The sequence below is a fragment of the Salmo salar genome, chromosome 02 (genome assembly GCF_965601325.2).
Source record: "Salmo salar chromosome 02, fSalSal1, whole genome shotgun sequence".
NCBI lineage: Eukaryota > Metazoa > Chordata > Actinopteri > Salmoniformes > Salmonidae > Salmo > Salmo salar.
Window position 1 is genome coordinate 13086750 of NC_138292.1, and position 72089 is coordinate 13158838.

General features: G+C 41.6%; 3 protein-coding genes across 4 annotated transcripts; all 3 read left to right on the plus strand.

Moving 5' to 3' along the window:
• The first annotated feature begins 966 nt into the window (after positions 1-966).
• On the plus strand, positions 967-23211 carry LOC123739003 (angiopoietin-1). The gene is made up of 9 exons (XM_082959916.1): positions 967-1853; positions 11248-11403; positions 11639-11760; positions 11862-12103; positions 12741-12886; positions 13565-13666; positions 17154-17320; positions 21106-21236; positions 22199-23211. The coding sequence occupies exons 1-9, from the start codon at positions 1416-1418 to the stop codon at positions 22357-22359; spliced, it is 1665 nt and encodes a 554-aa protein (XP_082816042.1). The 5' UTR covers positions 967-1415; the 3' UTR covers positions 22360-23211.
• Positions 23212-38560: 15349 nt separating this feature from the next.
• LOC123727877 (zymogen granule membrane protein 16) lies at positions 38561-40402 on the plus strand. 2 transcript variants are annotated; one of them, XM_082959924.1, is made up of 5 exons: positions 38561-38672; positions 38982-39003; positions 39148-39200; positions 39476-39635; positions 39940-40402. In XM_082959924.1, exons 3-5 carry the CDS (start codon positions 39149-39151, stop codon positions 40304-40306), a joined length of 579 nt encoding a protein of 192 aa, XP_082816050.1. In that variant the 5' UTR covers positions 38561-38672; positions 38982-39003; position 39148; the 3' UTR covers positions 40307-40402. The 2 variants fall into 2 exon arrangements, with proteins under 2 accessions (XP_082816050.1, XP_082816052.1); XM_082959926.1 differs by having other exon boundaries at positions 38577-38676.
• Positions 40403-48874: 8472 nt separating this feature from the next.
• Positions 48875-68887, plus strand: LOC106595324 (angiopoietin-1). Its single transcript, XM_082959928.1, is given in 8 exon segments — positions 48875-49091; positions 49327-49448; positions 49550-49859; positions 50538-50639; positions 54027-54193; positions 57671-57801; positions 58763-58949; positions 66703-68887. Coding segments are annotated over 7 exon segments (1158 nt in total). The 5' UTR covers positions 48875-48926; the 3' UTR covers positions 58924-58949; positions 66703-68887.
• Positions 68888-72089: the final 3202 nt, after the last annotated feature.

Consider the following 72089-nt stretch of genomic DNA (forward strand, 5'->3'; position numbering starts at 1 on the left):
GGAGTCTTTAGATTGATTCCTACACCTCCTCTTCAGTCCTGAAGTCTAGCAGGAGTCTTTAGATTAGTTCCTACACCTCTTCAGTCCTGAAGTCTAGCAGGAGTCTTTAGATTGATTCCTACACCTCCTCTTCAGTCCTGAAGTCTAGCAGGAGTCTTTAGTTTGATTCCTACACCTCCTCTTCAGTTCTGAAGTCTAGCAGGAGTCTTTAGATTGATTCCTACACCTCCTCTTCAGTCCTGAAGTCTAGCAGGAGTCTTTAGATTGTTCCTACACCTCCTCTTCAGTCCTGAAGTCTAGCAGGGGTCTAGGAAAATGTTTCATGTTCAAACAAATTTCTGTTTGCGTTTTTCACAAGTAAATATGTAATCTGGCGTGCCATAGTAAACAATGGTAGGCTACAAAATGTGTCTGCTCAGTGACACGATTCTATTGGGTTCTCCATTTTGTTCATGTCATGTTTAAATTGACTTTCTGGATGTCAATGTAATTTACCGACACTGTCTAACAAAACACTTGGAAAAAAGCTTGTTGTACCAAATCAGGGTACCTTAAAACCGAAAACGTTTTTTTTTTCTTTTAAAGATGACAGAGCGTGCCCTCAGAGTTGGCCCTCATTTCCCCAGCAAACCATCCTCCTTCCATACATTGAAACAACGTTTAATTTTCTATATAGGAGACATTTACATTCCTATGAGGGAGAGCTGAATAAGATTGCATGATTAAATGAAGATGAAATGAAGACACTGTACATAAAGAGTGTCTGAGAGCCCATCTCCTGCTCTCGGTAGATATGTCTGAATTACAGACTATGGGGTCATTATATATGGACCAGGCATTCATTCAAGCCTGTGTTGTGGAAGTGTTTTCAAATCAGGACTATATTAATAGAACTGAATCTCATACCTCTCTCTCGCTCAAACACACACAACCCCATACTCTCTCTCTCTCTCACATTCCATTCGATCAGTCCCTCAGTATGGGAGGCACAGAGCCTGCCCAGAGTTGGACGTTCCACAGACAGACAGGCAGACATGAGGAACAGCGCTCCATACAGCCAGCCATGAGTAGGAGGATACAACACAGATCACTCCAGTGACTGACAATATAGTCTACATCACACAACTGTGTAGTATGGATCCCTGTCCTGGATCTGGACCAGCAACAACAACTAACAAGACAACTGGTGATGAATTGGAATGAGTTCCACATTGAGACTTGAGAGGACTTCTCATCCATTCCTACTGATGGGAAGCGGCCATCTTTCTGGATCGACGGTCTACCTCCCAACCATCTGATTGACAACAGGACAGGAAGACATGCTGTGAAGAGAGACAGAAGACAGACAGACAGACAGACAGACAGTCTAGTTGGAAGGCATAAAGGACGACCATTAGCCTGTGTTTCCTGCTGCCATGCCGTGGTACATCCTGCCCTGCCAGCCCAGCTGCCACATGATCTGGCTGGTTCTGGCTGCCCTTCTGCTGCTACTGACAGGCTGTGTGTCTGTGTCTCTGGAAGAGCTGCCCAGGGGCCCAGGGGACATAGCTGGCAGCGGGTCCATGAGCGCCAGCACTAACGCTCGCCAGTACAACTCTATCCAGCACGGATCCTGCACCTATACCTTCCTGCTACCAGAGAACGCTGGGGGGAACAGGCCGTGCTGGACGGAGGCGGAGGGGGTCGGCAGCTCCAGCACCAGCCAGAGACAGGGCCAGTACCAGGGGAACACTCTACAGGGAGATGCCCCCCTGATAAAGCCCAAGCTCCCAGGACTGGCCCCGGCTCTGGGCAGCCAGAGAATCCAACACTTGGAGCACGTCATGGACAACTACACACAGTGGCTTCAGAAAGTAAGAGCATGTTCTCCACACATACAGCATAGTAATAGTTGATATAAAGATTAAAGCCTGACGTTTCAGTCTAAACAGAGCTTTATCAGATATCTATACTCTGGAAGGAAATGCATGCCATGTCTCATGGCTGTGCAGGTCAAAATAATCAGCTTTTTATCAGATTGAACTATGTGCTATTGCATGTATAACACATTAGCCATTGTTGTTATCAAAGTTATATAGTTGGAACATCTGGCCAAAGCTAGAAAGTATACTGCATTTCATCACATTAAAATCTATCTGTAGTGTTTTATACTGTATTAAAGCTGCAATATCTTACTTTCTGGGCAACCCGACCAAATTCACATAGAAATGTGAGTTATAGATCTGTCATTGTCGTTGAAAGCAACTCTAAGAAGTGGTAGATCGGCAAACTATTAGAATTTTAGCAACCAGGAAATGGGGGAAAGATTTCTGCACGGTGCATCTTTAAGTGCACATTATCAGCATTGACTGTGTTTCAACCCCGTGAATTATTTGGGCCGAGCCAAATGTGTCCTGCCATAATAAATATTATTATTATAGGACAACATTTGGCTTGGTCCCACCTGGATCCATCTCTTTTCTCTGTCTCTGTTTACTCAGGAGCAATAAGATATAAGATACCCCAGTACAATTCATCATTGCTTTACAGCCAATCTACATTTTACTCCCCATAGTACAGTATACAATAGATACTGTATATTTGGGGAGATCTGTTGTTTGGATTACTCCGAATAGCTCTAAATGACATGAGCACCAACCCAACAGAAACAGAAACCTTAACTTCTTATGGATCCCTTCGCGCGCCAATCCCGTTACCGGGATCGATTTGACAACACCCAGTGAAATTACAGCGCGCCAAATTCAAAAACAGAAATACTCATAATAACAATTCATAAATCATACAAGTGTTATACATCGGTTTAAAGATTAACTTCCTGTTAATCCAGCCGCAGTGTCAGATTTCAAAAAGGCTTTACGGCGAAAGCAGACCATGCGATTATCTGAGGACAGCGCCCAGCATACCAACACATGAAAATCAGATTTCAACCAGGCAGGTGCAACACAAAAGTCAGAAATAACGATATAATTCACGCCTTACCTTCAAAGATCTTCTGTTGGCACTCCAAAATGTCCCATAAACATCACAAATGGTCCTTTTGTTCAATAAATTGTTTCTTTATATCCCCAAAATGTGCATTTATTTGGCGCGTTTGATTGAGAAAAACATTGGTTCCAACTCGCCCAACATACCTACAAAGTATCTAATAAGTTACCTGTAAACTTTGTCCAAACATTTCAAACAGCTTTCCTAATCCAACTTTAGGTATTTTAAAACGTAAATAATCAATAAAATTTAAGACAGAATATACTGTGTTCAATAGCGGATAAAATGAAAATGGAGCGAGTTCCAGGTCGCGCGCCCCAAACAAAAAAGTACACTTGGCTTGACTCTCAGAAAGGAAAGGGCTACTTCTTTATTTCTCAAAGGAAAAACATCAACCAATTTTTTTTTCCCTAGATGGATTGTGCTCGGGGTTTCGCCAAATCAGTTCTGTTATACTCACAGACATTATTCAAACAGTTTTAGAAACTTCAGAGTGTTTTCTATCCAAATCTACTAATAATATGCATATCCTAGCTTCTGGGCCTGAGTAGCAGGCAGTTTACTTTGGGCACGCTTTTCATCCGGACGGGAAAATACTGCCCCCTAGCCCAAAGAGGTTTTAAGGATACTAAAAAATCTCTCTCTTACCCCATAAGTGAGGAATGCACCATATCCCTCGCATTATTCATTAAAAACACTATCATTTCAAAAGGACTATTGTTCCAGTGTGTGTGGACCCAGGGACTATGTTGCAGCCCCAGGGATGAGAGATTGATGGCAGGGACTTGTTTGACTGGGCCGTGGTAAAATGTGACTGGCTGTGGCTCTTGGTCGCTGGGTTGTGATGTTCTGAGTGTGTCCGGCTGGCCTGGCTGTCCTTAAGAAAACACTGTGTTGTCTGTCTGAACCCTCTCACATTATGTCACATTGGCCCAATCCAGGGCTGGGGGTGGGGAGTCAATTTCAAGGAATGGGCTCAGTGTTAGGCAGTGCTCTGTCTGTCTGTCTGTCTGTCTGTCTGTCTGTCTGTCTGTCTGTCTGTCTGTCTGTCTGTCTGTCTGTCTGTCTGTCTGTCTGTCTGTCTGTCTGTCTGTCTGTCTGTTCCCTGACCCCTGACCCACCGGGACCTAGGCCAGCAGCATTCACATTCCAAGGAATACCAGAGATGATTCTGTCAGGGAGAACAAGGCCACTTCAGTAGTAACAGAGTACCACTTCATTATTACCAGTGCTGTGTTTGGTAATTGCATTTATAATTTAAAAACACTGTCATACATTTAATACAGGCTATGCTTAAGAGTGAGCACTTGGAACCCTGCATACATGCAGTGAATATAAAATGACAATCTTCGTCTCACTGTATCCTCAAATGTTTTTGATATGTGCATCTGAAAATGGCCAGGAGATCAGTTGACAGTTAAGAAAGCAACAATAACATAGTTTTTATGTGGGGCCATGCTTTTCAGAGAACTACAACCTCAGTGTATTTGTGGAATATCAGGTTCACTGTTCCTCTCCATGGCCATTCTTTGATTAAATGAACGCTATAGTGTGGTACTGAGGTAATGTGTTTTCCTCTTTGATTGATTAAATGAATGCTATAGTGTGGCACTGAGGTAATGTGTTTTTCTCTTTGATTAAATGAACGCTATAGTGTGGTACTGAGATAATGTGTTTTCCTCTTTGATTCAATGAATGCTATAGTGTGGTACTGAGGTAATGTGTTTTCCTCTTGATTAAATAAATTAACGCTATAGTGTGGCACTGAGGTAATGTGTTTTCTTCTTTGATTAAATTAACGCTATAGTGTGGTACTGAGGTAATGTGTTTTCCTCTTTGATTAAATGAATGCTATAGTGTGGTACTGAGGTAATGTGTTTTCCTCTTTGATTAAATGAATGCTATAGTGTGGAACTGAGGTAATGTGTTTTTCTCTTTGATTCAATGAATGCTATAGTGTGGTACTGAGGTAATGTGTTTTCCTCTTGATTAAATAAATGAACGCTATAGTGTGGCACTGAGGTAATGAGTTTCCTCTTGATTAAATGAACGCTATAGTGTGGCACTGAGGTAATGTGTTTTCCTCTTTGATTGATTAAATGAATGCTATAGTGTGGTACTGAGGTAATGTGTTTTCCTCTTTGATTGATTAAATGAATGCTATAGTGTGGTACTGAGGTAATGTGTTTTCCTCTTTGATTGATTAAATGAATGCTATAGTGTGGTACTGAGGTAATGTGTTTTCCTCTTTGATTGAGTAACTGAACGCTATAGTGTGGAACTGAGGTAATGTGTTTTCCTCTTTGATTAAATGAATGCTATAGTGTGGTACTGAGGTAATGTGTTTTTCTCTTTGATTAAATGAACGCTATAGTGTTGTACTGAGGTAATGTGTTTTCCTCTTGATTAAATAAATGAACGCTATAGTGTGGCACTGAGGTAATGTGTTTTTCTCTTTGATTAAATGAACGCTATAGTGTGGTACTGAGGTAATGTGTTTTCCTCTTGATTAAATGAACGCTATAGTGTGGCACTGAGGTAATGTGTTTTCCTCTTTGATTGATTAAATTAACGCTATAGTGTGGTACTGAGGTTATATATTTTCCTCATGTGAGAGTTTCTAACATAGGTTAAACTGAACATTTGTTTGTGTTTGGCACCAATTTGTTCCACAATGGTTTGGAAGAATGTTTATGATATATGAACATAACATAACATAAATGCTAATGAATAAGATGGCAAGTGTTGTAGATAGCCGTCGTTTAATTGTTTAGTCAAAAGCCATAAACATTGACATATGATAGCTCATGGCCACATGCTAAAGGACCTCTATGTAAACTCCAGATTTCCCATAATATGTTCCAAGATAATACAATCTTAGAGGGGTTGATTGTGTGAAAGTATTCTGTATGCTGCATACATTGCCAACCAACAAAATGACACATAAAGACTTTCCTCAAAATTCATTCTGGTTATCGTGTGTCGATTACAACTACTCAGGGCTGGATTACCTAATGGGCACGCAGGGCAAGTGCCCTGGGGCCCCCGACCCACTAGAGGCAATGGCAAAGTCTGTAGAATTGCAGGAAATTCAATTTAAAACGGCAACATTTTCTCTCAGCTTCATGGCAAAATGTGAAGACTAGCATGAGATGAGCTAGAAAACATGACATCTTTCTCTCCACCCCAGGGAAAAATGTGTAGAATAGAATTATAAAACTGCACATTTTACTCTCTGCCCCATGGCAAAATGTGTTGAAATGCAGGACGTTAGTTGTTTTCCCAAAATTAATAATAAAAAATGAAATACACTACCAATCAAAAGTTGACACACCTACTCATTCCAGGTTTTTGTTATTTTTATTATTTTCTACATTGTAGAATAATAGTGAAGACACAAAAACTATGAAATAACACATATGGAGTCATGTAGTAATCAAAAAGGTGTTCTTTTATATTTGAAATTCTTCAAAGTAGTCACCCTTTGACTTGATAACAGCTTTGCACACTCTTGGTGTCACGTTCGTCGTAGTGAATGGACCAAGGCGCAGCAGGTCGAGTGCTCATCTTAACTTTATTTGTGAACACTTAATAAACAAAACAAGAAACGAACAAACTAACAGTCTTGCAGGCTAAATACAGCAGTGCAAAGAACAACCTCCGACAATTCCCAAAACAAACATACTCCTAATTATAGGACCTTCATTCAGAGGCAACGATACACAGCTGCCTCCAATTGAAGGCCCCAATCCCAAATACCTAAACATAGAAATAAACACCCTAGACTCGACATAGAAATATACAATATAGAACTAAACCAAAACCCCGGAATACATAAATCAAACGCCCCTCTACATAAACACACACTCAAAACCATATAAAACAAATACCCCCTGCCACGTCCTGACCAAACTATAATAACAAATAACCCCTTTACTGGTCAGGACGTGACACTTGGCATTCTCTCAACCAGCTTCATGAAGTAGTCACATGGAATGCATTTCAATTAACAGGTGTGCCTTGTTAAAAGTACATTTGTGGAATTTCTTTCCTTAATGCATTTGAGCCAATCAGTTGTGTTGTGACAAGGTATGGTTGGTATACAGAAGATTGGGGCGGCAGGTAGCCTAGTGGTTAGAGCATTGGGCCATTAACCGAAAGGTTGCTACGGTAGATTGAATCCCCGAGCTGACAAGGTAAAAATCTGTCATTCTGCCCCTGAGCAAGGCAGTTAACCCACTGTTCCTAGGCTGTTTTTGTAAATAAGAATTGGTTCTTAACTGACTTGCCTTGTTAAATAAAGGTAAAAATTGTTGTGCCCTATTGGTAAAATACCAAGTCCATATTATGGCAAGAACAGCTCAAATAAGCAAAGAGAAATGGCAGTCCATCATTACTTTAAGACATGAAGGTCAGTCATTCCGGAAAATGTCAAGAACTTTGAATGTTTCTTCAAGTGCAGTCGCAAAAACCATCAAGCGCTATGATGAAACTGGCTCTCATGAGGACCGCCACAGGATAGGAAGACCCAGAGTTACCTCTGCTGCAGAGGATAAGTTCATTAGAGTTAACTGCACCTCAGAAATTGCAGCCCAAATGAATGCTTCACAGAGTTCAAGTAAAAGACACATCTCACCATCAACTGTTCAGAGGAGAATGCGTGAATCAGACCTTCATGGTTGAATTGCTGCAAAGAAACCACTACTAAAGGACACCAATAAGAAGAAGAGACTTGCTTGGGCCAAGAAACAAGAGCAATGGACATCAGACCGGTGGAAATCTGTCCTTTGGTCTGATGAGTACAAATTTTATATTTTTGTTTCCAACCACTGTGTTTTTGTGAGAATCAGAGTAGGTGAACAGATGATCTCAGCATTTGTGGTTCCCACTGTGAAAAAGGGAGGAGGAGGAGGAGGAGTGATGGTGTGGGGGTGCTTTGCTGGTGACACTGTCTGTGATTTATTTAGAATTCAAAGCATTCTTAACCAGCATGGCTACCACAGCATTCTGCAGCGATATGCCATCCCATCTGGTTTGCGCTTAGTGGGACTATCATTTGTTTTTCAACAGGACAATGACCAAAAACACATCTCCAGGCTGTGTAAGGACTATTTGACGAAGACGAAGAGTGATGGAGTGCTGCATCAGATAACCTGGCCTCCAGAATCACCCGACCTCAACCCAATTGAGAATGCCAAGAGTGCAAAGCTATCATCAAGGCAAAGGGTGGTTACTTTGAAGAATCTCAAATCTCAAATATATTTTGATTTGTTTAACACGTTTTTGGTTACTGCAAGATTCCATATGTGTTGTTTCATAGTTTTGATGTCTTCACTATTATTCTACAATGTAAAAAATAGTAAAAATAAAGAAATACCCTTGAATGAGTAGGTGTGTCCAAACTTTTGACTGGTACTGTATATTTGGTAGGTGCCCCGGGGCCCATAATGTGGTAATCCGGCCCTGCAACTATTTCTCTGGGTTTCTTATGTCTAATGTAGTGTGTGATTATTTGAGGACTCTGGACATTGTAATAAGGAGACTGCCAGTTGACACGTTTTATCCTGCTCAACATGTGTACAGTGCACTAGACCTTCTCTTCCTTTCCTCTGCATTGACATTGGCATCTTAATGCACTCTGATCTTACAGATTAATTAACTCCTGAATGATTCCATTAGCCGACTATTCAATTGTCTTCGTGGGAAGCTGCTCAGACCACATAGCAGCAGAGATAAACAGTCTGACACTGCACTTTCAGTAAGTGTCATAGAGACCAGGCCTTTCCTCTGTGCAGAGGGAATATTTCAGTAAGTGTCATAGAGACCAGGCCTTTCCTCTGTGCAGAGGGAATCTTTCAGTAAGTGTCATAGAGACCATGCCTTTCCTCTGTCTGTGCAGAGGGAATCTTTCTGTACGTGTCATAGAGACCAGGCCTTTCTTCTGTCTGTGCAGAGGAAATCTAGCCACAAAGTAGACATTCTCAAGTTGAAAATCATACTTAGGGTGATCTGTTATGTTAAATCAGGGATAAAGTGAGACATGAAATTCTAACTTTGCAATGTAAATATTTCATATACCATTATTGTGACTACCTAACTGTAATTTCCAAACTGTACATTTTTGAAAATACATAGTTTAAAAAGCTGTCCAAGGCTAAACTGATTCACATGAACTGAAAAGGCCATGGCTTAAAAGCCGGGGTAACAGGAAAACTCTAAACTTCAATGAATCACCGAATGACCCTGAGCTATCACAAAAAAAACAATATATTTTTAAAGCACATTTCTGGGAAAGACCTCTCCTCATTGTAATCATCATCAGGATAGGGAACTTCAGATGGATAATGTCATTAGCAGCTGAGCCCTGTCCACATGATGTATCTGTGGCAGAAAACATACAGATGCAGTCCCATGACTGATCTCTCCTGGTTGACTAAAAGGAAATGACTCAACTCAACAACCCTGAAAGATCCCTCCCTAAGTAGCTGACCAGGGGCCAAGGAAGTCCTTAGACAGGACCATATCAATGCAGTCAATCCAAAATTGCTGAAGGGAATTAATACATATCCAATATTTTTCTTCCCTGGATATAATTTGGTTATTTATGGTTGGTTTCTTGGAAGTTGTGGGAACGTATGTTTTTGGTTACACATTGGTTGTGGGAACGAAGCCATACGTTTCCTGACCGGTAAAACAACATTTTCAAACGTTCTGAGAACAGAAGATTTTGTCTCCATTCTGGGAACTTTTATTTTGAAGTTGCAGAGAGGTTCTGGAAACAGATATTATAGGTTATTTTGAGTTTTTTTAATAACTTCCTTAAAACATTCACCATGTTTCAGTAAGACTTTTAATAACACTACTAGCTTATTTTGGGTTTACTTTTTTGAACTGCAAGCACAGATAGACCAGTTGGTTGTTTAGCAACAAAACCAATGCGTGCACAAATATGGGGTAAAACAGACAGGGTTGGCTTAGATTGTTGACAACATGTCAACTATATTTTGTCTTCAAATGTTTATTGAAAACATAAATACATTTTCACAATGAGCACAAATACATTGTTACAGTTGTTGGTTAACTAGCTATCGAATTTTAGCCATATAAGCATTGACATGAAATCAGTCAAAACACGACATGGTTTCAAGAACAAGATAAAACTAGCTAAAAATAGCCACCTACGATTGCCCACATGGCAGATTGTTTGTCATTGTTGCTTGCTATCTGATGGTTCAGAATCATAACAAAGTATCAAGAGTCAGGCGCAGGACATCGAGAATGAGTAATAAAGGTCTTTACTCAACAAAACAACAAAATATTCCACATAGGAATGCAAACTCAGCTCACAAACATACGCGACAGCTTAACACGGAACAAACACTCACAAAACCAATGGGGAAACCAGAGGGTTAAATAGGGAACACTAATTAAGAAATGGAAAACAGGTGTGTACAATGAAGACAAAACAAATGGAAAAAGAAAACGTGGATCGGTGGCAACTAGAAAACCGGTGACGACGACCGCTGAACGCCGCCCGAACAAGGAGAGGGACCAACTTTGGCGGAAGTCGTGACACAAAGCACATTTTCATGACGTTGTCAGACAACTTATCTATCAGACACTAATCCTATAAATGTGTTTGCATTAATCATCCAACACATTTCTTTTTTATTGTGACATGGCATCATCTTCTGTCGTCTATCCATGGAATTAGTTCACTGTGCCACCAGTATGGAGCTTGCGTGTCATGTTCTTTTACGCAGTCACAGTTGTTCATTTTGTCTATTCAAACAGACCCCATTTTAAAAGGAAACAAACACTCATTAAGATCAAACACTTAACAAGACAGAGGATAGAGTTTTGGTGATGCTGAGAATGGAACGATTTTTTGGAACGTTTTCTTAACGTTCTGAGAACGGGATGTATGTTTTTAAATAACATTTTTATAACATTCTCTGAACATTACAAAAGTTTTCTTGTGTTTTTTATGGAAAGTTTTCTTAACGTTCTTGGAACAATTTGAGAACATTACTTTAAATAGAACCAAGAGGAAACCTGTAGGAAACGTTATGCTGAAGTACTGAAATTCCCACAGAAGGAAGTTGTTTCTTAACGTTCTCTGAACTATGTGAGAACATGTTCAATGTTAAGCCAGTTGGAGAACATTCCTAGAAATTAAATGTGAGTGTGCAGAACACCCTGAGTCTGGCGAGAGAGGTAAATCCCTAAACATCCCTTCATACCTCTGTGTTTATGTGTCAGATTGAGAGATATGTGAAGGACAGTCTGAATGTGGAGATGGCTCAGCTACAGCAGAGTGCTGTCCACAACCACACAGCTGCCATCTTGGATCTAGGCACCAACCTCCTGACCCAGACTGCCCAGCACACACGGAAACTGACAGACGTAGAGATCCAGGTGCAGTATGAATCATATACAAATATCCCTCTCCAAAGAACATTCAAGTGCATGTTATGATATCAGTAACACTTACTATTTAATCATGTAGCCTACTCAGCAATTATCCTCATTTGATTGGATGAATAGGCCTATGAAGTACATTAAAATACATGGTGCCACTTTTAGCCTATATAGATGTCTATACACTTGACTGGGTGAATATGAATGATAGTAACAGCTTCCTGATGGACAGGTGTTGAATCAGACCTCCAGGCTGGAGATTCAGCTCCTGGAGAACTCTCTGTCCACCAACAAACTGGAGACCAAGCTCCTCCACCATTCTACAGAGATCAGCAAGCTACACGACAAGAACAGGTCAAATCAACATGAATGATTTTCTTCCCATGAACAATTCTGTCTTGATTTATTGGCTGACTGACTGATCAACTGATTTTCAAATCACTTGTATTGATCAGGCTCTTGGAGCAGAAGATGCAGGAGCTGGAGTCTGGGCACCATGAGGAGCTGGTCACCTTACAGGAGGAGAGGTCCAGCCTGCAGCAGATGGTAGCCAGACAGAACAGTGTGATCACAGAGCTACAGACCCATCTGGACCAGGCCACTGGCAACAACAGTATCCTGCTTAGCCAACAACAGCAGCTCACTGACACCGTCAACAGTCTGCTGAAGCTCTGCTCTATGGACAGAGGGTCTGGAGGTACTGGATGGATACTGGGGCCAATGTTTCCTGTTACAGAAAGTATAAATAAAATACTCTGGGGTATGAATATCATAGCATAGATAGTAATTATTTGCAGGAAGAAGGAGTTGAATTTAAAAACTCTAGGTAGGGTTAAATACAACAGAGGTACTGGAGGATATATTGTGCCAAATGTTCACAGGTTTAGACAAGATATTCTCTGGGCACAGATAAAGCCTATAACTGGACTAAGAAGGCTGGACTAACCCAGTGAGCACCGGCTGATGTCCATGGGCGTTGAGAATAGGTTGAAACTTGGTCCGGACCGGCCTTAATTTCAATGTCCACATGTTCTAAGTTCATAAGAAGATGCATTCCAGAACATAAGAACCTGTTCTAATAGGAGCTGACCCAGTCTGGGCTGTTAATTACATAAGAACCTATTCTAATAGGACCTGACCCAGTCTGGGCTGTTGATTACATAAGAACCTGTTCTAATAGGAACTAACCCAGTCTGGGCTGTTGATTACATAAGAACCTGTTCTAATAGGAATTGACCCATTCTGGGCTGTTGATTACAAAGGATTTTGGATGCATTCAAATTGGAGCCTAGCTGATAATGTGTTTGCTCTTATTTAATTATCTATTTAAACAGTGGTCCCAAACAGCAACCTTGCCTTTAAGCAGAGCGATTCATCTCATGAGGAGAGAAAGTATCGGGACTGCTCTGAAATCTTTCAAGCTGGCTTCAACAACAGTGGAGTATATACTATTCACATCAACACACAGGAGACCAAAAAGGTACGGAAAACTTGATATTATCTTCAATAAATATTAGAGGGGGAAAAGAGATGTAAATTCTATTAGCAGAATGTGTAATATAGAGGCATATATTAGATGATATACGCAGGCCTGGCTTTACCTCTGCATGGAAACAGCAAAAACAGACATGAAAAAATAAAAGGCTGCACTTTTTTTGACTGTAACCTACTTTAGTTAACTTGCAAGTGAAGTGGCAGCAATTAATATACGGTACTCTAAAGCAGCTTGCCAAAAGATTCAACAACAATATCCCAGGAACATGTCAGGTATTGGCTGGCTGGCTGGCTGGGTGATATGCTGGAGCTGGAAATACTCTTGGCTGGCCTCTTCAGCACAGCTACACAGCAGATGTCCTCCTCCTCAGTAGTGTCCTGCCAAGCCGCAGATGGCTGACTGGCAACAGTGTGTTGCTGTCCATTATCAGCTGTGCTGCTGTCAGTGTCCATGGTTACACTGAGCTACGTCCCTGGGCTTAGGACACATTCCGTCATTGTGGCCTGACCATGGTACACAAAACTAAGGACCAGGGAGCCTCATCTACAGGAGTCACTCCTTTTACAGGAAACAGTCTTTATTGTCATGATATGCACTGCATGTGTGAGAGTAGTGTGTAAGCTACTCATGTCACTGTCTTTCTGTCTCTCTCCCTCTCTGTAGGTTTACTGTAACATGGAGGCAGCAGGGGGAGGATGGTCCGTCATTCAGAGGAGAAAAGACGGAACCATGGACTTCCAGAGGACATGGAAGGAGTACAAGATGGTGAGGAGGACAGGGTGGGATATCCTCACAGCATTCTTCTGATGTTGGTGAATACATAGCACCAGGGATTAACATGGGTAATCAGGATCCCGGGACTGTACAGGTAACACTTTTCACGTTTACCCCCAAAAATACATGACAAGACCCGGGAAATTACAATAAAATTCCCCAATGTCTGCACTAATGAAATCCCTCAGCAAAAGATTAACATAAACATTTATTGGACATTATCCAAACAGGTTGTCACATGGAAGCCTTTAGTCTAGCATGTTTGACACAAAGTCGCCATAAATTCAAAGCGCACGCATAATTGACACTGCCGGTCACGCTGGACTGCACACACGACCCGAATACAGTTAATAAACCCTACAGGAAACCCTACAGTATAGCCTATTAAAGAGCGTGTGTGTCACGGGTGTGCATACTGGTAGCGAAGTCAGGTGCAGGAGAGCAGAGAGTTGTGAACAGGCGCACACTTTACACTTTATTTAGGCAGGAGCAAACAACAGACGGACGCAACTGCGTCAAAACCTCCAGCAAAAATGGCAAAAGTGCAAAGCGCGAAAACAGTCACAAAAGCTATAGTTTACCAAAGAAATATACTTCGTGAAATAAACACGGATCATGGAAAACCAGCCTGGCGCGTCACATAAAACACGTAACACAAAACAATTCCACACAAAGACATGGGGACGGGGGGGGACGGGACGGGACAGAGGAATATATAGCAGTGTAAACAGTCCTCGTTAAGATGCCTTGATATTTAAACTATTTCCACTTCCTCTCCCTGTTATTCATGAGCTAATCTGCTTTCTGTATAATCATCAACTTGATTTAGCCAAATATGGGAGATATTCTGTCATCGTTGAAGGAGGTTATCTAGCAAGTTTAGCAACTTTGGTCATTTGACTTTTGTTTGACTGCCGTTACAAAGAAACAACACTATACTCAGAGTGCGCTCTGTGGGGCTACTTCTGAAATGCGCTGGCGATCAAAGATAGAATAACTATCATGACTAAATGTACATTTAATTTGCTCTGAAATCTTTCCATAGTGGCGCAGCCAAGCCGACAAGGTGGCACAGCACCCCTCTTATTTGGGGAGAACCTTAGCATAGTGACCATCTTGGTTTTAAAAGGGCACGTCTGATTTTTGCAGTATTTCCCAGGACTCTCGAGATAAATAGGAATTATTCCCGGTATTGAAACTTGGTAGATTTTTGGGAAAATATGAATCTCTACATTGCAAAACATTCCACCATATGAATGTATATGTCAAACTACAACAGAAAAAGGAGCAAGTACAAACGCATAGCACAAAACAGACTTTGTGCATCCCAAGTGGCACCGTATTCCCTATATAGTGCACTACTTTTGACCAGAGCCCTATGGGGAAATAGGGTGCCCTATGGGACCTGGTCAAAAGTATTGTACTTTAAAATGAATATGGGCCATTTAGGACGAATCCACTGTGTTGCCACTGCCAGCCCCATTAGGCCTTGACAGAGCCCCGTGGCTAAAAAGGCCTTGGCCTCTGGGCTGAGCGAGAGGGGACTGTCCTCCTGTCAGGGGCTAAGGAAGTGTGGAGTATAGCCTGGCAAAGACGCTGGCATACAACGGGTATGTGTTGGCTCGGTGACCCCTCTTTTGGGAGTGTTTCATAATGACACTGATGGCCTCTGATTGAACACTTCTGAGAGAAAATGACAGGAGAGAGGAAACTGTTTAAGTTGAGTCTAAACATGGTGTTCTTAGATCACCATTCAAATGTTGATATATTGTAAAATGTCTCTGGTAAAGAAAGATTAATTCCACGGTCTGGTCTAGTACTGGTGCTGCAGAATCCAACCTATCGCTCTATATCTCTCTCTGTCTATATCTAAATCTCTATCTCTTTATCAATCAATCAAATGTATTTATAAAGCCCTTTCTACATCAGCCGATGTCACAAAGTGCTATACAGAAACCCAGCCTAAAACCCCAAACAGCAAGCAATGCAGATGTAGAAGCACGGTGGCTAGGAAAAACTCCCTAGAAACTCAGCAACCTAGGAAGAAACCTAGAGAGGAACCAGGCTATGAAGGGGGGCCAGTCCACTTCTGGCTGTGCCGGGTGGAGATTATAACAGTACATGGCCAAGATGTTCAAAAGTTCATAGATGACCAGCAGGGTCAAATAATAATAATCACAGTGGTTGTAGAGGGTGCAACAGGTCAGCACCTCAGGAGTAAATGTCAGTTGGCTTTCCATAGCCGATCATTCAGAGTTAGAGACAGCAGGTCCAGGACAAGGTAGCACGTCCAGTGAACAAGTCAGGGTTCAGTAGCTGCAGGCAGAACAGTTGAAACTGGAGCAGCAGCAGGTGGACTGGGGACAGCAAGGAGTCATCAGGCCAGGTAGTCCTGAGGCATGGTCCTAGGGCTCAGGTCCTCCGAGAGAAGAGAGAAAAGAGAGAAAGAGAGTTAGGGGGAGCATTCTTACACAGGACACCGGATAAGACAGGAGAAATACTCCAGATATAACAGACTGATCCTAGCCCCCCGACACAAACTATTGCAGCATAAATACTGGAGGCTATATCTATCTCTCTTATCTCTATTTCTCTATCTATATATCGCTCTCTCTCCATCTATCTACCTCTATCTATGTCTCGCTAGCTATATCTCTCTATCTATATCTCTCTCTCTATAGGGGCAGCAGGTAGCCTAGTGGTTAGAGTGGGGGGCCAGAAACCGAAAGGTTGGTGGATCAAATCCCCGAGCTGACATGGTAAAAATCTGTCATTCTGCCCCTGAACAAGGCAGTTAACCCACTCCTAGGCCATCATTGAAAATAAGAGTTTGTTCTTAACTGACTTACCTAGTTAAATAAATATATCGGTATCTACTCATCTGTCTGTCTCCCTCAATTCACCACTGTCAAAAAATTGTAAAACAGAACGTAGTTATTTAAAAAAAGAGTAAAACACAGAACATAATTCTTTACAAAAAGAGTAAAACACAGAATATAATTCTTTAGAAAAAGAGTAAAACACAGAACAAAATTCTTTAAAAAAAAGAGTAAAACACAGAACAGAATTCTTTAAAAAAAGAGTAAAACACAGAACAAAATTCTTAAAAAAAAGAGTAAAACACAGAACAGAATTCTTTAAAAAAAAGAGTAAAACACAGAACAAAATTCTTTAAAAAAAAGAGTAAAACACAGAACAGAATTCTTTAAAAAAAGAGTAAAACACAGGACAGAATTCTTAAAAAAAAGAGTAAAACACAGAACAGAATTCTTAAAAAAAGAGTAAAACACAGAACAGAATTCCTTTAAAAAAAGATATGACATTCATTATTTTTCTATAGCACCATGTGTTGCTGGGACAAGGCCCTGCGACAGACTAGTGTCCTGTCCAAGGGGTGTACTTGTACATCAAGCTGCCTTACACTACAAAAACAGAAGACAAGGCTTACAAGTGTTCCTGTGCTGTTGTGTTGTTGCAGGGCTTTGGGAGTCTGTTTGGAGAACACTGGCTGGGGAATGAGTTTGTGTTCCTGCTGACCAGTCAGAGGCCCTACAACCTGAGGGTGGAAGTGACCGACTGGGACGGACAGCAGGCCTTCTCCCACTATGGCCGTTTCTACATCGGCAGCGAGAAGCAGAATTACAGGTAGGATACCAGCAATGTGTTCTGGGCCGTATTCTTAGAGTCTCACAGTAGGAGTGCTGATATCAGCTACAGATGTAGGATCTTAATTTGATCACTCTTTTGTTGCTGAGAATTTTCCTGCACAGAAGGAAATGCTAACTTGTGGTGTATTTGAGTTTTAAAAAAGCTTCTAAAGTTTGTCATTTCCACTTTGAAAACCCAGACTTGATTTGCCCTAAAGAAAAATGTTTCAACCCCGACATAAATGTGCATTAATTAAAATCCACATAATAATTCTGATTTCCTGTTGCTGCAGGATTATTTTCCTGCTCTAGCAAACTGGCTCAAATTAAGATCCTACATCTGTATGTACCCTAAGCGGAGGAAATTAAGTTTTGTCGTATCTCTGCGCATTGTATCGTACCTACAGTACAGTTTTTAGGATCATAGGACATTCTCCACTAAATACGCCCACATTTCTACTTAAATAGTCACTCAACTACTCAACTGTGGTTGCCTATACTTGCTTGAGGACCTGCAGTATATTTTTAATGAAGTGGGAATGAGATATTGGACTTTGTTCTATCACTGACAATGATGTGCTTGGTGTTGTATTTCCATCACAGTAACGATGGAGAGGCACTGGTGGCTCTAATCATGATTTGTAATCAATGAATGTATACATTTTTCAGTTTGCTTGACTTCTTTGTCCATAACCTTCTGATTGAGGCTTCTAGGACTTCAGCAGATCATAATTCTTACTTTTTCATTTATTGTCTCTTCAAAAACATACTGGACAATCTTTTTGAGTTCTGGAATGGAATCAATTTTGGTCTCTAGATTCTTATTTCATGGCCATTCTGCAATACTTGTCATGGAGATGGTCCAAAACAAACTACTGTCACACAGCTTCTTAGGGAAAGAGAGGCTCTGCCTCATTTCACAATGCCATTACTAACTAAATAAAATGTAAGATCGTAAAAGGGAATTATATATTTCCTAGAATGATAACCAGCAAGCTTTGTCTCAATCTGATTTAGTTCACCCACACACGGACGTGTGATCACACAAACAAACACACTTGTACCATTTGTTTTTTTACCTGGCTCACATTTTTACTAACCAGTTAAACAAAGAAGGATGGAAGGAAGGATGTACAAAGACCTATTAGAGTAACTCTTGAGTAGTATTGAGAGGGAGAGTAAACAGAGTCCATCAGTGGAAATTGAAGAGTAATTTACAGTACATAGCAGTCAGTATATACTGTGTTATCCGTTATTGGGAATGTATGTAAATAAATACCATTATTTTAAACATGGCTTATAGAGGAAGATCACAGCCTTTAAAAGGAAAGCTATTCTATGGAGTGTGGCATTAAATGGGCCTACAGCTCAAATCCAATAAAATGTTACTGGTTGTGTACACAAGGCTTGTGTTCCTAGCTCCAACAGTGCAGTAATACCTAGCTAAATGCTTGTGTTCCTACCTCCAACAGTGCAGTAATACCTAGCTAAATGCTTGTGTTCCTAGCTCCAACAGTGCAGTAATACCTAGCTAAATGCTTGTGTTCCTAGCTCCAACAGTGCAGTAATACCTAGCTAAATGCTGGTGTTCCTAGCTCCAACAGTGCAGTAATACCTAGCTAAATGCTGGTGTTCCTAGCTCCAACAGTGCAGTAATACCTAGCTAAATGCTGGTGTTCCTAGCTCCAACAGTGCAGTAATACCTAGCTAAATGCTGGTGTTCCTAGCTCCAACAGTACAGTAATACCTAGCTAAATGCTTGTGTTCCTAGCTCCAACAGTACAGTAATACCTAGCTAAAGGCTTGTGTTCCTAGCTCCAACAGTGCAGTAATACCTAGCTAAATGCTGGTGTTCCTAGCTCCAACAGTGCAGTAATACCTAGCTAAATGCTTGTGTTCCTAGCTCCAACAGTACAGTAATACCTAGCTAAATGCTGGTGTTCCTAGCTCCAACAGTGCAGTAATACCTAGCTAAATGCTGGTGTTCCTAGCTCCAACAGTGCAGTAATACCTAGCTAAATGCTGGTGTTCCTAGCTCCAACAGTGCAGTAATACCTAGCTAAATGCTGGTGTTCCTAGCTCCAACAGTGCAGTAATACCTAGCTAAATGCTGGTGTTCCTAGCTCCAACAGTGCAGTAATACCTAGCTAAATGCTTGTGTTCCTAGCTCCAACAGTGCAGTAATACCTAGCTAAATGCTGGTGTTCCTAGCTCCAACAGTGCAGTAATACCTAGCTAAATGCTGGTGTTCCTAGCTCCAACAGTGCAGTAATACCTAGCTAAATGCTGGTGTTCCTAGCTCCAACAGTGCAGTAATACCTAGCTAAATGCTTGTGTTCCTAGCTCCAACAGTGCAGTAATACCTAGCTAAATGCTGGTGTTCTTAGCTCCAACAGTGCAGTAATACCTAGCTAAATGCTGGTGTTCCTAGCTCCAACAGTGCAGTAATACCTAGCTAAATTCTTGTGTTCCTAGCTCCAACAGTGCAGTAATACCTAGCTAAATGCTGGTGTTGCTAGCTCCAACAGTGCAGTAGTATCCAACAATACATAAGAATACACACACATCTGATAGCAAGATGTTGTCGATAGACATGGTCGCCCTGTTCATGGCTCCTAAGCAACTTTGCAGCTCTTCAGACACACTGGGTTTCAGAGAGCCAGGCTGCCTTCCATAACTACAGTACTTAATGTGACACAGAGTCACTGTACAGGAGCCAAACACCTGGTCACCATAGCAGCCAAGCCACATTAATGATCAGCCTGAGACTTTGATGGGTCAGATATATGACCACACAGAGGACCACAGATAAATAGAGACGTTATAATTGATGAACACCAGTGTTCAGGTCAAGTTCAATTGTGATATGTAGTAATTTATTTCATGATCTGTGTCATTCATAGTCGTGTAATAGATTAATTAATTGAACAATGTTTGTTAAATACGTTAAGATCATAGAAAATGTGGTTTCGTGCTGTGAGGCCTGATATGTTGAACTAATCAACCCTCTCAAAGTGACTGTTGTACTGTATATATAATGGTCTAACATAGACACAGTATTCAACATAGACACAGTATTCAACATAAACATAGTATACAAGACCACTGACTAAAAATAGGGTCTCTCTCTTCCGTGAATTATCCATCACCTGGTTCTGGCAAGACCTCAAAGATGTCTGACTCATAAACCACAGTTGGAGCTGCTGCTGCTTGACATGCAGTACAGTAGATAGGGACAAACAATGCAGGAGGGAGTGCAAAGGGTTCACAAGGAAGTACACATACAGCTTGAGACAAACGAGGAAACCGACAATGTCCTCATAAACCAGGATTTTCTTTATAAAAGCAACAGGTGTGATTGGTTTTAATATAGCGTACGAGAATTTCAAAGACACTTATTTGGAAGGGTACATATTCTTTGTAGTAGATTAGAAGAACAGTGTGGCGGTGAATTTATGTCCTCAAACGTTCACACAGTGAGAACAAGGGGAGGTACATTTTTGCCTTAAGTAACAATCTGTCTCATGTAACCATTTGAAACGAAACATATAATATTAAATGGAGTGTCTTGGATTTATGTACAGAATAATATGAAATGCTCTGAGACCAGGTTGCAAGGGGCGGTACATATTATTTTGATTAGAAGAACAGCGTGGTGGTGAATCTCTGTCCTCCAGCGTGCACACGGTGAGAACAAGAACAAAGCATTCTGCAGCAGCTAAAGGACACTAGCATTGTGCTTCTGCTTTATTTCCCTCTGTGTTTCCCTGGCGACTGTGTCAGGCTGTTCCTGAAGAGTCACAGTGGAACGGCAGGCAGACAGAGCAGCCTGGTCATCAACGGAGCAGACTTCAGTACCGAGGATATGGACAACGACAACTGCATCTGCAAATGTGCTCTCATGCTTACCGGGGGTATGTCTGAGGTTAAAGTCCACATTAACCCCTAAACACATGCACTCTGTATGTACTCCTGTAGAACTGAAATGATTGGATAAGTAGAAGCTATAAGACAACAACAACCACCCACCCAGACTATGCTAGGTGAAGCATTTGTCATTTTGGTAAAACATTTTCAACCCATTGACCTCCCTGTCACCCTCACCCACTTTATCTCCGGTCTAGAAGAACTACAGAGCAGGCCAGAGCCAGTTAGTATGTATTCAGCATTGTTACTGACATATCAAAGCAGAGAATGGTATCTCAGCTGGTGAAGCCAGGTGGCAGCCCTCAGCATTTTACAGAATGATGGACACATGCCATGGCTGGTTTAGAAGTCCAGGGAACTGGCCAGCAGAATAAATCAAAATGACAGTGAAATTCCTATTAAGAATGAGAATCTACAATCTCATCAGGATTTAGATCCAGAATGTACATCAGAAAATACACAACAAACATACGTCTTTATCCTCTTATCAATGTCTAGACCAGCATTTCCCCCCCCCCAAGTAGCTGGTCTAAACGTGTTGGGCTCACAGAGATTGTTGTAGACTATTTATGTTTTGTTAGTTGCCCTCATACTCCGCTCTCACCTGTAATGAAAGGTCAGAGGTCAGAATGGGGCAAAGCTATCCAAAGAGAGGAGTGCTGGAGTCTGCTCTAGTGTTGACATTTTTACATTTACATTTTAGTCATTTAGCAGACGCTCTTATCCAGAGCGACTTACAGTAGTGAGTGCATACATTTCATACATTTTTTTCTCTGTACTGGTCAAGTTCAATTGTTGACTACTTGGCGTTGCAACAAAGCTATCCAGAGATAATCAGAGGTTACAGGGAGGTCACACAGTGATGACTTTGATAGTTCTCTGATAGTGTAACATCAAGCCTAAAATCTATTTTCTTTGTTTCTCTCTGCCTTTCTCTCTATGCCTTCAGGTTGGTGGTTCGATGCCTGTGGACCATCGAACCTGAACGGGATGTACTACACTCATGGTCAGAACATGGGTAAACTGAATGGGATCAGGTGGCACTACTTCAAAGGGTCTAGTTACTCTCTCCGTGCTACCACCATGATGATACGACCAGCAGACTTCTGAGAGGATCTTTTGGTGACTGTCGTTGGGTACGTTGTCCAGAGACATATTGGCATCATTAGCCATGTTTCCATCAAACTGTTTTTATGCGATAATGTACTGTCCTGTTGCATAAAAGAAAGTCACAACAGGTGTGACGGAAACACAAAATACAAGGTGGGATAATTGCTTGTACTTTGACTTGAGAAAAATTAGCAACATAATTTTGCTTTCTATGAGGAACTTGGATTCTGACTTTCTGGTGCTTACATGTCCTCTTGAAAGATATTGATTGTTTGAGACAGTATGCTTGAGCACCAGCTCTGCAATGAATCAAACTGTAGAAGTGGGTTACATGAAGAGGATATGAATGTAAGACTTGGTGCTTTTGAAAGACTTTCATTTGTCTCGCTTTCATTTCTCTTTTCATTTGACTCTCATTTGTCTCTCTTTTCATTAGTCTCTTTTCATTAGTCTCTTTCATGTATCTGTTGTGTATTGTTCTTCTATGGGTAAGGTATTCCTGTTAACACGTTGTGAATCAGTGTACTGCTCTCTTAGTCTGCACAGTGGGCAGAGATGCCTGATGGCCTAGACTGGATACACTTAAGAACACTGTTATGGATATTATTTGCCTATACAGTGGATTGCTGGTGTGTGTGTGGAGTGTACTGTGTTCTAAATCATTATGTTTAAGGCAAGGTGTCTAAGTGTGTCTCACCACACTTGAATATTTAATGGAATAGAGATAAATAATTGATGTCTTCACTTTCATGTAAGTTTTGTACTAATTTGCAACATCTATTGGGGCCTTTGTTGAACTTTGTGTCAATGACAAAAGTACTTTTTTTGTGCCATGAATTAAAAATATTCCCCCTAAAAGCAGTGCCAAGCATTTTTCTGCTCCATAAAGTAGTCCAACAAGCTAGACACTGCAGTGACTTCATGAACTTAGGTGATGTGAACTTCTGGCTCTGGGGTGGATTTTCCTATTGTTATGACGTTAAGGTCAGTGACAGACAGAGAGACATAACCATTCCATTCTATTCTGCAGGCTGCGTGTCAGGCAGGGAGGCTGTGGGTGGGAACCATTCTGAATGTCAGTATCGGCTACTCTTGCCAGATGGGACATTTTTGTCTCCACACACAGGTGTGTTTTAGAGATATGAAATATTTTATTTTTTAAATGGCACCTTTATTTAACCAGGTAGGCTAGTTGAGAACAAGTTCTCATTTACAACTGCGACCTGGCCAAGATAAAGCAAAGCAGTGCGACATAAACAACAACACAGAGTTACACATGGAATAAACAAGCATACAGTCAATAACACAATAGAAAAAAAGAAAGTCTATATACAGTGTGTGCCAATGGCGTGAGGAGGTAAGGCAATAAATAGCCCATAGTAGCAAGTAATTACAATTTAGCAAATGAACACTGGAGTGATGTACAGCTGCAGCGATCGGTTAGCTGCTTGGATAGCTGATGTTTAAAGTTAGTGAGGGAAATATAAGTCTCCAGCTTCAGTTATTTTTTCAATACATTCCAGTCATTGGCAGCGGAGAACTGGAAGGAAAGGCGGCCAAAGAAGGTGTTGGCTTTGGGGATGACCAGTGAGATATACCTGCTGGAGTGCTTGCTACGGGTGGGTGTTGTTATCGTGACCAGTGAGTTGAGATAAGGCGGAGCTTTACCTAGCAAAGACTTATATATGACCTGGAGCCAGTGGGTCTGGCGACGATTATATGTAGTGAGGGCCAGCCGATTAGAGCATACAGGTCGCAGTGGTGGGTGGTATATGGGGCTTTGGTGACAAAACAGATGGCACTGTGATAGACTGCATCCAGTTTGCTGAGCAGAGTGTTGGAGGCTATTTTGTAAATTACATCGCCGAAGTCGAGGATCGGTAGGATAGTCAGTTTTACTAGGCGGCGTGAGTGAACTAGGCTTTGCTGCGAAATAGGAAGCCGATTCTAGATTTAATTTAGGATTGGATATGTTTAATATGAGTCTGGAAGGAGAGTTTACAGTCTAGCCAGACACCTAGGTATTTGTAGTTGTCCACATATTCTAGGTCAGAACCGTCCAGAGTAGTGATGCTAGTCGGGCGGGCGGGTGCGGACAGCGAACGGTTGAAAAGCATGCATTTAGTTTTACTAGCGTTTAAGAGCAGTTGGAGGCCACGGAAGGAGTGTTGTATGGCATTGAAGCTCATTTGGAGGTTTGTTAACACAGTGTCCAAAGAAGGGCCAGATGTATACAGAATGGTGTCGTCTGCGTACAGGTGGATCAGGGAGTCGCCTGCAGCAGGAGCGACATCGTTGATTTATACAGAGAAAAGAGTCGGCCCGAGAATTGAACCCTGTGGTACCCCCATAGAGACTGCCATAGGTCCGGACAACAGGCCCTCTGATTTGACACACTGAACTCTGTCAGAGACGTAATTGGTGAACCAGGCGAGGCAGTCATTTGAGAAACCAAGGCTGTTGAGTCTGCCGATAAGAATAAAGAATAAGAAAGATAGATAAGAAAGCCTTGGCCAGGTCGATGAAGACGGCTGCACAGTACAATCTTTTATCGATGGCAGTTATGATATCGTTTAGTACCTTGAGCGTGGCTGAGGTGCACCCGTGACCAGCTCGGAAACCGGATTGCACAGCGGAGAAGGTACGGTGGGATTCGAAATGGTCGGTGATCTGTTTATTAACTTGGCTTTCGAAGACTTTAGAGAGACAGAGCAGGATGGATATAGATCTATAACAGTTTGGGTCTAGAGTGTCACCCCCTTTGAAGAGGGGGATGACCGCGGCAGCTTTCCAATCCTTAGGGATCTCGGACGAAACGAAAGAGAGGTTGAACAGACTGGTAATAGGGGTTGCAACAATGGCGGCGGATAATTTTAGAAAGAGAGGGTCCAAATTGTTTAGCCCAGCTGATTTGTACGGGTCCAGGTTTTGCAGTTCTTTCAGACCATCTGCTATCTGGATTTGGGTGAAGAAGAAGCTAGGGAGGCTTGGGCAAGTAGCTGCGGGGGTTGCGGAGCTGTTGGCCGGGGTTGGGGTAGCCAGGAGGAAAGCATTGCCAGCTGTAGAGAAATGCTTATTGAAATTCTCGATTATTGTGGATTTATCGGTGGTGACAGTGTTACCTAGCCTCAGTGCAGTGGGCAGCTGGGAGGAGGTGCTGTTGTTCTCCATGGACTTTACAGTGTCCCAAAACCTTTTGGAGTTAGAGCTACAGGATACACATTTCTGTTTGAAAAAGCTAGCCTTTGCTTTCCTGACTGACTGCGTGTATTGGTTCCTGACTTCCCTGAACAGTTGCATATCGGGGGGACTATTCGATGCTATTGCAGTCCGCCACAGGATGTTTTTGTGCTGGTCGAGGGCAGTCGGGTCTAGAGTGAACCAAGGGCTATATCTGTTCTTAGTTCTACATTTTTTTTAAATGGGCATGCTTATTTAAGTGAGGTGGTGAGGAAATTACTTTTAAAGAACGACCAGGCATCCACGACTGACGGGATGAGGTCAATATCCTTCCAGGATACCCGGGCAAGGTTGATTAGAAAGGCCTGCTCGCAGAAGTTTTGCCATTTATGAATGTGTTATTCAATGCATTTCTATAGGCTTTAGCAGCCAAAATTAATATTTTATCAAATAATTGTTAAAAAAATTTGGGTATACCCAAAGGGGTCCTAAAATTCTAAATCAAATAGCTAAATGATCCATAGTATGACCATCTTAAAACAATTCCATATGTCAGCTTACACCACCCACCCATCTTCTTAGACTCTAAAGAAATAAACATTCTAGCCCTATTGCCTCTAAATTTCAATTCAATGATCCGACATCTATTTGGCAATAGCTTAGCACTGCAGGAGTGATTGTAGGAAACAAGAGTAGGTTCAACTTTTTAAAGCTGTTTTATAACATTTCACGTCCAAGAATGGTTTGTAAAGTCACATTTCACAATTCAAACGTTTATTTTATTTTATTCCCCCCAGGAAACAGTGGTTGACCTGACAAGTAAAATGCTTTAGTTGTTTTTGTGAAATACTATAAACACCAGGTTTAAATTATTTCAAGTTTTAGCATTTGAAGTAAAATAGTGAGAGTTGAATTGTTTGAAATTATGTAGCCTTAGAAATAAGGTTCATGAAATCAATAACTTGCTAACATCAGATAAGATTAATATATTAGCCGTTTCTGAGACTCACTTAGATAATTCATTTGATTATACAGCAATAGCAATACAAGGATATAACATCTATAGAAGAGATAGGAATGCTTATGGGGGAGGAGGCATATCCCTGTAATGCTTAGAGAAGATCCTATGTCAAGTGTTATTGAAGTGTTGTGGTTGCAGGTTCACCTGGCACATCTAAAGCCTTTTATTTTGGGCTGTTGCTATAGGCCACCAAGTGCTAACAGTCAGTTTCTAAATAATATGTGTGAAATGCTTGATAGTGTATGTGATGTAAACAGAGAGGTCGACTTTCTTGGGGACCTGAATATTGAATCGTTTTCATCATGTAGTCCGCTCAAGAGGAAGCTTCTCACTGTAAACTGTAATAGGATTTAGGTTATTCATCAACCTACCAGGGTGTTTACAAACACTACAGGAACAAGATCATCCACATGTATTGATCACATTTCTACTAATAGTGTAGAACTTTGTTCTAAAGATGTATCCATACCCATTTGATGCAGTGATCACAATATAGTGGCTGTATCCAGGAAAGCCACAGTTCCAAAAGCTGGGCCTAAAATAGTGTATAAAAGATCGTAAAAAAGATTTTGCAATGACTCTTATGTGGATGATGTTAAAAATATCTGTTGGTCTGATGTGATTAATAAGTAGCATCCAGATGCTGCACTTGATACATTTATGAAATTACTTCTTCCAACTATTGATAAACATGCACCTGTTAAGAAACTTGTTTTTTGAACTGTTAAGGCTCCATAGATTGATGAGGAACTGAAAAACTATATAACCGAAAGAGATGTGGCTAATAAGTCTGGCTGCTCATCTGACTGGCTGACTTACTGCAAATTGAGAAGAAAAAAAAGAAGAAAAAAAAGAAGAAGAATAAACTGTATTATGAGGCCAAGATCAATGATATCAAGAATGATGGTAAAACACTTTGGAGTAGTTTAAATGAAATTATGGGCAGAAACACAAAAATCAATTGCCAATTATTTAAATAATTACTTTATTGGCAAAGTGGGCAAACTTAGACAGGAAATGCCAACAATCAAGAGTGAGCCATCGTACTCATGTATAAAAAAAATAAAATAATGAAAGAAAAGCATTGCAAGTTTGAATTTTGTCAATGTTAGTGTGGGAGACGTGGGAAAGTATTGTTATCGATCAATAATGACAAACCTCCTGGCATTGACAACATTGATGCAAAGCTACTGAGGATGGTAGCGGACTCTATAGCCTCTCCTATCCATCAAATCTTTCATCTGAACCTAGAGGAAAGTCTTTGTTCTCAGGCCTGGAGAGAAGCCAAAGCCATTCCCCTACCCAAGAGTGGTAAAGCGGCCTTTACTGGCTCTAAAAGCAGACCTATGAGCTTGCTGCCAGCTCTTAGCAAACTGTTGGAAAAAATGGTGTTTGACCAAATACAATGCTACTTCTCTGTAAACAAATTATCAACAGACTTCCAGCATGCTTATAGAGAAGAGCATTCAACATGTACTGTTCTGCACTGACACAAATGACTGATGATTGGTTGAAAGAAATTGATAAGACGATTGTCGATAATCAAATCGATAATTTCAATAAGCATTTTTCCACTGCTGGCCATGCTTTCCACCTGGCTACCCCTACCGTGGCCAACATCTCAGCACCCCCTGCAGCAACTTGCCCAACCCCCCCCCTTCTCCTTCACCCAAATCCAGACAGCTGATGTTCTGAAAGAACTGCAAAATCTGGATCCCTACAAATCAACTGGGCTAGACAATCTGGACCCTCTCTTTCTAAAATTATCCACCGAAATTGTTGCAACCCCTACTACTAGCCTATTCAACCTCTCTTTCCTACCGTCTGAGATCCCCAAAAATTGGAAAGCTGCCGCAGTCATCCCCCTCTTCAAAGGGGGAGGCAATCTAGACCAAAACTGTTATAGACCTATATCCATCCTGCCCTTCTAAAATCTTCGATAGCCAAGTTAATAAACAGATCACGGGCCATTTCGAATCCAACCGTACATTCTCCACTAGGGCAATCTGCTTTCCGAGCTGGTCATGGGTGCACTTCAGCCACGCTCAAGGTCCTAAACGATATCATAACCGCCATCTATAAAAGACAGTACTGTGCAGCCGTCTTCATCGACCTGGCCAAGGCTTTCGACTCTGTCAATCACCGCATTCTTATTGGCAGACTTCTCAAATGACTGCTTCGCCTGGTTCACCAACTACTTCTCAGACAGAGTTCAGTGTGTCAAATCGGAGGGTCTGTTGTCCGGACCTCTGGCAGTCTCTATGGGGGTGCCACAGTTTTAAATTCTCGGGCCGACTCTGTTCTCTGTATATATCAATGATGTCATTCTTGCTGCTGGTGATTCTCTGATTCACCTCTATGCAGACGACACCATTCTGTATACATCTGGCCCTTCTTTGGACACTGTGCTAACAAACCTCCAAACGAGCTTCAACACCATACAACACTCCTTCCGTGGCCTCCAACTGCTTTTAAATGGTAGTAAAACTAAGTGCATGCTCTTCAACCGACTGCTGCAAGCACCCTCCCGCCCGACAAGCATCACTACTCTGGACAGTTCTGACAGAGAATATGTGGACAACTACAAATACCTAGGTGTCTGGTTAGACTGTAAACTCACATCAAGCATCTCCAAATCATAATTAAATCTAGAATCAGCTTCCTATTTCGCAACAAAGACTCCTTCACTCATGCCGCCAAACATACCCTCATAAAACTGACTATTCTACCGATCCTTGACTTCAGCGATGTCATTCACAAAATTGCCCCCAACACTCTACTCAGCAAACTGGATGTAGTCTATCACAGTGCCATCCGTTTTATCACCAAAGCCCCATATACTACCCACCACTGCGACCTGCATGCTCTCGTTGGCTGGCCCTTGCTACATATCCGTCGCCAAACCCACTGGCTCCAGGTCATCTACAAGTCTTTGCTGGGTAAAGCCCCGCCATATCTCAGCTCACTGGTCACCATAGCAACACCCACGCGTAGCACGATGCACTGGTCATCCCCAAAGCCAGCACTTCCTTTGGCCGCCTTTCCTTCCAGTTCTCTGCTGCCAATGACTGGAACGAATTGCAAAAAATCTCTGAAGCTGGAGACATATCTCCCTCTCTAACTTTAAGCGTCAGCTGTCAGAGCAGCTTTCGACTCTGTCAATCACCACATTCTTAACGGCAGACTCAATAGCCTTGGCTTCTCAAATGACTGCCTCACCTGGTTAACCAACTACTTCTCAGATAGAGTTCTGTGTGTCTGTCACGACTTCCGCCGAAGTCGGCTCCTCTCCTTGTTCGGGCTGCGTTCGGCGATCGACGTCACCGGCTTTCTAGCCATTGACGCTCCATTTTTCATATATCGATTTGTCTTGTCTTGTTTCCATACACACCTGGTTTTCATTTCCCCAATTAAGCTACTTGTATTTAACCCTCTGTTTCCCATCATGTTTTGTGTGTAATTGTTTCATGTTATGTGGTGTTAGTTTACGCGCTTTACTGTTATGTTCTGTTTTTTGAGCGTGTTTGATTTATGTAGTGCTCTCATTTTGGAACTATAATAAAAGTGCGCCTGTTCATTATACTCTGCTCTCCTGCACCTGACTTCGCCTCCAATACACCTTTTGACAGTGTCAAATTGGAGGTCCTGTTGTCTGGAACCTCTGGCAGTCTCTATGGGGTTGCCACAAGGTTCAAATCGCAGGCCAACTCTTTTCTCTTAATATATCAATGATGTCGCTCTTGCTGCTGGAAATTCTATGATCCTCCTCTATGCAGACAACACCATTCTGTATACATCTGGCCAATGACTGGAATGACTTGCAAAAATATCTGAAGCTGGAGACTTGTATCTCTGTAACGAGGGTCGTCTAAAGGGGACCAAGGCGCAGCGTGTAAATTGCTCATATTTCCTTTTAATGATAACACTTAAACAAAATAACAAAAAACAACAGCCAACAGTTCTGTCAGGTACATAGACAAAATGGAAAACAACTACCCACAAGCCCAGGCAGAAAAACCCCTACTTAGGACCAGCTGCCTCCAATTGGAGATCAACCCCCCCAAAAAAACATAGAAATAGAAAACCTAGAACACAAACATAGAAATAGAAAACACAGAAAAACACAAAACACGCCCTGACCTACTCTACTATAGAAAATAACATCTTACTAGGGTCAGGACGTGACAATCTCCCTCTCTGACTTTCAGCGTATCGATCACTGTACCTGTACACAGCCAATCTGTAAATAGTACACCCAACTACCTCATCCCCATATTATTACTTGCCCTCTTGCTCTTTTGCACCCCAGTATCTCTACTTGCACATCATCATCTGCACATCTATCACTTCACTGTTTAATTGCTAAATTGTAATTATTTTTGCCTCTAGGGCCTATTTATTGCCTACCTCCCTACTCTTCTAAATTTGCACACCTTGTACATATATTTTTCTATTTATTTTCTTTTGTGTTATTGACTGTACGTTTGTTTATGTGTAACTCTGTGTTGTTGTTTTTTTTGCACTTCTTTTTTTTGCACTGCTTTGCTTTATCTTGGCCAGGTTGCAGTTCTAAATGAGAACTTGCTCTCAACTGGCCTACCTGGTTAAATAAAGGTTAAATAAAAAAAATTGTGGGTACTCTAGCGTTAGATTTCAGTGAAACCTTTGATATTATTGACCATAACCTGTTGTTGAAGAAAGGTATGTGTTATGGGTTTTCAACATCTGCCATATCGTTGATTCAGAGATATCTGTCTAATATATCTCAAGGTTTTTTATTTTTGGGAGGTTCTCAAATGTCAAACATGTAAAGTGTGGTGTACCACAAGGCAGCTCTCTCGGCCCTCTACTTTTTTCAATTTTATCCAATGACCCGTCACTGGCATTAAACAAAGCATGTGTGTCCATGTATGCTGATGATTCAACCATACTGTATACGCATCAGCAACCACAGCTAATGAAGTCACTGAAACCCTTATCAAAGAGTTGCAGTCTGTTTTGGAATGGGTGGCCAGTAATAAACTGGTCCTGAACATCTCTAAAACTAAGAGCATTGTATTTGGTACAAATCATTCCCTAAGTTCTAGACCTCAGCTCAATCTGGTAATGAATAGTGTGGCTGTTGAACAAGTTGAGGAGATTAAATTACTTGGTGTTACCTTAGATTGTAAACTGTCATGGTCAAAATATGTAGATTCAATGGTTGCAAAGATGGGGAGAGGTCTGTCCATAATATAAAGAGATGCTCTGCTTTTTTGACACCACACTCCACAAAGCAAGTCCTGCAGGCTCTAGTTTTATCTTATCTCGATTATTGTCAAGTCATATGGTCAAGTTTTGCAAGGACCTAGTTAAGCTGCAGCTGGTCCAGAACAAAGCGGCACATCTTGCTCTCCATTGTAATCAGAGGGCTAATATTAATAATATGCATGCCAGTCTCTCTTGGCTCCTGGATGAGCTGCACTACCTGAGCCACTTGTGTGGGTTGTAGACTCCGTCTCATGCTACCACTAGAGTGAAAGCACCGCCAGCATTCAAAAGTGACCAAAACATCAGCCAGGAAGCATAGGAACTGAGAAGTGGTCTTTGGTCTCCACCTGCAGAACCACTCCTTTATTGGGAGTGTCTTGCTTATTGCCTATAATTTCCACCTGTTGTCTATTCCATTTGCACAACAGCATGTGAAATGTGTTGTCAATCAGTGTTGCTTCCTAAGTGGACAGTTTGATTTCACAGAAGTGTGATTGACTTGGAGTTACATTGTGTTGTTTAAGTGTTCCCTTTATTTTTTTGAGCAGTATATATTTCCTTGACACTCCCTACCAATGTAGCTGCGACCAATTAGTAAACAATATCTGACATCTCTATAGTGACTAACTAAAGGTGTTCTTTGTCATGCTCCTTCCATCTAGAGCTGATGGAATGTTCAGCAGGTATAAATGCAGTTCTTAGAGGAAGCAGTAGACTAGAAGGACATGGCAGAGAGAAGATAGAAGGTTTCACAGGTTTTCACACACATCTCAAGATAGCACTGTGGGTAACTACACAACTAACGAAATAGAAAATGTGCACTTGTATTTAATAAATAATAATTGTGTGGGAAATGTTTTAAAGTTAATACTCATCATCTCTTAGTACTTGGGTACAAACATTTTGGCCCTATTGCCTTTATTTTTAACGTGACAGTAAGCTTAGCACTACAAGAGTGATTGTAGTAAACAAGATTAGGTTTATCCTTTTTAAGCCGTTTCAAAACATTTCACATTCAAGAATGGTTTGTTGATTGTTACGTCACATTTCACAATTCAATAAAGTGTATTTTCTTTCCCCCCTAGGGGTGATTGACCTAACAGGTACAATGCCTGACTTGTTTTTAAGAACTATTAAAAACATTATTAACAAACTTATTTCAAGTTTTACCTTTTGAAGTGAAATGAAATGACGTGGAAAAAAACGTTGATTCAACCAGTATGTGCCCAATGGGTAGTTATTGAGATAAATTCACATTCTTCCCCAGCTAAAATAAAACACACTGTTCAAAAAAATAAAGGGAACACTTAAACAACACATCCTAGATCTGAATGAAATAAATAATCTTATTAAATACTTTTTTCTTTACATAGTTGAATGTGCTGACAACAAAATCACACAAAAATAATCAATGGAAATCCAATTTATCAACCCATGGAGGTCTGGATTTGGAGTCACACTCAAAATTAAAGTGGAAAACCACACTACAGGCTGATCCAACTTTGATGTAATGTCCTTAAAACAAGTCAAAATGAGGCTCAGTAGTGTATGTGGCCTCCACGTGCCTGTATGACCTCCCTACAACGCCTGGGCATGCTCCTGATGAGGTGGCGGATGGTCTCCTGAGGGATCTCCTCCCAGACCTGGACTGAAAGCATCCGCCAACTCCTGGACAGTCTGTGGTGCAACGTGGCGTTGGTGGATGGAGCGAGAGCATGATGTCCCAGATGTGCTCAATTGGATTCAGGTCTGGGGAACGGGCGGGCCAGTCCATAGCATCAATGCCTTCCTCTTGCAGGAACTGCTGACACACTCCAGCCACATGAGGTCTAGCATTGTCTTGCATTAGGAGGAACCCAGGGCCAACCGCACCAGCATATGGTCTCACAAGGGGTCTGAGGATCTAATCTCGGTACCTAATGACAGTCAGGCTACATCTGGCGAGCACATGGAGGGCTGTGTGGCCCCCCAAAGAAATGCCACCCCACACCATGACTGACCCACCGCCAAACCGGTCATGCTGGAGGATGTTGCAGGCAGCAGAACGTTCTCCACGGCGTCTCCAGAGTCTGTCACGTCTGTCACATGTGCTCAGTGTGAACCTGCTTTCATCTGTGAAGAGCACAGGGCGCCAGTGGCGAATTTGCCAATCTTGGTGTTCTCTGGCAAATGCCAAACGTCCTGCACGGTGTTGGGCTGTAAGCACAACCCCCACCTGTGGACCTCGGACCCTCATACCACCCTCGTGGAGTCTGTTTCTGACCGTTTGAGCAGACACATGCACATTTGTGGCCTGCTGGAGGTTATTTTGCAGGGCTCTGGCAGTGCTCCTCCTGCTCCTCCTTGCACAAAGGCGGAGGTAGCGGTCCTGCTGCTGTGTTGTTGCCCTCCTACGGCCTCCTCCACGTCTCCTGATGTACTGGCCTGTCTCCTGGTAGCGCCTCCATGCTCTGGACACTACGCTGACAGACACAGCAAACCTTCTTGCCACAGCTCGCATTGATGTGCCATCCTGGATGAGCTGCACTACCTGAGCCACTTGTGTGGGTTGTAGACTCCGTCTCATGCTACCACTAGAGTGAAAGCACCGCCAGCTTACAAAAGTGACCAAAACATCAGCCAGGAAGCATAGGAACTGAGAAGTGGTCTGTGGTCACCCCCTGCAGAACCACTCCTTTATTGGGGGTGTCTTGCTTATTGCCTATAATTTCCACCTGTTGTCTATTCCATTTACACAACAGCATGTGAAATTTATTGTCAATCAGTGTTGCTTCCTAAGTGGACAGTTTGATTTCACAGAAGTGTGATTGACTTGGAGTTACATTGTGTTGTTTAAGTGTTCCCTTTATTTTTTTGAGCAGTATAGATAACTCAACCTACTTACACAAAAGCAATTGTGCTTTACATTGGCATTTTATTTTTTATCAATAAGGTCCTACATTACATATTTGTATTACTATCAAATCAAATCAAATGTTATTGGTCACATACACATGGTTAGCAGATGTTAATGCGAGTGTAGCGAAATGCTTGTGCTTCTAGTTCCGACCATGCAGTAATATCCAACAAGTAATCTAACAATATGTTAATTGAACTATCACATTTTATAGATAGGTAGTAACAAGTGCCTCCGGGTATTTCACTTAGTAATGTGTATATAAACTTTTATTTATTTTCTCACTTTGTAACTTCTGCTGATATTTATCTGGTTAATCTGCAAAAAATGAAATCATATTGTTTTCCTGTAGTAACATGTACAGGTTGCCAGTGATTTAATGAAGATGTGAGTATTGTAACAGATTAAGAAAACGTCGGACAATAATGGAGACAAAAATGTTGGAATCTCATGTGCACATCTAGAATTAAATTGAAATACATGTACTGAAACAAATATTCTACAATATAATACTGTAGGTATTTGAGCAAACCAATGAACTAACCATCCTGTTAATGACCAGATCCTCTTGTCTTTTTCAGCGTGTTGATGTTTGAAGGGAAGGAGTACCTCTTGGTGTAATAAAACAACTGAAGATTGGGAGACTGATTTTGAGTGATTTTCGTACACATTCATACAATTTTGGTACATTCTTTTAATTGTTCGGTTGTTAGATTGTATATTTTTTTAATCCCTATTTCAGATCATTCATTTGTTACAATTCAAAAGAACACAATGAGTATTTTTCAAATCAAATCAAATTTTATTTGTCACATACACATGGTTAGCAGATGTTAATGCGAGTGTAGCGAAATGCTTGTGCTTCTAGTTCCGACAATGCAGTAATATCCTACGAGTAATCTATCCTAACAATTTCACAACAATTACCTTATACACACACAAGTGTAAAGGAATGAATAAGAATATGTACATTAAAAAAATATATGAATGAGTGATGGTATAGAACGGCATAGGCAAGATGCAGTTGATGGTATAGAGTACAGTATATACATATGAGATGAGTAATGTAGGGTATGTAAACATATAAAAGTGGCATTGTTTAAAGTGACTAGTGATACATTACATCAAGATGGCAAGATGCAGTAGATGGTATAGAGTACAGTATATACATATGAGATGAGTAATGAAGGGTATGTAAATGTTATATGAAGTGGCATTGTTTGAAGTGGGTAGTGATACATTTATTAGATCCATTTTCCATTATCAAAGTGGCTGGAGTTGAGTCAGTATGTTGGCAGCAGCCACTCAATGTTAGTGATGGCTGTTTAACAGTCTGATGGCCTTGAGATAGAAGCTGTTTTTCAGTCTCTCGGTCCCTGCTTTGCTGCACCTGTACTGACCTCGCCTTCTGGATGATAGCGGGGTGAACAGGCAGTGGCTTGGGTGGTTGTTGTCCTTGATGATCTTTTTGGCCTTCCTGTGACATCGGGTGGTGTATGTGTCCTGGAGGGCAGGTAGTTTGCCCCCGGTGATGCGTTGTGCAGACCTCACTACCCTCTGGAGAGCCTTACGGTTTTGGGCGGAGCAGTTGCCGTACCAGGCGGTGATACAGCCAGACAGGATGCTCTCGATTGTGCATCTGTAAAGGTTTGTGAGTGTTTTTGGTGACAAGCCAAATTTCTTTAGCCTCCTGAGGTTGAAGAGGCGCTGCTGCGCCTTCTTCACCACGCTGTCTGTGTGGTTGGACCATTTAAGTTTGTCCATGATGTGTATGCTGAGGAACTTAAAACTTTCTACCCTCTCCACTACTGTCCCATCGATGTGGATAGGGGGGTGCTCTTTCTGCTGTTTCCTGAAGTCCACGATCATCTCCTTTGTTTTGTTGACATTGAGTGTGAGGTTATTTTCCTGACACCACACTCCGAGGGCCCTCACCTCCTCCCTGTAGGCCGTCTCGTCGTTGTTGGTAATCAAGCCTACCACTGTAGTGTTGTCTGCAAACTTGATGATTGAGTTGGAGGCGTGCATGGCCACGCAGTCATGGGTGAAGAGGGAGGACAGGAGAGGGCTGAGAATGCACCCTTGTGGACCCCAGTGTTGAGGATCAGCGGGGTGGAGATGTTGTTACCTACCCTCACCACCTGATGGCGGCCCATCAGGAAGTCCAGGAGCCAGTTGCACAGGGCGGGGTCGAGACCCAGGGTCTCGAGCTTGATGACGAGTTTGGAGGGTACTATGGTGTTAAATGCTGAGCTGTAGTCGATGAACAGCATTCTCACATAGGTATTCCTCTTGTCCAGATGGGTTAGGGCAGTGTGCAGTGTGATTGCGATTGCGTCGTCTGTGGACCTATTGGGGCGGTAAGCAAATTGGAGTGGGTCTAGGGTGTCAGGGAGGGTGGAAGTGATATGGTCCTTGACTCGTCTCTCAAAGCACTTCATTATGACGGAAGTTTAGCTCAGTTACCTTAGCTTTCTTGGGAACAGGAACAATGGTGGCCCTCTTGAAGCATGTGGGGACAGCAGACTGGGATAAGGATTGATTGAATATGTCCGTAAACACACCAGCCAGCTGGTCTGCGCATGCTCTGAGGACGTAGCTGGGGATGCAGTCTGGGCCTGCAGCCCTGTGAGGGTTGACACGTTTAAATGTTTTGCTCACATCGGCTGCAGTGAAGGAGAGCCCGCAGGTTTTGGTAGCGGGCCATGTCAGTGGCACTGTATTGTCCTCAAAGTGAGCAAAGAAGTTGTTTAGGCTGTCTGGGAGCAAGACATCCTAGTCCGCGACGGGGCTGGTTTTCCTTTTATAGTCCGTGATTGACTGTAGACCCTGCCACATACCGCTCGTGTCTGAGCCGTTGAATTGCGACTCTACTTTGTCTCTATACTGACGCTTAGCTTGTTTGGTTGCCTTGCGGAGGGAATAGCTACACTGTTTGTATTTGGTCATGTTTCCGGTCACCTTGCCCTGATTAAAAGCAGTGGTTCGCGCTTTCAGTTTTGCGCGAATGCTGCCATCAATCCACAGTTTCTGGTTTGGGAATGTTTTAATAGACGCTGTGGGTACGACATCACCGATGCACTTGCTAATAAACCCGCTCACCGACTCAGCGTATTCGTCAATGTTGTTGTTCGCCACAATGCGGAACATATCCCAGTCCACGTGATCGAAGCAATCTTGAAGCGTGGAATCCGATTGGTCGGACAAGTGTTGAACAGACCTGAGCGTGGGAGCTTCCTGTTTTAGTTTCTGTCTATAGGCTGGAAGCAACAAAATTGAGTCGTGGTCAGCTTTTCCGAAAGGAGGGCGGGGGAGGGCCTTATATGCGTCGCGGAAGTTAGAATAGCAATGATCTAGGGTTTTGCCAGCCCTGGTAGCGCAATCGACATGCTGATAGAATTTAGGGAGCCTTGTTTTCAGATTAGCCTTGTTAAAATCCCCATCTACAATAAATGCAGCCTATGTGGATTCCAGTTTACATAGTGTCAAATGAAGTTCATTCAGGGCCATCGATGTGTCTGCTTGGGGGGGATATATGCGGCTGTGATTATAATCGAAGAGAATTCTCTAGGTAGATAATGCGGTCGGCATTTGATTGTGAGGAATTCTAAGTCGGGTGAAGAGAAGGACTTGAGTTCCTGTATGTTGTTATGATCACACCACGTCTCGTTAATCATAAGTCATACACCCCCGCCCTTTTTCTTAACAGAAATATGCTTGTTTCCTTATAGTATTTCCTTGATACTCCCTCCCAAAGTAGCCTAGACCAATTAGAAAACAATGTCTGACTTCTCTATAGTGACTGACTAAAGGTGTTCTTTGTCATGCTCCTTCCATCTAGAGCTGATGGAATGTTCAGCAGGTATAAATGCAGTTCTTAGAGGAAGCAGTAGACTAGAAGGACCTTGCAGAGACAGAGAGATAAGAAGCTTTCACAGGTTTTCACACACATCTCAAGATAGCACTGTGGGTAACTACATAACTAATTAAATTGAAAACTTGTATTCAATGTATGATACTAGTGTGGGAAATGTTATGAAGTTAATACTCATTATCTCTTGGTACTTGGGCACAAACATGTTGGCCCTTTTGCCTCTAAATTTAAATTCAATGATCTGACATTATTTTTAATAATTAGCTTAGCACTACAAGAGTGATTGTAGTAAACAAGAGTAGGTTCAACTTTTTAGATCTGTTTTATAACATTTCACATTCAAGAATGGTTTGTTGTTTGTTACGTCACAATTCAAAAGGTTATTTTCTTTTCCCTCCTAGAAAACACTGGTTGACCTGACAGGTAAAAGGACTTAGTTGTTTTGACAAACTACTATGAAAAACATTATTAACTACATTTTTTCAAGTTTTACCATTTAAAGTGAAATGGAGTGAGTGAAACTGACTGAAATTAAAGGTCTTAAGTATTGATGCCTCCCTTTTGCAGAATGTTCTCAATCCTGGTTGTCACAGTGTTCTTGGCTAGCTGCTTGGCAATGCGTGAGTAATAAAAATACAATTCTGAATGATAATGATAAAATAATAGCTTTTGTGCTTTCACCAACTTGTTTTTTCAGTTCGACTTAGGAGTTCTTCTTTGAGACAAAAGCTGATGGATTAAATCATTGCAGAATGTACTTTAGTTAATTCATCTGCACTTTATTCATAATGTGTAGATCTTTCAGAAATGTGTTGGTAAAATTAAAACGATGTATATAGAAATATGTATTATTAATATAGCAAATATAGTAAACATATTGCCCATGTTATTTTAGCCATCAAAGACCCGTACTCGTATTCCTCTGCGGTGGGTCAGGGAGGTGGGACCCCATTTGCTTCCTACGGTGAGGGACGCATCACAGCAGTCAGAGTGTGGGAGATCAACAACAACTACTACTACAACTACAACTACAACAGCAACGCCTACATCAGCGGGTGAGCAGAAACTGACACATGAACAGACAACACTGACTCAGTCCAACTACACTACCCAACACACACCACTGACTCAGTCCAACTACACTACCCAACAGAAACTCTTTCTTTCTTTCTTTCTGTATTTATTTATTTGTTGTGTTTATTACATATTCAGTACATGACCAAACAATAGTGTTATCGTATCTAACCCAGAGTACAATGTAAAATGTCATTCCTTGATATTCTCTGACGCTACATGCTCTCTCGGTCTGAATGTGCCTTATCAAAACACAACCAACGTGAAAAGCTTCCTCTGTTTTAGGTTCCAGCTGAGATACGGCTCCACCTGGTCCCCTGTGTTTGGTCGTGAAGGGGGTGAAAAGCAGGAGATGGAGCTGTTTAATGATGAGTCCATCGTCGAGGTGTCTGGGAAGTACAACCCAGCAGACTACATCTGCAAGCTGGTGTTAACCACCAACATGGGGCGCACTCTGTCAGCCGGCCTGCCCAACCAAGTCTCCTTCAACTTCTACCCAGCCAACATGGGCAATGAGCTGAGGCTGCTCAGTGGTCGCTTCAACGGTGCCGGGATCACATCCATTGGAGCCCACTGGGGATTGGTGTACATGGAAGGGGCTGGAAACAGTACTCTGGAAACAGCACTGGAAACAGTAACTCCTACTTCTTGAAAAAAAAGTATGTCTTGCTCTTTGGGATGGTATCCCGGATACAGATTAAGCCTAGTCCTGGACTAGTTACTTTCAATGGAGATTCTCCATTCAACATGCTTTTTAGTCCAGGAGTAACTTAATCTGGGTCCAGAAAACTGACCCTATATGTTTGGACGGATGATTGACATAGACGCTCACAGAACTGTTTTTCATATCACTATCTGATGGGTGCTTCATGAGAATTTAAACTGAATGAATTTAAATGTTTTGAATACTTTGGAAGTATTTTTGAGGTGATTCCTCACTTGAAGCAGTACAAAAATACTTCTAAACATTCAAATTCAATCAGTTCAAATTCTCATGAAGCGCCCATCATATAGGGATATTAAAACAGTCCTGTCAGCGTGGGTCACAGACCACATGCGTTTTTACACATCATTTGAGGTTATCACAATTTATCACAACAAATGAAAGAATCATATGGGAATTAAAGGATTAATTATATCTTTGATTAATTGAACAATCAATTATTATGGGGAGATAATTGCGTCTCAGGGTGCTTCACCTTCACTATTTTATACACGCTGTATTAGTTATTTGTTGTTCCTTTTCTGCTACATCTGCTTATGGACATTTTAATAAAAAGCATTAACCCTTAACAGTGAAAAGAAGGTTTTTACATCAAACAGTTTGCAATGATTTCTCTCCTCATATGAATACAATGCATATTCCCCTTAATTACACCTGAAGCCTATGTGGTTTATGAACGCCTTATGAACCTGTCTTCGATAAAAATCAATCAGGCTACTGTGAGGTCTACCTGTGTCGATTCTAAGCTTCCTGGAGCAACCAGAAGTTGTTAAATACACCCTAAAGGTGTTTTGATATAACTAACATACAGATTGTGAAAATCACTCAATTCAACCCTGTGTAAATCCGTAAATTCTTGACGTAAAGACTTAAAGCTCAGGATTCTGTGAAAGCCTACCCCAATGACAAAATGTGTCGATTCTAACCTTCCTGTGCCAACCGGAAGTGTCTTAAATTGGGGTCAGAGTAGCTTTTTTGAAGGGTTAAAAAAGTCACATCTTTCAAAATCTTCATATGTGTGACTAGGCAACCCTCATGAATTGTAAATTAGTCATTTATCCCATCAGATGACAAAGAAAAGCTCTCTCCCCCCCCCCCCCCCCCCCCACACACACACACACACACGGACACACACACACACACGGACACACACACACACACACACACACACACACACACACACACACACACACACACACACACACACACACACACAGAGCAAGGATGGAGTGACAGTGTGCGGTGCTTAAAGACACAAAGAGCCTGCAATGGCATTAGCATTATCTCTAGGCTGTGCCGAGTTCAACGAGATGCCCCACTTGACCGTAGCTTGCTCGGTCTGAGCGCATCGACCTTAAATAAAAGTAGGCCCAAAATGAAGCCTGTCCCTAAATTTCAAGTGTTTTTGGGTGACAGCGAGAGAACAGTTAGGGTTACAAGCACAATTCCACCTCTGGAACGTTCCTGAGGTCCTCCCGATCTGTGCAAGCCTAACGGTGACCGTGTGGCATTAACCCTTAACAGTGATAAGAAGGTGTTTACATCAAACAGTTTGCAATGACTTCTCTCCTCATAGGAATACATTGCCTATTCCCCTTAATTCAACCTGAAGCCTATGTGGGTTATGAATGCTTTATGAACCTGTCTTCGATAACAATCCATCAGGCTACTGTGAGGTCTACCTGTGTCGATTCTAAGCTTCCTAGAGCAACCGGAAGTTGTTAAAAACACCCTAAAGGTGTTTATATATATCCAGCCTGCAGATTGTGAAAATCACTCAATTCAACCCTGTGTAAATCCGTCAATTCTTGATGTAAGGACTTAAAACTCAGGATTCTGTGAAAGCCTACCCAAATGACAACGTGTGTCCATTCTAAGCTTTCTACAACAACCGGAAGTTGTTAAAAACACCCTAAAGTTGTATTGATTTAACCAACCAACTGATTGTGAAAATCACTGAATTCAACCCAAGTGTAAATCAGTCAATTCTTGACGTAAAGACTTAAAACTCAGGATTCTGTGAAAGCCTACCCCATTGACAACATGTGTCGATTCTAAGCTTCCTGTGCCAACCGGAAGTGCCTTAAATTGGGGTCAGAGTAGCTGTTTTGAAGGGTTAAAAAAGTCACATCTTTCCAAAACTTCATATGTGTGACTAGGCAACCCTCATGAACTGTAAATCAGTCATTTATCCCATCAGCCTGGCCCTAAATTTCAAGTGCTTTTGGGTGACAGCGACGGAACCGTTAGCGTTAGAAGCACAATTCAACCTCAGGAATGTTCCTGAGGTCCTCCCGATTTGCGCAAGGCTAACCTATTCCCCTTAATTCAACCTGAAGCCTATGTGTTTTATGAATGCCTTATGAACCTGTCTTCGATGACATACCATCAGGCCACTATGAGGTCTACCTGTGTCAATTCTAAGCTTCCTGGAGCAACCTGAAGTGGTTAAAAACACCCTAAAGATGTTTTTCTATAACCAGCCTGCAGATTGTGAAAATCACTGCATTCAACCATATGTAGATCAGTCAATTCTTAACGTAAAGACCTTAAACTCAGGAATGCTATAGTGTGGCACTGAGGTAATGTGTTTTTCTCTTTGATTAAATGAACGCTATAGTGTGGTACTGAGATAATGTGTTTTCCTCTTTGATTCAATGAATGCTATAGTGTGGTACTGAGATAATGTGTTTTCCTCTTTGATTCAATGAATGCTATAGTGTGGTACTGAGGTAATGTGTTTTCCTCTTGATTAAATAAATTAACGCTATAGTGTGGCACTGAGGTAATGTGTTTTCTTCTTGATTAAATGAACGCTATAGTGTGGCACTGAGGTAATGTGTTTTCCTCTTGATTAAATGAACGCTATAGTGTGGCACTGAGGTAATGTGTTTTCCTCTTTGATTGATTAAATTAACGCTATAGTGTGGTACTGAGGTTATATATTTTCCTCATGTGAGAGTTTCTAACATAGGTTAAACTGAACATTTGTTTGTGTTTGGCACCAATTTGTTCCACAATGGTTTGGAAGAATGTTTATGATATATGAACATAACATAACATAAATGCTAATGAATAAGATGGCAAGTGTTGTAGATAGCCGTCGTTTAATTGTTTAGTCAAAAGCCATAAACATTGACATATGATAGCTCATGGCCACATGCTAAAGGACCTCTATGTAAACTCCAGATTTCCCATAATATGTTCCAAGATAATACAATCTTAGAGGGGTTGATTGTGTGAAAGTATTCTGTATGCTGCATACATTGCCAACCAACAAAATGACACATAAAGACTTTCCTCAAAATTCATTCTGGTTATCGTGTGTCGATTACAACTACTCAGGGCTGGATTACCTAATGGGCACGCAGGGCAAGTGCCCTGGGGCCCCCGACCCACTAGAGGCAATGGCAAAGTCTGTAGAATTGCAGGAAATTCAATTTAAAACGGCAACATTTTCTCTCAGCTTCATGGCAAAATGTGAAGACTAGCATGAGATGAGCTAGAAAACATGACATCTTTCTCTCCACCCCAGGGAAAAATGTGTAGAATAGAATTATAAAACTGCACATTTTACTCTCTGCCCCATGGCAAAATGTGTTGAAATGCAGGACGTTAGTTGTTTTCCCAAAATTAATAATAAAAAATGAAATACACTACCAATCAAAAGTTGACACACCTACTCATTCCAGGTTTTTGTTATTTTTATTATTTTCTACATTGTAGAATAATAGTGAAGACACAAAAACTATGAAATAACACATATGGAGTCATGTAGTAATCAAAAAGGTGTTCTTTTATATTTGAAATTCTTCAAAGTAGTCACCCTTTGACTTGATAACAGCTTTGCACACTCTTGGTGTCACGTTCGTCGTAGTGAATGGACCAAGGCGCAGCAGGTCGAGTGCTCATCTTAACTTTATTTGTGAACACTTAATAAACAAAACAAGAAACGAACAAACTAACAGTCTTGCAGGCTAAATACAGCAGTGCAAAGAACAACCTCCGACAATTCCCAAAACAAACATACTCCTAATTATAGGACCTTCATTCAGAGGCAACGATACACAGCTGCCTCCAATTGAAGGCCCCAATCCCAAATACCTAAACATAGAAATAAACACCCTAGACTCGACATAGAAATATACAATATAGAACTAAACCAAAACCCCGGAATACATAAATCAAACGCCCCTCTACATAAACACACACTCAAAACCATATAAAACAAATACCCCCTGCCACGTCCTGACCAAACTATAATAACAAATAACCCCTTTACTGGTCAGGACGTGACACTTGGCATTCTCTCAACCAGCTTCATGAAGTAGTCACATGGAATGCATTTCAATTAACAGGTGTGCCTTGTTAAAAGTACATTTGTGGAATTTCTTTCCTTAATGCATTTGAGCCAATCAGTTGTGTTGTGACAAGGTATGGTTGGTATACAGAAGATTGGGGCGGCAGGTAGCCTAGTGGTTAGAGCATTGGGCCATTAACCGAAAGGTTGCTACGGTAGATTGAATCCCCGAGCTGACAAGGTAAAAATCTGTCATTCTGCCCCTGAGCAAGGCAGTTAACCCACTGTTCCTAGGCTGTTTTTGTAAATAAGAATTGGTTCTTAACTGACTTGCCTTGTTAAATAAAGGTAAAAATTGTTGTGCCCTATTGGTAAAATACCAAGTCCATATTATGGCAAGAACAGCTCAAATAAGCAAAGAGAAATGGCAGTCCATCATTACTTTAAGACATGAAGGTCAGTCATTCCGGAAAATGTCAAGAACTTTGAATGTTTCTTCAAGTGCAGTCGCAAAAACCATCAAGCGCTATGATGAAACTGGCTCTCATGAGGACCGCCACAGGATAGGAAGACCCAGAGTTACCTCTGCTGCAGAGGATAAGTTCATTAGAGTTAACTGCACCTCAGAAATTGCAGCCCAAATGAATGCTTCACAGAGTTCAAGTAACAGACACATCTCACCATCAACTGTTCAGAGGAGAATGCGTGAATCAGACCTTCATGGTTGAATTGCTGCAAAGAAACCACTACTAAAGGACACCAATAAGAAGAAGAGACTTGCTTGGGCCAAGAAACAAGAGCAATGGACATCAGACCGGTGGAAATCTGTCCTTTGGTCTGATGAGTACAAATTTTATATTTTTGTTTCCAACCACTGTGTTTTTGTGAGAATCAGAGTAGGTGAACAGATGATCTCAGCATTTGTGGTTCCCACTGTGAAAAAGGGAGGAGGAGGAGGAGGAGTGATGGTGTGGGGGTGCTTTGCTGGTGACACTGTCTGTGATTTATTTAGAATTCAAAGCATTCTTAACCAGCATGGCTACCACAGCATTCTGCAGCGATATGCCATCCCATCTGGTTTGCGCTTAGTGGGACTATCATTTGTTTTTCAACAGGACAATGACCAAAAACACATCTCCAGGCTGTGTAAGGACTATTTGACGAAGACGAAGAGTGATGGAGTGCTGCATCAGATAACCTGGCCTCCAGAATCACCCGACCTCAACCCAATTGAGAATGCCAAGAGTGCAAAGCTATCATCAAGGCAAAGGGTGGTTACTTTGAAGAATCTCAAATCTCAAATATATTTTGATTTGTTTAACACGTTTTTGGTTACTGCAAGATTCCATATGTGTTGTTTCATAGTTTTGATGTCTTCACTATTATTCTACAATGTAAAAAATAGTAAAAATAAAGAAATACCCTTGAATGAGTAGGTGTGTCCAAACTTTTGACTGGTACTGTATATTTGGTAGGTGCCCCGGGGCCCATAATGTGGTAATCCGGCCCTGCAACTATTCCTCTGGGTTTCTTATGTCTAATGTAGTGTGTGATTATTTGAGGACTCTGGACATTGTAATAAGGAGACTGCCAGTTGACACGTTTTATCCTGCTCAACATGTGTACAGTGCACTAGACCTTCTCTTCCTTTCCTCTGCATTGACATTGGCATCTTAATGCACTCTGATCTTACAGATTAATTAACTCCTGAATGATTCCATTAGCCGACTATTCAATTGTCTTCGTGGGAAGCTGCTCAGACCACATAGCAGCAGAGATAAACAGTCTGACACTGCACTTTCAGTAAGTGTCATAGAGACCAGGCCTTTCCTCTGTGCAGAGGGAATCTTTCAGTAAGTGTCATAGAGGCCATGCCTTTCCTCTGTCTGTGCAGAGGGAATCTTTCTGTACGTGTCATAGAGACCAGGCCTTTCTTCTGTCTGTGCAGAGGAAATCTAGCCACAAAGTAGACATTCTCAAGTTGAAAATCATACTTAGGGTGATCTGTTATGTTAAATCAGGGATAAAGTGAGACATGAAATTCTAACTTTGCAATGTAAATATTTCATATACCATTATTGTGACTACCTAACTGTAATTTCCAAACTGTACATTTTTGAAAATACATAGTTTAAAAAGCTGTCCAAGGCTAAACTGATTCACATGAACTGAAAAGGCCATGGCTTAAAAGCCGGGGTAACAGGAAAACTCTAAACTTCAATGAATCACCGAATGACCCTGAGCTATCACAAAAAAAACAATATATTTTTAAAGCACATTTCTGGGAAAGACCTCTCCTCATTGTAATCATCATCAGGATAGGGAACTTCAGATGGATAATGTCATTGGCAGCTGAGCCCTGTCCACATGATGTATCTGTGGCAGAAAACATACAGATGCAGTCCCATGACTGATCTCTCCTGGTTGACTAAAAGGAAATGACTCAACTCAACAACCCTGAAAGATCCCTCCCTAAGTAGCTGACCAGGGGCCAAGGAAGTCCTTAGACAGGACCATATCAATGCAGTCAATCCAAAATTGCTGAAGGGAATTAATACATATCCAATATTTTTCTTCCCTGGATATAATTTGGTTATTTATGGTTGGTTTCTTGGAAGTTGTGGGAACGTATGTTTTTGGTTACACATTGGTTGTGGGAACGAAGCCATACGTTTCCTGACCGGTAAAACAACATTTTCAAACGTTCTGAGAACAGAAGATTTTGTCTCCATTCTGGGAACTTTTATTTTGAAGTTGCAGAGAGGTTCTGGAAACAGATATTATAGGTTATTTTGAGTTTTTTTAATAACTTCCTTAAAACATTCACCATGTTTCAGTAAGACTTTTAATAACACTACTAGCTTATTTTGGGTTTACTTTTTTGAACTGCAAGCACAGATAGACCAGTTGGTTGTTTAGCAACAAAACCAATGCGTGCACAAATATGGGGTAAAACAGACAGGGTTGGCTTAGATTGTTGACAACATGTCAACTATATTTTGTCTTCAAATGTTTATTGAAAACATAAATACATTTTCACAATGAGCACAAATACATTGTTACAGTTGTTGGTTAACTAGCTATCGAATTTTAGCCATATAAGCATTGACATGAAATCAGTCAAAACACGACATGGTTTCAAGAACAAGATAAAACTAGCTAAAAATAGCCACCTACGATTGCCCACATGGCAGATTGTTTGTCATTGTTGCTTGCTATCTGATGGTTCAGAATCATAACAAAGTATCAAGAGTCAGGCGCAGGACATCGAGAATGAGTAATAAAGGTCTTTACTCAACAAAACAACAAAATATTCCACATAGGAATGCAAACTCAGCTCACAAACATACGCGACAGCTTAACACGGAACAAACACTCACAAAACCAATGGGGAAACCAGAGGGTTAAATAGGGAACACTAATTAAGAAATGGAAAACAGGTGTGTACAATGAAGACAAAACAAATGGAAAAAGAAAACGTGGATCGGTGGCAACTAGAAAACCGGTGACGACGACCGCTGAACGCCGCCCGAACAAGGAGAGGGACCAACTTTGGCGGAAGTCGTGACACAAAGCACATTTTCATGACGTTGTCAGACAACTTATCTATCAGACACTAATCCTATAAATGTGTTTGCATTAATCATCCAACACATTTCTTTTTTATTGTGACATGGCATCATCTTCTGTCGTCTATCCATGGAATTAGTTCACTGTGCCACCAGTATGGAGCTTGCGTGTCATGTTCTTTTACGCAGTCACAGTTGTTCATTTTGTCTATTCAAACAGACCCCATTTTAAAAGGAAACAAACACTCATTAAGATCAAACACTTAACAAGACAGAGGATAGAGTTTTGGTGATGCTGAGAATGGAACGATTTTTTGGAACGTTTTCTTAACGTTCTGAGAACGGGATGTATGTTTTTAAATAACATTTTTATAACATTCTCTGAACATTACAAAAGTTTTCTTGTGTTTTTTATGGAAAGTTTTCTTAACGTTCTTGGAACAATTTGAGAACATTACTTTAAATAGAACCAAGAGGAAACCTGTAGGAAACGTTATGCTGAAGTACTGAAATTCCCACAGAAGGAAGTTGTTTCTTAACGTTCTCTGAACTATGTGAGAACATGTTCAATGTTAAGCCAGTTGGAGAACATTCCTAGAAATTAAATGTGAGTGTGCAGAACACCCTGAGTCTGGCGAGAGAGGTAAATCCCTAAACATCCCTTCATACCTCTGTGTTTATGTGTCAGATTGAGAGATATGTGAAGGACAGTCTGAATGTGGAGATGGCTCAGCTACAGCAGAGTGCTGTCCACAACCACACAGCTGCCATCTTGGATCTAGGCACCAACCTCCTGACCCAGACTGCCCAGCACACACGGAAACTGACAGACGTAGAGATCCAGGTGCAGTATGAATCATATACAAATATCCCTCTCCAAAGAACATTCAAGTGCATGTTATGATATCAGTAACACTTACTATTTAATCATGTAGCCTACTCAGCAATTATCCTCATTTGATTGGATGAATAGGCCTATGAAGTACATTAAAATACATGGTGCCACTTTTAGCCTATATAGATGTCTATACACTTGACTGGGTGAATATGAATGATAGTAACAGCTTCCTGATGGACAGGTGTTGAATCAGACCTCCAGGCTGGAGATTCAGCTCCTGGAGAACTCTCTGTCCACCAACAAACTGGAGACCAAGCTCCTCCACCATTCTACAGAGATCAGCAAGCTACACGACAAGAACAGGTCAAATCAACATGAATGATTTTCTTCCCATGAACAATTCTGTCTTGATTTATTGGCTGACTGACTGATCAACTGATTTTCAAATCACTTGTATTGATCAGGCTCTTGGAGCAGAAGATGCAGGAGCTGGAGTCGATTACATAAGAACCTGTTCTAATAGGAATTGACCCATTCTGGGCTGTTGATTACAAAGGATTTTGGATGCATTCAAATTGGAGCCTAGCTGATAATGTGTTTGCTCTCATTTAATTATCTATTTAAACAGTGGTCCCAAACAGCAACCTTGCCTTTAAGCAGAGCGATTCATCTCATGAGGAGAGAAAGTATCGGGACTGCTCTGAAATCTTTCAAGCTGGCTTCAACAACAGTGGAGTATATACTATTCACATCAACACACAGGAGACCAAAAAGGTACGGAAAACTTGATATTATCTTCAATAAATATTAGAGGGGGAAAAGAGATGTAAATTCTATTAGCAGAATGTGTAATATAGAGGCATATATTAGATGATATACGCAGGCCTGGCTTTACCTCTGCATGGAAACAGCAAAAACAGACATGAAAAAATAAAAGGCTGCACTTTTTTTGACTGTAACCTACTTTAGTTAACTTGCAAGTGAAGTGGCAGCAATTAATATACGGTACTCTAAAGCAGCTTGCCAAAAGATTCAACAACAATATCCCAGGAACATGTCAGGTATTGGCTGGCTGGCTGGCTGGGTGATATGCTGGAGCTGGAAATACTCTTGGCTGGCCTCTTCAGCACAGCTACACAGCAGATGTCCTCCTCCTCAGTAGTGTCCTGCCAAGCCGCAGATGGCTGACTGGCAACAGTGTGTTGCTGTCCATTATCAGCTGTGCTGCTGTCAGTGTCCATGGTTACACTGAGCTACGTCCCTGGGCTTAGGACACATTCCGTCATTGTGGCCTGACCATGGTACACAAAACTAAGGACCAGGGAGCCTCATCTACAGGAGTCACTCCTTTTACAGGAAACAGTCTTTATTGTCATGATATGCACTGCATGTGTGAGAGTAGTGTGTAAGCTACTCATGTCACTGTCTTTCTGTCTCTCTCCCTCTCTGTAGGTTTACTGTAACATGGAGGCAGCAGGGGGAGGATGGTCCGTCATTCAGAGGAGAAAAGACGGAACCATGGACTTCCAGAGGACATGGAAGGAGTACAAGATGGTGAGGAGGACAGGGTGGGATATCCTCACAGCATTCTTCTGATGTTGGTGAATACATAGCACCAGGGATTAACATGGGTAATCAGGATCCCGGGACTGTACAGGTAACACTTTTCACGTTTACCCCCAAAAATACATGACAAGACCCGGGAAATTACAATAAAATTCCCCAATGTCTGCACTAATGAAATCCCTCAGCAAAAGATTAACATAAACATTTATTGGACATTATCCAAACAGGTTGTCACATGGAAGCCTTTAGTCTAGCATATTTGACACAAAGTCGCCATAAATTCAAAGCGCACGCATAATTGACACTGCCGGTCACGCTGGACTGCACACACGACCCGAATACAGTTAATAAACCCTACAGGAAACCCTACAGTATAGCCTATTAAAGAGCGTGTGTGTCACGGGTGTGCATACTGGTAGCGAAGTCAGGTGCAGGAGAGCAGAGAGTTGTGAACAGGCGCACACTTTACACTTTATTTAGGCAGGAGCAAACAACAGACGGACGCAACTGCGTCAAAACCTCCAGCAAAAATGGCAAAAGTGCAAAGCGCGAAAACAGTCACAAAAGCTATAGTTTACCAAAGAAATATACTTCGTGAAATAAACACGGATCATGGAAAACCAGCCTGGCGCGTCACATAAAACACGTAACACAAAACAATTCCACACAAAGACATGGGGACGGGGGGGGACGGGACGGGACAGAGGAATATATAGCAGTGTAAACAGTCCTCGTTAAGATGCCTTGATATTTAAACTATTTCCACTTCCTCTCCCTGTTATTCATGAGCTAATCTGCTTTCTGTATAATCATCAACTTGATTTAGCCAAATATGGGAGATATTCTGTCATCGTTGAAGGAGGTTATCTAGCAAGTTTAGCAACTTTGGTCATTTGACTTTTGTTTGACTGCCGTTACAAAGAAACAACACTATACTCAGAGTGCGCTCTGTGGGGCTACTTCTGAAATGCGCTGGCGATCAAAGATAGAATAACTATCATGACTAAATGTACATTTAATTTGCTCTGAAATCTTTCCATAGTGGCGCAGCCAAGCCGACAAGGTGGCACAGCACCCCTCTTATTTGGGGAGAACCTTAGCATAGTGACCATCTTGGTTTTAAAAGGGCACGTCTGATTTTTGCAGTATTTCCCAGGACTCTCGAGATAAATAGGAATTATTCCCGGTATTGAAACTTGGTAGATTTTTGGGAAAATATGAATCTCTACATTGCAAAACATTCCACCATATGAATGTATATGTCAAACTACAACAGAAAAAGGAGCAAGTACAAACGCATAGCACAAAACAGACTTTGTGCATCCCAAGTGGCACCGTATTCCCTATATAGTGCACTACTTTTGACCAGAGCCCTATGGGGAAATAGGGTGCCCTATGGGACCTGGTCAAAAGTATTGTACTTTAAAATGAATATGGGCCATTTAGGACGAATCCACTGTGTTGCCACTGCCAGCCCCATTAGGCCTTGACAGAGCCCCGTGGCTAAAAAGGCCTTGGCCTCTGGGCTGAGCGAGAGGGGACTGTCCTCCTGTCAGGGGCTAAGGAAGTGTGGAGTATAGCCTGGCAAAGACGCTGGCATACAACGGGTATGTGTTGGCTCGGTGACCCCTCTTTTGGGAGTGTTTCATAATGACACTGATGGCCTCTGATTGAACACTTCTGAGAGAAAATGACAGGAGAGAGGAAACTGTTTAAGTTGAGTCTAAACATGGTGTTCTTAGATCACCATTCAAATGTTGATATATTGTAAAATGTCTCTGGTAAAGAAAGATTAATTCCACGGTCTGGTCTAGTACTGGTGCTGCAGAATCCAACCTATCGCTCTATATCTCTCTCTGTCTATATCTAAATCTCTATCTCTTTATCAATCAATCAAATGTATTTATAAAGCCCTTTCTACATCAGCCGATGTCACAAAGTGCTATACAGAAACCCAGCCTAAAACCCCAAACAGCAAGCAATGCAGATGTAGAAGCACGGTGGCTAGGAAAAACTCCCTAGAAACTCAGCAACCTAGGAAGAAACCTAGAGAGGAACCAGGCTATGAAGGGGGGCCAGTCCACTTCTGGCTGTGCCGGGTGGAGATTATAACAGTACATGGCCAAGATGTTCAAAAGTTCATAGATGACCAGCAGGGTCAAATAATAATAATCACAGTGGTTGTAGAGGGTGCAACAGGTCAGCACCTCAGGAGTAAATGTCAGTTGGCTTTCCATAGCCGATCATTCAGAGTTAGAGACAGCAGGTCCAGGACAAGGTAGCACGTCCAGTGAACAAGTCAGGGTTCAGTAGCTGCAGGCAGAACAGTTGAAACTGGAGCAGCAGCAGGTGGACTGGGGACAGCAAGGAGTCATCAGGCCAGGTAGTCCTGAGGCATGGTCCTAGGGCTCAGGTCCTCCGAGAGAAGAGAGAAAAGAGAGAAAGAGAGTTAGGGGGAGCATTCTTACACAGGACACCGGATAAGACAGGAGAAATACTCCAGATATAACAGACTGATCCTAGCCCCCCGACACAAACTATTGCAGCATAAATACTGGAGGCTATATCTATCTCTCTTATCTCTATTTCTCTATCTATATATCGCTCTCTCTCCATCTATCTACCTCTATCTATGTCTCGCTAGCTATATCTCTCTATCTATATCTCTCTCTCTATAGGGGCAGCAGGTAGCCTAGTGGTTAGAGTGGGGGGCCAGAAACCGAAAGGTTGGTGGATCAAATCCCCGAGCTGACAAGGTAAAAATCTGTCATTCTGCCCCTGAACAAGGCAGTTAACCCACTCCTAGGCCATCATTGAAAATAAGAGTTTGTTCTTAACTGACTTACCTAGTTAAATAAATATATCGTTATCTACTCATCTGTCTGTCTCCCTCAATTCACCACTGTCAAAAAATTGTAAAACAGAACGTAGTTATTTAAAAAAAGAGTAAAACACAGAACATAATTCTTTACAAAAAGAGTAAAACACAGAATATAATTCTTTAAAAAAAAGAGTAAAACACAGAACAGAATTCTTTAAAAAAAGAGTAAAACACAGAACAAAATTCTTTAAAAAAAAGAGTAAAACACAGAACAGAATTCTTTAAAAAAAGAGTAAAACACAGGACAGAATTCTTAAAAAAAAGAGTAAAACACAGAACAGAATTCTTAAAAAAAGAGTAAAACACAGAACAGAATTCCTTTAAAAAAAGATATGACATTCATTATTTTTCTATAGCACCATGTGTTGCTGGGACAAGGCCCTGCGACAGACTGGTGTCCTGTCCAAGGGGTGTACTTGTACATCAAGCTGCCTTACACTACAAAAACAGAAGACAAGGCTTACAAGTGTTCCTGTGCTGTTGTGTTGTTGCAGGGCTTTGGGAGTCTGTTTGGAGAACACTGGCTGGGGAATGAGTTTGTGTTCCTGCTGACCAGTCAGAGGCCCTACAACCTGAGGGTGGAAGTGACCGACTGGGACGGACAGCAGGCCTTCTCCCACTATGGCCGTTTCTACATCGGCAGCGAGAAGCAGAATTACAGGTAGGATACCAGCAATGTGTTCTGGGCCGTATTCTTAGAGTCTCACAGTAGGAGTGCTGATATCAGCTACAGATGTAGGATCTTAATTTGATCACTCTTTTGTTGCTGAGAATTTTCCTGCACAGAAGGAAATGCTAACTTGTGGTGTATTTGAGTTTTAAAAAAGCTTCTAAAGTTTGTCATTTCCACTTTGAAAACCCAGACTTGATTTGCCCTAAAGAAAAATGTTTCAACCCCGACATAAATGTGCATTAATTAAAATCCACATAATAATTCTGATTTCCTGTTGCTGCAGGATTATTTTCCTGCTCTAGCAAACTGGCTCAAATTAAGATCCTACATCTGTATGTACCCTAAGCGGAGGAAATTAAGTTTTGTCGTATCTCTGCGCATTGTATCGTACCTACAGTACAGTTTTTAGGATCATAGGACATTCTCCACTAAATACGCCCACATTCCTACTTAAATAGTCACTCAACTACTCAACTGTGGTTGCCTATACTTGCTTGAGGACCTGCAGTATATTTTTAATGAAGTGGGAATGAGATATTGGACTTTGTTCTATCACTGACAATGATGTGCTTGGTGTTGTATTTCCATCACAGTAACGATGGAGAGGCACTGGTGGCTCTAATCATGATTTGTAATCAATGAATGTATACATTTTTCAGTTTGCTTGACTTCTTTGTCCATAACCTTCTGATTGAGGCTTCTAGGACTTCAGCAGATCATAATTCTTACTTTTTCATTTATTGTCTCTTCAAAAACATACTGGACAATCTTTTTGAGTTCTGGAATGGAATCAATTTTGGTCTCTAGATTCTTATTTCATGGCCATTCTGCAATACTTGTCATGGAGATGGTCCAAAACAAACTACTGTCACACAGCTTCTTAGGGAAAGAGAGGCTCTGCCTCATTTCACAATGCCATTACTAACTAAATAAAATGTAAGATCGTAAAAGGGAATTATATATTTCCTAGAATGATAACCAGCAAGCTTTGTCTCAATCTGATTTAGTTCACCCACACACGGACGTGTGATCACACAAACAAACACACTTGTACCATTTGTTTTTTTACCTGGCTCACATTTTTACTAACCAGTTAAACAAAGAAGGATGGAAGGAAGGATGTACAAAGACCTATTAGAGTAACTCTTGAGTAGTATTGAGAGGGAGAGTAAACAGAGTCCATCAGTGGAAATTGAAAAGTAATTTACAGTACATAGCAGTCAGTATATACTGTGTTATCCATTATTGGGAATGTATGTAAATAAATACCATTATTTTAAACATGGCTTATAGAGGAAGATCACAGCCTTTAAAAGGAAAGCTATTCTATGGAGTGTGGCATTAAATGGGCCTACAGCTCAAATCCAATAAAATGTTACTGGTTGTGTACACAAGGCTTGTGTTCCTAGCTCCAACAGTGCAGTAATACCTAGCTAAATGCTTGTGTTCCTAACTCCAACAGTGCAGTAATACCTAGCTAAATGCTTGTGTTCCTAGCTCCAACAGTGCAGTAATACCTAGCTAAATGCTTGTGTTCCTAGCTCCAACAGTGCAGTAATACCTAGCTAAATGCTGGTGTTCCTAGCTCCAACAGTGCAGTAATACCTAGCTAAATGCTGGTGTTCCTAGCTCCAACAGTGCAGTAATACCTAGCTAAATGCTGGTGTTCCTAGCTCCAACAGTGCAGTAATACCTAGCTAAATGCTGGTGTTCCTAGCTCCAACAGTACAGTAATACCTAGCTAAATGCTTGTGTTCCTAGCTCCAACAGTACAGTAATACCTAGCTAAAGGCTTGTGTTCCTAGCTCCAACAGTGCAGTAATACCTAGCTAAATGCTGGTGTTCCTAGCTCCAACAGTGCAGTAATACCTAGCTAAATGCTTGTGTTCCTAGCTCCAACAGTACAGTAATACCTAGCTAAATGCTGGTGTTCCTAGCTCCAACAGTGCAGTAATACCTAGCTAAATGCTGGTGTTCCTAGCTCCAACAGTGCAGTAATACCTAGCTAAATGCTGGTGTTCCTAGCTCCAACAGTGCAGTAATACCTAGCTAAATGCTGGTGTTCCTAGCTCCAACAGTGCAGTAATACCTAGCTAAATGCTGGTGTTCCTAGCTCCAACAGTGCAGTAATACCTAGCTAAATTCTTGTGTTCCTAGCTCCAACAGTGCAGTAATACCTAGCTAAATGCTGGTGTTGCTAGCTCCAACAGTGCAGTAGTATCCAACAATACATAAGAATACACACACATCTGATAGCAAGATGTTGTCGATAGACATGGTCGCCCTGTTCATGGCTCCTAAGCAACTTTGCAGCTCTTCAGACACACTGGGTTTCAGAGAGCCAGGCTGCCTTCCATAACTACAGTACTTAATGTGACACAGAGTCACTGTACAGGAGCCAAACACCTGGTCACCATAGCAGCCAAGCCACATTAATGATCAGCCTGAGACTTTGATGGGTCAGATATATGACCACACAGAGGACCACAGATAAATAGAGACGTTATAATTGATGAACACCAGTGTTCAGGTCAAGTTCAATTGTGATATGTAGTAATTTATTTCATGATCTGTGTCATTCATAGTCGTGTAATAGATTAATTAATTGAACAATGTTTGTTAAATACGTTAAGATCATAGAAAATGTGGTTTCGTGCTGTGAGGCCTGATATGTTGAACTAATCAACCCTCTCAAAGTGACTGTTGTACTGTATATATAATGGTCTAACATAGACACAGTATTCAACATAGACACAGTATTCAACATAAACATAGTATACAAGACCACTGACTAAAAATAGGGTCTCTCTCTTCCGTGAATTATCCATCACCTGGTTCTGGCAAGACCTCAAAGATGTCTGACTCATAAACCACAGTTGGAGCTGCTGCTGCTTGACATGCAGTACAGTAGATAGGGACAAACAATGCAGGAGGGAGTGCAAAGGGTTCACAAGGAAGTACACATACAGCTTGAGACAAACGAGGAAACCGACAATGTCCTCATAAACCAGGATTTTCTTTATAAAAGCAACAGGTGTGATTGGTTTTAATATAGCGTACGAGAATTTCAAAGACACTTATTTGGAAGGGTACATATTCTTTGTAGTAGATTAGAAGAACAGTGTGGCGGTGAATTTATGTCCTCAAACGTTCACACAGTGAGAACAAGGGGAGGTACATTTTTGCCTTAAGTAACAATCTGTCTCATGTAACCATTTGAAACGAAACATATAATATTAAATGGAGTGTCTTGGATTTATGTACAGAATAATATGAAATGCTCTGAGACCAGGTTGCAAGGGGCGGTACATATTATTTTGATTAGAAGAACAGCGTGGTGGTGAATCTCTGTCCTCCAGCGTGCACACAGTGACAACAAGAACAAAGCATTCTGCAGCAGCTAAAGGACACTAGCATTGTGCTTCTGCTTTATTTCCCTCTGTGTTTCCCTGGCGACTGTGTCAGGCTGTTCCTGAAGAGTCACAGTGGAACGGCAGGCAGACAGAGCAGCCTGGTCATCAACGGAGCAGACTTCAGTACCGAGGATATGGACAACGACAACTGCATCTGCAAATGTGCTCTCATGCTTACCGGGGGTATGTCTGAGGTTAAAGTCCACATTAACCCCTAAACACATGCACTCTGTATGTACTCCTGTAGAACTGAAATGATTGGATAAGTAGAAGCTATAAGACAACAACAACCACCCACCCAGACTATGCTAGGTGAAGCATTTGTCATTTTGGTAAAACATTTTCAACCCATTGACCTCCCTGTCACCCTCACCCACTTTATTTCCGGTCTAGAAGAACTACAGAGCAGGCCAGAGCCAGTTAGTATGTATTCAGCATTGTTACTGACATATCAAAGCAGAGAATGGTATCTCAGCTGGTGAAGCCAGGTGGCAGCCCTCAGCATTTTACAGAATGATGGACACATGCCATGGCTGGTTTAGAAGTCCAGGGAACTGGCCAGCAGAATAAATCAAAATGACAGTCAAATTCCTATTAAGAATGAGAATCTACAATCTCATCAGGATTTAGATCCAGAATGTACATCAGAAAATACACAACAAACATACGTCTTTATCCTCTTATCAATGTCTAGACCAGCATTTCCCCCCCCCAAGTAGCTGGTCTAAACGTGTTGGGCTCACAGAGATTGTTGTAGACTATTTATGTTTTGTTAGTTGCCCTCATACTCCGCTCTCACCTGTAATGAAAGGTCAGAGGTCAGAATGGGGCAAAGCTATCCAAAGAGAGGAGTGCTGGAGTCTGCTCTAGTGTTGACATTTTTACATTTACATTTTAGTCATTTAGCAGACGCTCTTATCCAGAGCGACTTACAGTAGTGAGTGCATACATTTCATACATTTTTTTCTCTGTACTGGTCAAGTTCAATTGTTGACTACTTGGCGTTGCAACAAAGCTATCCAGAGATAATCAGAGGTTACAGGGAGGTCACACAGTGATGACTTTGATAGTTCTCTGATAGTGTAACATCAAGCCTAAAATCTATTTTCTTTGTTTCTCTCTGCCTTTCTCTCTATGCCTTCAGGTTGGTGGTTCGATGCCTGTGGACCATCGAACCTGAACGGGATGTACTACAGTCATGGTCAGAACATGGGTAAACTGAATGGGATCAGGTGGCACTACTTCAAAGGGTCTAGTTACTCTCTCCGTGCTACCACCATGATGATACGACCAGCAGACTTCTGAGAGGATCTTTTGGTGACTGTCGTTGGGTACGTTGTCCAGAGACATATTGGCATCATTAGCCATGTTTCCATCAAACTGTTTTTATGCGATAATGTACTGTCCTGTTGCATAAAAGAAAGTCACAACAGGTGTGACGGAAACACAAAATACAAGGTGGGATAATTGCTTGTACTTTGACTTGAGAAAAATTAGCAACATAATTTTGCTTTCTATGAGGAACTTGGATTCTGACTTTCTGGTGCTTACATGTCCTCTTGAAAGATATTGATTGTTTGAGACAGTATGCTTGAGCACCAGCTCTGCAATGAATCAAACTGTAGAAGTGGGTTACATGAAGAGGATATGAATGTAAGACTTGGTGCTTTTGAAAGACTTTCATTTGTCTCGCTTTCATTTCTCTTTTCATTTGACTCTCATTTGTCTCTCTTTTCATTAGTCTCTTTTCATTAGTCTCTTTCATGTATCTGTTGTGTATTGTTCTTCTATGGGTAAGGTATTCCTGTTAACACGTTGTGAATCAGTGTACTGCTCTCTTAGTCTGCACAGTGGGCAGAGATGCCTGATGGCCTAGACTGGATACACTTAAGAACACTGTTATGGATATTATTTGCCTATACAGTGGATTGCTGGTGTGTGTGTGGAGTGTACTGTGTTCTAAATCATTATGTTTAAGGCAAGGTGTCTAAGTGTGTCTCACCACACTTTAATATTTAATGGAATAGAGATAAATAATTGATGTCTTCACTTTCATGTAAGTTTTGTACTAATTTGCATCATCTATTGGGGCCTTTGTTGAACTTTGTGTCAATGACAAAAGTACTTTTTTTGTGCCATGAATTAAAAATATTCCCCCTAAAAGCAGTGCCAAGCATTTTTCTGCTCCATAAAGTAGTCCAACAAGCTAGACACTGCAGTGACTTCATGAACTTAGGTGATGTGAACTTCTGGCTCTGGGGTGGATTTTCCTATTGTTATGACGTTAAGGTCAGTGACAGACAGAGAGACATAACCATTCCATTCTATTCTGCAGGCTGCGTGTCAGGCAGGGAGGCTGTGGGTGGGAACCATTCTGAATGTCAGTATCGGCTACTCTTGCCAGATGGGACATTTTTGTCTCCACACACAGGTGTGTTTTAGAGATATGAAATATTTTATTTTTTAAATGGCACCTTTATTTAACCAGGTAGGCTAGTTGAGAACAAGTTCTCATTTACAACTGCGACCTGGCCAAGATAAAGCAAAGCAGTGCGACATAAACAACAACACAGAGTTACACATGGAATAAACAAGCATACAGTCAATAACACAATAGAAAAAAAGAAAGTCTATATACAGTGTGTGCCAATGGCGTGAGGAGGTAAGGCAATAAATAGCCCATAGTAGCAAGTAATTACAATTTAGCAAATGAACACTGGAGTGATGTACAGCTGCAGCGATCGGTTAGCTGCTTGGATAGCTGATGTTTAAAGTTAGTGAGGGAAATATAAGTCTCCAGCTTCAGTTATTTTTTCAATACATTCCAGTCATTGGCAGCGGAGAACTGGAAGGAAAGGCGGCCAAAGAAGGTGTTGGCTTTGGGGATGACCAGTGAGATATACCTGCTGGAGTGCTTGCTACGGGTGGGTGTTGTTATCGTGACCAGTGAGTTGAGATAAGGCGGAGCTTTACCTAGCAAAGACTTATATATGACCTGGAGCCAGTGGGTCTGGCGACGATTATATGTAGTGAGGGCCAGCCGATTAGAGCATACAGGTCGCAGTGGTGGGTGGTATATGGGGCTTTGGTGACAAAACAGATGGCACTGTGATAGACTGCATCCAGTTTGCTGAGCAGAGTGTTGGAGGCTATTTTGTAAATTACATCGCCGAAGTCGAGGATCGGTAGGATAGTCAGTTTTACTAGGCGGCGTGAGTGAACTAGGCTTTGCTGCGAAATAGGAAGCCGATTCTAGATTTAATTTAGGATTGGATATGTTTAATATGAGTCTGGAAGGAGAGTTTACAGTCTAGCCAGACACCTAGGTATTTGTAGTTGTCCACATATTCTAGGTCAGAACCGTCCAGAGTAGTGATGCTAGTCGGGCGGGCGGGTGCGGACAGCGAACGGTTGAAAAGCATGCATTTAGTTTTACTAGCGTTTAAGAGCAGTTGGAGGCCACGGAAGGAGTGTTGTATGGCATTGAAGCTCATTTGGAGGTTTGTTAACACAGTGTCCAAAGAAGGGCCAGATGTATACAGAATGGTGTCGTCTGCGTACATGTGGATCAGGGAGTCGCCTGCAGCAGGAGCGACATCGTTGATTTATACAGAGAAAAGAGTCGGCCCGAGAATTGAACCCTGTGGTACCCCCATAGAGACTGCCATAGGTCCGGACAACAGGCCCTCTGATTTGACACACTGAACTCTGTCAGAGACGTAATTGGTGAACCAGGCGAGGCAGTCATTTGAGAAACCAAGGCTGTTGAGTCTGCCGATAAGAATAAAGAATAAGAAAGATAGATAAGAAAGCCTTGGCCAGGTCGATGAAGACGGCTGCACAGTACAATCTTTTATCGATGGCAGTTATGATATCGTTTAGTACCTTGAGCGTGGCTGAGGTGCACCCGTGACCAGCTCGGAAACCGGATTGCACAGCGGAGAAGGTACGGTGGGATTCGAAATGGTCGGTGATCTGTTTATTAACTTGGCTTTCGAAGACTTTAGAGAGACAGAGCAGGATGGATATAGATCTATAACAGTTTGGGTCTAGAGTGTCACCCCCTTTGAAGAGGGGGATGACCGCGGCAGCTTTCCAATCCTTAGGGATCTCGGACGAAACGAAAGAGAGGTTGAACAGACTGGTAATAGGGGTTGCAACAATGGCGGCGGATAATTTTAGAAAGAGAGGGTCCAAATTGTTTAGCCCAGCTGATTTGTACGGGTCCAGGTTTTGCAGTTCTTTCAGACCATCTGCTATCTGGATTTGGGTGAAGAAGAAGCTAGGGAGGCTTGGGCAAGTAGCTGCGGGGGTTGCGGAGCTGTTGGCCGGGGTTGGGGTAGCCAGGAGGAAAGCATTGCCAGCTGTAGAGAAATGCTTATTGAAATTCTCGATTATTGTGGATTTATCGGTGGTGACAGTGTTACCTAGCCTCAGTGCAGTGGGCAGCTGGGAGGAGGTGCTGTTGTTCTCCATGGACTTTACAGTGTCCCAAAACCTTTTGGAGTTAGAGCTACAGGATACACATTTCTGTTTGAAAAAGCTAGCCTTTGCTTTCCTGACTGACTGCGTGTATTGGTTCCTGACTTCCCTGAACAGTTGCATATCGGGGGGACTATTCGATGCTATTGCAGTCCGCCACAGGATGTTTTTGTGCTGGTCGAGGGCAGTCGGGTCTAGAGTGAACCAAGGGCTATATCTGTTCTTAGTTCTACATTTTTTTTAAATGGGCATGCTTATTTAAGTGAGGTGGTGAGGAAATTACTTTTAAAGAACGACCAGGCATCCACGACTGACGGGATGAGGTCAATATCCTTCCAGGATACCCGGGCAAGGTTGATTAGAAAGGCCTGCTCGCAGAAGTTTTGCCATTTATGAATGTGTTATTCAATGCATTTCTATGGGCTTTAGCAGCCAAAATCAATATTTAATAATTTTTTTAATTTATTTTGGGGAATACCTAAAGGGGCCCTAAAATTCTAAATCAAATAGCTAAATGATCCATAGTATGACCACCTTAAAACAATTCCATATATCAGTTTACACCCCCCACCCATTGTCCTAGACTCTAAAGAAATAAACATTTTGGCCCTATTGCTTCTAAATTTAAATTCAATAATCGGACATCTATTTGGCAGTAGCTTAGTACTGATTATAGGACACAAGAGTTGGTTCAACTTTTTAAAGCTGTTTTATAACATTTCAAGTTCAAGAATGGTTGGTAGTTTGTAAAGTCACATTTCACAATTCAAATGTTTATTTTATTCCCCCCAGGAAACAGTGGTTGACCTGACAGGTAAAATGCCTTAGTTGTTTTTGTGAAATACTATAAATACCAGGTTAAAATAATTTCAAGTTTTACCATTTGAAGTGAAATGGATTGAGAGTTGAATTGAGTGAAATGAAAGGTCTTAAGTATTAATGAATAATGGGCTGCTGATGGTATTTTTTTCTCTGGCTTTGCTTGATCTTTTCGATATTAAATCAAATGTATTTGTCACATGCGCCGAATACAACAGGTGTAGACCCTACCGTGAAATGCTTACTTACAACAAAGCAGTTCAAGAAATAGAGTTAATAAAATATTTACTAAATAAACTAAAATAAAAAAATGGAATCAAGCAAAAAGTAACACAAATGTACATAACAATAACGAGGCTATATACAGGGGGTACCAGTACCAAGTCAATGTGTGGGGGTACAGGTAGTTCGAGGTAATTTGTAAAGTGACTATGCATAGATAATAAACAGCGAGTAGCAGCAATGTAAAAACAAATGGGGCCATACACACTACCCTCTGTAGCGCCTTACGATCAGATGCCGAGCAGTTGCCAGCTGTAGAATTTTTTGAGCATCTGGAGACCTATGCCAAATGTTTTAAGTCTCTTGAGGGGGAAAAAGTGTTGTCATGCCCTCTTCACAACTGTCTTGGTGTGTTTGGACTATGATGGTTTGTTGGTGATGTGGACGCCAAGGAACTTGAAAATCTCAACCCGCTCCACTTCAGTCCCATCAATGTTAATAAGGGCCTGTTCACCCTTATTTTCCTATAGTCCATGATCAGCTCCTTTGTCTTGCTCACATTGAGAGAGAGCTTGTTGTCCTGGCACCACACTGCCAGGTCTCTGACCTCCTCCCTATAGGCTGTCTCATCATTGTCGGTGATCAGGCCTACCACTGTTGTATCGTCAGCAAACTTAATGATGGTGTTGGAGTTGTGCTAGGCCATGCAGTCGTGAGTGAACAGGGAGTACAGGAGGGGACTAAGCATGCACCCCTGAAGGGCCCCAGTGTTGAGGATCCAATTGGGACAATTGTGCACCACCCTATGGGACTACCAATCATGGCTGGTTGTGATACAGCCTGGAATCAAACTAGGGTCTGAGATGCAGTGCCTTAGACCGCTGTGCCACTCAGGAACCCCAAATACAGTGCAGAGCCAGCCAGGAGCTGAAACTAGAGTCTTCTTGTTGCCTACCCTTACCACCTGGGGGCGGCCCGTCAGGAAGTCCAGGATCCAGTTGCAGAGGGAGGTGTTTAGTCCCAGTGTCCTTAGCTTAGTGATGAGCTTTGTGGACACTATGGTGTTGAACGCTGTAGTCAATGAACAGTAATCTCACATAGGTGTTCCTTTTGTCCAGGTGGGAAAGGGCAGTGTGGACTGTGATTGAGATTGCGTCATCTGTGGATCTGTTGGGGCGGAATGCGATTTGGAGTGGGTCTAGGGTTTCTGGCATGATGGTGTTGATGTGAGCCATGACCAGCCTTTCAAAGAACTTCATGGCTACCGACATGAGTGCTACGGGGTGGAATTCATTAACTTCTTCAGGCTATTGGGCAGTATTTGGAAGATTGGATGAATGAGGTGCCCAATGTAAACTGCCTGTTACTCAGGCCCAGAAGCTTGGATATGCATGTAATTGGTAGTATTGGATAGAAAACACTCTAAGGTTTCCAAAACTGTTAAAATAATGTCTGTGAGTATAACCGAACTAATATGGCAGGTGAAAACCCGAGGAAAATCTGTCCAGACATTTGTTTTTCTAATTTTCTCTTCTCACCTCTGATTACAATGGCTGGGAATGTGAATATAAAAGGAAGTCCTCCCAGATTGCAGTTCCTCGGGCTTTCACTAGATGTCAACAGTCTTTAGAAAGAGTTTCAGGCTTGTTTTTTGAAAAATTTGCTAGAATTTGTAGTTTTCTAAGCGGCTCCCATTTTGGCTGTAGTGTTTGTACTGCGTTCAGGTGAGTGCGCATACTTCGTTATTTATCTCCGGTAATGGTCTCTGGTATTCTCTGTCTTAAATGTTATTGTTTATTTACATAATAGGGTACCTGAGGATTGATTAGGAACGTTGTTTGACTTGTTTAGAAGAAGTTTATTGGTAACCTACGGGATTCATTTGTATGCATTTTGAACGAGGGAAACCGGTGGATTACTGAGTCTAGCACGCCAATGAAACTGACTTTTTTGGGATATAAAGAAGGACTTTATCGAACAAAAGGACCATTTGTTATATAGGTGGGACCCTTGTGATTGCAACCAGATGAAGATCTTCAAAAGGTAAGTGATTTATTTTATCGCTATTTCTGACTTTCGTGACACATCTGCTTGGTTGGAAAATGTATGTAATGCTTTTGTGTGCAGGGCGCTGTCCTCAGATAATCGCATGGGGTGCTTTCGCCGTAAAGCCTTTTTGAAATCTGACAAAGTGGCTGGATTAACAAGACGATAAACTTTTAAATGATGTATGACACTTGTATTTTCATGAATGTTTAATATTACGATTTCTGTCATTTGAATTTGTCGCTCTGCAATTTCACCGGATGTTGGCCAGATAAAATCCATTTTTAGCCTAACATGAAACATTTTGTTAACGGCTTGTGTCATGAATTCCGTCTCCTTCAACTTTCGACGAAACATTCGATGTAATTACTCACACTAAACTTACATTTATCTAGTCATGGTTGGTTTCATTGCAATCCTCTGTTTGTTAGTAACACAACCCGACTTCATGGTTCTTTTCGCGGGACGTATTGACCGAAAGGAACTGATTTGAACACACCAAACAATGACCTCATTGCACACCAATGATATGACCAGTGCTTCGTTGATTGACTGTATTTCGGCCCAATGACCACTGATTGTCTTAAAATCTAGCTTGGTAGATAGCCAATGAGCTGAGGTAAACGGCAATGTGTGATGGTTATATCCGGGAAGACTAGCCCTTGCTTGAAACTCGAGTGTAAAGACACTCATTCGCCATTGAAAATTTTACCTGAAGCAGCCACGCTGGTTACACATAGCAGTATTGTTTCGAGAGCATTTTCCGCAGTTTTATCTGAAGAATTATGGCAACTAAATCTGGGAAATCAAAGGCAAAGTCTAGGTATACAGATCTACACGATATTATCGACGAAATTGATAGAGAAAGTGAGACGGAATTACTACAAGATGAGTCAGATAGTGACAACAGTTTTGACTCGCAAACCGAGGAGATGTTTTTGTACGGAGAGGATGCAGTGTTGGACCGGTAGGTACTTCTCATGCCGTTGTTTGAAATTAATAATATCAAATATTATTCATTTGAGTTGTTTTTATTTTATTTGCCATATATAATAAGTAATGAAATGTGTAATGAAATGTGTAAAGTACATATGGCTCTACATTCTGTGTGTGTGTGTGTGTGTGTGTGTGTGTGTGTGTGTGTGTGTGTGTGTGTGTGTGTGTGTGTGTGTGTGTGTGTGTGTGTGTGTGTATATGTATGTGATTGGGTACCCTCCTCTATATATAATCTGTGCCTGTGTTTCTGTATGTATGTATGTATATATTAGATATTTTTAACATGTATTTTATCTAAACATGGAATGGGGTAGAATGGAACAACACCTCACCATAGTGATTGGGTTCCCTCCTCTATATATAATCTGTGTCTGTGTGTCTGTGTGTCTGTATATATTAAAACATTTTAACATTTATTTTATCTAAACATGGAATGGGGTAGAATGGAACAACACCGCACCATAGTGATTTGGCTCCCTCTATATATAATCTGTGTCTGTGTCTGTCTTTATTTCACAGTCCCACCGATTCTGACTGGGAGCCCCCACTGCCAAGGTGCCCATCCCCCACTGAAGCTGGTTCATCCAGCCGGACCCCTGCTGTCTCCGGCTCCACACCTACCCCCGTCCGGCCAGGTGTGAAGTCAGTGAAGTCAGTGACAAAGAAGCGGAGGTGGGGAAGAGATAAACCTGCAAACAGAGAGGAAGAGGGTCATTGGCACTCTGTGCTGGAGGAGGATGTCGAGCCACTTCCTCCAACATTTAGACCGAAAAGGCCACCAGGACCTCAGCTGGACATGACCTCAAAGTACAGCCCAATTCAACTTTTTCAGCTGTTTTTCACCTCATCAGTTGTTGATTCCCTGGTGTTGAACACTAATAAGTATGGTGCTAAGAAGCAGGCAGGCAAGAAAGAGGGATGGAAGCTCATTTCCATGTCAGATCTGTTTTGCTACCTGTCAATGGTTATTTACATGGGTCTTGTGAAGCTGAAAACCCTGAAAGACTGACTACTGGAAAACTGCTCCCCTCTATCAACTGCCTTTCCCCTCCACTGTCATGTCATGCAAAAGGTTTCTGACAATCTCACGGGCGCTTTATATCAGTGACCCAGAAGTTGATGAGGACATCGAGAAGAAGCGAGGCACACCAAGGTTTGATAGGTTTTATTTTGTGGAGCCTCTCTACCACAGTGTGGTTGAGGCCTGCAAGACCTATTTTCAGCCCGCCCAGAACCTTTCCATCGATGAGAGGATGGTAGCCTCAAAGGCCAGAATTGGCCTAAAACAATACATGCGTAACAAACCAACTAAATGGGGTTACAAACTGTTTGCTTTGGCTGATTCTGCATGTGCATACACGTGCAATTTTTTTGTTTATGAGGGGAAGAGCAGTTTTGCGACCGGTAAGGGACTCAGTTATGATTCCGTTATGGAGTTATTAGATTTTCAACTGCTGGGAAGGGCTTCAAACTTTTTGTGGACAACTTCTACACAAGCCCTACCCTGTTCACAGACTTGAGGAAGCTGGATGTGTGGGCTTGTGGCACCATTCGGACCAACAGAGTGGGCTTTCCGAAAACCAAGGTGAATGACATGCCTAAGCGGGCTGAGCGGGATACCATGAGATGGATTCGCCAAGATGGCCTGCTCTTTGTGAAGTGGATGGATACCAGAGAGGTGGTCATGTGCAACACCATCCACAAGTCCTTCAGTGGCGATCACGTCGTCAGGCGTGTGAAGGATGCAACTGGGGCATGGACCACCATACATGTCCCCATTCCTGCAGCTATAAAGGATTACAACAAGGGCGTGGGAGGTGTGGACCTGTCAGATGCGCTGATAGGTTACTACAATGTTCTCCACAAGACAATGAAATGGTACAATACATTTTTCTATCATTTCATCGACATTGCTGTGGTGAATGCCTTCATCCTCCAGAAGAAAATGGCTAAGAGCTGTGGACAGCCCCCCCATCTCACAGCTAGCCTTCAGAGAGCTGCTCATCCAGGAGCTTGCTTGCTACAGCAAGTCCACTGCATCACCTTCTGTCCCCTCTACCTCTGTCCCTTCTACTGCTTCAACCAGTGGTGTTCACCTGCCCAAATTCATCTCTGCAGGCCTGAATGTGCCTCAGGCCAAAAAGGGCACAGTAGGGAGGCGTCGGTGTGCACTTTGTCACAGGAAATGCCCCATCACCTGCACCACTTGTTCAGTAACCTTCTGCTTTACAGCAGAAAGAGACTGCTATGGGGCATGTCATCAGCAGCACAATATTGTGTAGAGGACTGAGGGTCTTCACAATATTGTACATTATACATTGAATGTGTGTAAATAGTTACCCTTGTTATTTAATTTTTTTAAAAAATTTTCGTTATTTTTTAATTATTTGTATTTTTTTGGGGGGGGGGGGGTGTTAGAATAGCATTTTAGTATTTTGTATATAGTTATTTACATCAAAATGTATCACTGTACCAATTTGGCCACTTGGGTACATTTGGGCAACTTGTGTGGGACACCTGGGTGACTACATGCTCAATGTCATGTAGCGCACTCATTCCTGAAGATATCTGTCTGAAACTTTTCTCAAATACTTTTGCCCTCTCATGTTCTGCATCGAAATTATCCCCAGCATCATATCTGAATGTTTGGCTGTTCTTGTTCAGTTGAAAGATGATGCAACAACAATAAAAAACAGAAAACATATGTTTATTTCCTTGTATTTTCTTCTACCAGATCTATTGTGTTATATTATCCTACATTCAATTCACATTTCCACAAACTTCAGAGTGTTTCCTTCAAATGATACCAAGAATATGCATATCCTTGCTTCTGGGCCTGAGCTACAGACAGTTAGATTAAGGTATGTCTTCAGGCGGAAATTGAGAGAAGGGGGGTTTATCCCAAAGAAGTTAATGCCATTGGATGAATCCCAGAACATATTCCAGACTGTGCTAGCAAAACAGTCCTGTAGCGTAGCATCCGCGTCATCTGACCACTTCCGTATTGAGCAAGATACTGGTACTTCCTGCTTTAATTTTTGCTTTTAAGCAGGAATCAGTAGGATATAATTATGGTCAGATTTGCAAAATGTAGGGTGCGAGGGAGAGCTGTGTGTGGAGTAAAGGTGGTCTAGAATTTTTTCCTCTGGTTGCACATGTGACATGCTGGTAGAAATGAGGAAAAACAAATGTAAGTTTGCCTGCATTAAAGTCACTGGCCACTAGGAGCCCCGCTTCTGGATGAGCATTTTCTTGTTTGCTTATGGCCTTATACAGCTTGTTGAGTACTGTCTTAGTGCCAGCATCGGTTTGTGGTGGTAAATAGACAGCTACAAATAATATAGATGTGAACTCTCTTGGTAGATAGCGTGGTCTACAGCTTATGTCTATCACTGATAAGCTACCCAGGAATCAAATCAAATCAAAGTTTGTCACGTGCGCCGAATACAACAAGCGTAGACCTTACAGTGAAATACTTACTTACAGGGTCTAACCAACAGTGCAAAAAAGGTATTTGGTGAACAATAGGTAAGTAAATAAATAAAAACAACAGTAAAAAGACAGTGAAAATAACAGTTGCGAGGCTATATACAGTAGCGAGGCTACATACAGGCACCGGTTAGTCGGGCTGATTGAGGTACTATGTACATGTAGATATGGTTAAAGTGACTATGCATATATGTGAACTGAGAGTAGCAGTAGCGTAAAAGAGGGGTTGGCGGGGGATGGGACACAATGCAGATAGCCCGGTTAGCCAATGTGCGGGGGCACTGGTTGGTCGGCCCAATTGAGGTAGTATGTACATGAATGTATAGTTAAAGTGACTATGCATATATGATAAACAGAGAGTAGCAGCAGCGGAAAAGAGGGGTTGGGGGGGCACACAATGCAGATAGTCCGGGTAGCCATTTGATTACCTGTTCAGGAGTCTTATCGCTTGGGGGTAAAAACTGTTGAGAAGCCTTTTTGTCCTAGACTTGGCACTCTGGTACCGCTTGCCAGGCGGTAGTAGAGAGAACAGTCTATGACTGGAGTGGCTGGGGTCTTTGACAACTTTTAGGGCCTTCCTCTGACACCGCCTGGTGTAGCTTAGCCCCAGTGATGTACTGGGCTGTACGCACTACCCTCTGTAGTGCCTTGCGGCCGGAGGCCGAGCAATTGCCGTACCAGGCAGTGATGCAACCAGTCAGGATGCTCTTGATGTTGCAGCTGTAGAACCTTTTGAGGATCTAAGGACCCATGCCAAATCTTTTTCGTTTCCTGAGGGCTGAAAGGGCAGAAATATCCCATATTAATATATGTAGCCATTGAAATAAGATTAATGAAATCAATTACTTGCTAACATCAGATAAGATTAATGTATTAGACATTTCTGAGACTCACTTAGATAATTCATTTGATATTACAGCCATATCAATACAAGGATATAACATCTATAGAACAGACAGGAATGCTTATGGGGAGGAGTTGCTGTATAACAATATTCAGAGCATATCCCTGTAATGCTTAGAGAAGATCTTATGTCAAGTGTTATTGAAGTGTTGTGGTTGCAGGTTCACCTGGCACATCTGAAGCCTTTTATTTTGGGGTGTTGCTATAGGCCACCAAGTGCTAACAGTCAGTATCTAAATAATATGTGTGAAATGTTTGATAGTGCATGTGATGTAAATAGAGAGGTCTTCTTTCTTGGGGACCTGAATATTGACTGGTTTTCATTAAGCTCAAGAGGTTGCTTCTCACTGTAACCAGTGCATGTAATCTGGTTCAGGTTATTAATCAACCTACTAGAGTGTTTACAAACACTACAGGATCATGATCATCCACATGTATTGATCACATTTTTACTAATACTGTAGAACTTTGTTCTAAAGATGTATCCGTACCCACTGGATGCAGTGATCACAATATAGTGGCTATATCCAGGAAAGCCAAAGTTCCAAAAGCTGGGCCTAAAATTGTGCATAAGAGATCCTACAAAAGACTTTGCTATGATTTATGTGGATGATGTTAAAAATATTTGTTGGTCTTATGTGATTAATAAGGAGCATCCAGATGCTGCACTTGATACATTCATGAAATTGCTTTTTACAATTATTGATAAAAATGCAACTTACTTTTAGAACTGTTAAGGCTCCATGGATTGATGAGGTATTGAAAAACGGTATAACTGAAAGAGATGGGGCAAAAGGAGTGGCTAATAAGTCTGGCTGCACATCTGACTGAGTGACTTACTGAAAATTGAGAAATTGTGTGACTAAACTAAAAAAAAAAAAAAAACTGTTTTATGAAGCCAAGATCAATGATATAAAGAATAAAGGAAAAAAACGTGAGTACTTTAAATGAAATGATCAGCAGAAAGACAAATTCAACTTGTTCTTTCATTAAATCAGATTGCTTATTCATCACAAAAGCATTTTAAATGCCAATAATTTTTATGATTATTTTATTGGCAAAGTGGGCAAACTTAGGCAGGAAATGTCAACAACTAACAGTGAGCCATCGTACTCATGTATAAAAAACAAATAATGAAAGAAAAGCATTGCAAGTTTGAATTTTGTCAAGTTAGTGTGGGAGAGGATGGAAAAGTACTGTTAATGTTAACTTAGATGGAAAGCTACTGAGGATGGAAGCTGACTCCATAGCCACTCCTATCTGTCATATCTTTAATCTGAGCCTAGTGGAAAGTCTTTCTCCTCAGACCTGGAGGGAAGCCAAAGACATTCCCCTACCCAAGAGTGGTAAAATGGTCTTTACTGGCTCTAACAGCAGACCTATCAGCTTGCTGCCAGCTCTTAGCAAACTTTGGAAAATATTGTGTTGAACAAATACAATGCTACTTCTCTCTAAACAAATTAACAACAGACTTCCAGCATGCTTATAGAGAAGGGCCCTCAACATGTACTGCA

Coding starts and splice junctions, on each gene's coding strand:
- LOC123739003 (XM_082959916.1), top strand. CDS start 1,416: ATGCCGTGGTACATCCTGCCCTGCCAGCCCAGCTGCCACATGATCTGG. Junction 11,761..11,861: donor AAGCTACACGACAAGAACAG/GTCAAATCAACA, acceptor TGTATTGATCAG/GCTCTTGGAGCAGAAGATGC. Junction 17,321..21,105: donor AGCGAGAAGCAGAATTACAG/GTAGGATACCAG, acceptor CGACTGTGTCAG/GCTGTTCCTGAAGAGTCACA.
- LOC123727877 (XM_082959924.1), top strand. CDS start 39,149: ATGTTCTCAATCCTGGTTGTCACAGTGTTCTTGGCTAGCTGCTTGGCA. Junction 39,201..39,475: donor GGCTAGCTGCTTGGCAATGC/GTGAGTAATAAA, acceptor ATGTTATTTTAG/CCATCAAAGACCCGTACTCG. Junction 39,636..39,939: donor AGCAACGCCTACATCAGCGG/GTGAGCAGAAAC, acceptor CCTCTGTTTTAG/GTTCCAGCTGAGATACGGCT.